Source organism: Humulus lupulus, chromosome 3, assembly GCF_963169125.1.
Source record: "Humulus lupulus chromosome 3, drHumLupu1.1, whole genome shotgun sequence".
Taxonomy (NCBI): Eukaryota; Viridiplantae; Streptophyta; class Magnoliopsida; order Rosales; family Cannabaceae; genus Humulus; species Humulus lupulus.
The window spans coordinates 14,409,655-14,481,743 of record NC_084795.1 but is presented as its reverse complement, the minus strand read 5'-3'; the positions used below and the strand labels follow the sequence as shown (position 1 = coordinate 14,481,743).

The following is a 72,089-nucleotide window of genomic DNA, read 5'->3' as shown; positions in this document are numbered from 1 at the left end:
TTTGATATTTATTTACGATTATTGTTTAATAAAATTATAAATCTCTTCTATATAAAAAGTGTGTAGATAACGAAAATTCTTGGTTTTAACTATTTGTTTTGTTAACTTTAACATAATATTCTAAATATTTGACATAATATACCTTTAAAACTAACTTAAAAATAGATATTTATCAATTATATTAATATAAATTCAAATATTATAAAATATTATTATTATAATAATATTTAATATAAGACTACATATATAATAATTATATTAATATAAATTTAAATTCAAATTAAAATGTTATAAAATATTATAATAATATATAATACAAAACTAGATATTTAATAATTATATTAATATAAATTTAAATGTTATAAAATATTATTATGATAATCCTAATTTCTTACTAATTATATTAATATGAATTCAAATATCATAAAATATTATTATTACAATAATATTTAATACAAGACTAAATATTTAATACTTGTATCAATATAAATTTAAATATTATAAAATATCATTGTAATAGTAATATATAATACATAATCTTAATTTTTATTTAAAAAAATGAATTCATATTATATATATATTGAAAAAATCATAAATAATATTTTGGTTTAATTTTTCATTTAATATGTTTATGTCATTCTTTTATATATAATATTGTTTATTTATTTGCAATTTATATGACAATCATAAAAATTTAATAAATTATATAAATAAAACTAAGTAATATATCTCTTCTATATAAAAAGTATGTAGATAACATAAATTATTGGTTTTAACGGTTTGTTTTGTTAATTTTAACGGAATATTATAAACATTTAATGGAATATATCTTTAAAACTAACTAAAACTAGATATTTATTAATTATATTAATATAAATTAAAATATTATAAAATATCATTAGTATAATAATATTTAATATAAGACTACATATATAATAATTATCTTAATATATAAATTCAAATATTATAAAATATCATTATTATAATAGTATATAATACAAGACTGGATATTTAATAATAATATTAAACTAAATTTAAATGTTATACAATATTATTATGATATTATTATATAGTCCTAATTTTTTACTAATTATATTATTATGAAATCAAATATTATAAATAATCATACTTATATTAATATAAATTTAAATATTATAAAATATCATTATAATAATAAGATATAATACATAATCTTAATTTTTCTTAAAAAAATTATCATTTATGTTTAAAAATATTATCATATTATTAGGGGTGTACACGGTTTGGTTTTGTGCGGTTTAGAAGAATTTTTAAACCAAACCGCTCGTGCGTTTTTTTCAAAATGAAAAACCAAACCAAACCATTAAAATTAAAAAACCAAACCAAACCAAACCATAAATAAACGGTTTGGTGAGGTTTGGTTTGGTTTTAACCATATAACCAAATTATTAAAATTTAAATATTTTTTTATTATAAAATAATTAACTAAATAATTGTATTTAAATAAAAATAATTTTAGCTTTACTTTTAAGACCATAAAAGTCTACAAGAAGCTTATTGTCTTTGTTGTTGTAAGTTTAAGTATTTTGAATCATTTTATAAAAGTGAGATACAAGAAGCTTATTGTCTTTGTTGTTGTAAGTTTAAGTATTTTGAATCATTTTATAAAAGTGGGAAAAGGAAATGTTTACTTTGTAAACAATGTGGGACTTTACATTTTTTTTTTAGTTTTAGAAACTTGTGCATGTATTAAATACTACTAAAAATATATCATAAACAATTAAGTTGTTTGGCTTGGATGGTTTGGTAGATTTTATATTAACTTAAGTGTAGGGGTTCAAATCTTCGAACTATCATTTCTAAAAGTTATTTTTTTAGAAAAAATCACGGTCCGGTCCAGTTTAATTGGTTTAAAAAAATTAGAAATCGTGACCAAACCATTATAGCTGAGCGGTCCGGTTTAACCGAACCATCGAAAAATGGTTTCATTGGTTACGGTTTTTGGCGGTTTGGTGCGGTGCGGTTTGGTTCCAAACCACGGTTTGCGGTTTATATGAACACCCCTACATATTATATATATACTAGGTAGAAGCAACGTGCAATGTATGTTTGCTTAGTTTTAAAGTTGTAAACATTGTTTATAAATTTTAATAAAAACGGGTGCACTGTTTTTTTAAAAAAAAAAAATATATATATATAATAGAATGAATAATAGTTCTATAATATATATTGTTACACCCAGATTTCGAGACAAGAGATTATGACCCCGAAAACTGGGCTTGTCAAGTGTGAGCTCGAAATATATGAAAACATCATATGGTCCAGCCGTAAAATCTCTGAAGTAAAACAACGATCTCGAAGATGTGTAACCTCAGGATATTTTCTGAGTTCGAAAAGCACGACACTGGGATATATCTGTTACCGATTGTCTTCAGATAAGACAATCTGAGCTTGGGAAGTGCAAGCTCGGGTGTAACAGCCTCGACAGTATCTACCTACTCCGAGCATGGCCTGAAGTTAGGTGACAAGTTCGTAACGGTTCCGTAAGTCTTGACAGTCACAATGCTGATTGCTGATCTCGAAGACCTGATGAGTCACCTGGGACAGCCTATTACGTGTGAACATATTTATTGTTGTGTAATCCCAATATTTAAGGGATACCATTTAATTTGTTATCTGTTCCCGATTTTCATGGGACATTTCCATGTATATAGGAGATATTGGATTTAATATCATTATTTCAATTGATATACATAATATATTCCCGAAATATGTGGGAATGAACTCTGTAACCTTCCCTATAAATAGAGAAGGAATCACCACTTGTAGAAGGGGAAATTATGACTTCTAATTTCTTGGGAGAGAGCTATGGGTAATTCATCTTTGAAAAATTTCCAGAAAACTCCAAGTCTTAATAATATAGACTCGTGACTAGGCAGAATTAACAGTTGAACCACGTAAAAACCTTCTTATTTTCCTCTTTAAATTCGTTCGCTCCATTTTCCATTTGCTTAATTGCTCTATTGTTTAAGTTGACAGAAAACGGCGTCAATATATATAAATATTTATATCAATAATCTCTACATATATGACATCTAAATTAAACACACCGTATAGATATATATATTTACATGCCTACATAACATATATATAAAATACAATAATATTTAAAAAGAAATTAATAATAGAAATAAAATAAGAATAGAAAAAGTCATAGTGTAGACAGTAGTATGCGTGCATAAATTATTTTTAGTTTCTAAAGTATCTCACAATGTCCTTTGGTGAATTTGATGAAGAAAAAGAGCTTCAATCACTTGATAAAAAACAAACTATCACACAAATTTATGAGATAAAAAAATGATATGTATGTCTTTATTATTTTTAAATAAATATGATTTAATTATTTATATTATCATAAAATATCTTAAAAATATCCTATTTTAATTAATTAAATTATTTATTTTTGTTCTAATATCCTATTTTTGTTTGTTTATGTTTATGTTTAATATAATATTAAGTTTAAGTTTATTTAAATTTTATTTAAGTTATAAAATATATGGTTTTATTATTTCTAAATAATTATTATTGTAAAATATCTTATTTTAATTTGTTTAATTATGTATTTATTTAATTTTATTTAAGTTTAAACTATGTTTTCAATCTACAGTTAAATATAAGAATATTTCGTTAAAGTTAACGGAAAAAAATAAAAAACTGTTAAAACCAAGAATTTTCATTATCTACACACTTTATATAGAAGAAATATTTTAAAAAATCATAAACAATATTTTGAATTAATTTTTCATTTAATAGTAAAATGTCATTATTTTATATGTAATATTGTTTATTTATTTAAAATTTATATGATAATAGTATAAATTTAATAGAAATAATTAATAAATTCTATAAATAAAATTAAGCAAACGTGGATTCCACATTTCTTGTATCTAATATATATCTCTTGTATATAAAAAGTTTGTAGATAATAGAAATTATTGATTTTAACGGTTTTTTATTTTTTTTAGTTAACTTTAACGGAATATTTTTATATTTAATAGAATATTATTATATTTAACGATAGATTGTAAACATGACTTAAACTTAAATAAAATAAAATAAAAAAATAATTAAACAAATTAAAATATGATATTTTGAGATATTTTACAATGATAATTATTTAAAAATAATAAAACTGTATATTTAATAACTTAAATAAAATTTAATTAAACTTAATATTACATTAAACATATAATATATAATCTTTTGTTGTTACTGCCAAATTAAAAAACTAGAATAAACATCAACTTAAACAAAAATAAATAATTTAATTAATTAAAATAGAATATTTTAAAGATATTTTAAGATAATTTAAATAATTAAATCATATTTATTTAAAAATAATAAAGGCATACCTATCATTTTTTTATCTTATAAATTTGCGTGATAGTTTGTTTTTTATCAAGTGATTGAAACTCTTTTTATTTATCAATTCACCAAAGGACATTGTGAGATACATTAGAAACTAAAAATAATTGATGCACGCATACTACTGTTGTTATTCAGATTTCCGGATAGCGTTTAGATGGATAGCCTCGGGGAAGCAGAATTATCAAAATCTTTCACGAAGGGTGACCAGGGCTCGCGGATGGACAGAAAGGCTTCGCCTCTCCCGTTTAGTGTCTAGCACACTCTTTCAAGCAACCGCGACCCGGAAGCTCGTCAATTCTCCCGGACTCCCGAAGGGATATCCTTCGGGGAAGGTCTTTCCAGGAGAAGCACTTCAGGTTACCTTCGCGGATACAGTTCCGTGCCTCGCACGGAAGAAGACCAAGCGGTCGAGTCACGGAGGAGGCATAGTTGGAATGATACTCACCTGACACAGGATCCCGCCTGACAGGTCGAGGCCGCACACATCCCAGCACGCCTAAAAGTGCCTTTTCGCCTACTGTTCCGCTGACAGCCTGGAAAAGACAGCTGCCTTTTGACATTCCCCATATTTTCATGTAATTATACCTACGTAGAGCCTTGTAGCCATGCTACTACGGTAATTGTATCCCATATTTACGGCTGGTGTAATTAAGACTCATAGGGGCAGAGTAAAACCCTAATCCAAAACCCTAGCTATAAAGACCTCCTCATTTTACGATAGGGGGAAGGCCAAGAAATGACAGAGCAAGAACTCTGCCAAAAATCTCTCTAGCTTCATCTTCTTCAAGAGAACCCGAGAGAAACATTGTGAGTTGGTGAGGTTCTTGTACACCAGCCATTTTACTGTAATTCTCTACAAGTATAATAACATCGACTCGTGGACTAGGGCTCGTTAACGCCTGAACCACGTAAAAAACCTGTTTGTCTATTTATATTTCTGCACTTCTACAGTTCTTATCTTTTTATTATTTTGTTTGTATTCGTTTCCGAAAAACTCGGTAAACATTTTGGTGCTTTCATTGAGAGCTGTAGGGAGTTGTTAGTCAACTCTTTTTCTGTGTACGTTTTTTGTATTCACTCCGTACTGAAAAGATGGTGACTACGAGAAAATCCGCGATTGACAAGAATGCTAGGGTCAACCCCGATACTATGATGGAAGACGCGGTACAAAACGAACCCTCGGCAGCCCAGACCAAAGGAGAAAGTACCCACGACTCGGACTACCAAGGTGAAGACCCGACATCCCGCCAGGATCGGGTCAGTACTGAAGATACGACATACTTAGAAAACGAAAAAGAGTATGTCCGAGACGGTTACTACAAAGACGGCTACTACTACGAGAAGGATCCAGAACTGGTCCAAGTAGCCGAAGAACTGGTGGCCACTAAGGCCAAGCTTGCTGAGCAGGAGCGCGTCTCCGAAAAAATGCAGCGCATGATGGAGCGCCTCCAAAGCAAGTTCGGAGATCTAAGCGACTCGGACGAGGACACCTCTGTTTTAGGTGGTGCTGATGCCACCATGCCGGATCCAGCCGTTGCTGGACCATCCAAAGCCGCCCCTAACAAGGGCAAAGAAAAAGTTGGGGAGCCTGTGCGCACTAACGCCCCTGCACCTCCTAAAGGCGTGAATCACCAGGCCGACTGCCCCCCCCCCCCCCGCACGCAAAAGGTCTCTGGCGCTCCTAAGCCCAAACGTCCTTCAGCCCCAAGGGGGCACTCTGTGCCTAAAGGGCCCGGTGCTAAGGCACCCAGGCCTAGGGGAAGGAACAACCGCCCCAGTGATTCCGTCAACCAGGATGGTCGGGCTGCGGACACGCACTCCGAAGATAGCTGGTCCACGGTGGACCTAAGAAAAAGGTTGGAGGCCAAGTATGAAAAGGCCAAAGGAGAAAAGGCCCGGCCTCGCGGAGATGACCTGTGAAATCATCTCAACGACAAGCTCCGGGGACGTGACCTCCCGGAGAGCGATACAAAGAGGCTCGAGGAACAGATCGCTGCCTTGACCAAGCTGGTCCGGAAGCAAAGTGGGGCCCTGTCAGACTCTGAGGAGGAAGACCCAGAACCATGTATTCGGAGGATCGCGGAAACGCCCCTCCCGGAGAACTTCAAAATGCCTCATATAGAATTATATGAGGGGAGGACAGACCCGCGCACCCATCTAGCTAAATACAACAAGATGATGCAAGTGGCGCGCGTCAATGAGGATGCCAAATGCATGTGCTTCTCACTCACCCTTACCAAGTCCGCGGAGGACTGGTGGAAAAGATTAGCTCCCGGATCCATCCACAGTTGGAAGGAGCTACAGTCCGCGTTCAGGAGGCAGTTCATTGCTGCCTGGGACCACGACATGGAGGTTGGTTCCTTAAACAACATCAAGCAGCTACCCAATGAGAGCCTCAAAGCTTTCATTCAAAGAATGATGGAAGCTGCTGCTAAGACCAAGGTCAGCGATGACATGAAGCTGATCGCCCTTCAATCGAGGCTTACCGTCGGCTCCCTGCTATGGGGGGAAATACAAAGGAGACGGGTAGAAACTCTGTCCGAATTCATGTCAAAAGCTCAATGAATCATCAACCTTGAGGATGCCTACCAACAGGTCTTTGGAGTTCCCCCAGCTCCGACGCCCTCCGTGACTGCACCGAGCTTTGCTTCGCAAGCTCCCGCACCAGCCCTCACATTTCCAGGAGCCCAGTTCACTCCAAGCGTGTATGGGCCTTCCGCGTCTGCTCAGACGCCGAGTCAAACCCATTTCTCTGGGTACGGAGCTGTACAAACCGGATGTAGTATCGCTCCCGGCCCGTCGCAACCGCAAGCGGAAGGCCCAGAACAAAATCTGAGCCAATCGCGGAATAAACGAGGTGGAAGAAACTCCAACCGGGGGGACCATTCAAAGAAACCCCGGAAGGACTATGAGCCCAAGTTCACGGAGTACACCAGTTTGATAGACTCACGAGAGAATGTCTATCGGGCGACCTGTAATATGGTCAACTACAGGAAGCCCCCGAAAGTGTCTCACGGAGGAAGGCGTCCGCGAGACTCCAATAAGAGGTGTGAGTTCCACGGAGACGTGGGGCACACCACAAACGAATGCCTTCAGCTGAAGGATGAGATCGAGTCCCTGGCAAGAGCAGGACACCTCGGTCAATGGGTGAGGATACCCATAATCTATCCCGGACAGGGAGTAGTTCACGGAGCTGCGTACTCTCCGGGACAGAGGGGGACCGCTAGCGCTCCTGGAGCCGGTCACCCCCAAGCTCCTGGATCTCAGTTCCCAGGGCTTCCTGCTCCGACCTCTCCGGCACCCATTGCCATGTTGGCTCCAGGACCCGGAAACCCATATCCGCCTGGCCTTGCTCCGCCATCCGTTGACGGACACGTAGCCACCATTTCCGGAGGACCGCACCTTGCCGGAAGCACCCGCAACTCCCAGAAAAGGTACTTGAGGGAGTTAGAACCAACCGGGGAGATGTGCGCCATGGTTCAGTCACCTGCTCAGCGTCCCCGAATGATGGATCTTACCATCACCTTCACAGAAGATGACGCCCGACATGTGCACTTCCCCCACAATGATCCCCTCGTCATGGAAGCCCAGATCGCCAATAAGAAGGTGTCACGGATCCTAGTCGATAATGGAAGCTCCGTAAACATCCTCTTCAAAGCTGCCTTCCACGCGATCGGATTAACCGAGACAGATCTGACCCCATGCCCCATCCAACTTCAGGGTTTCAATGGGGATGCACTCATGCCCTTAGGCAAAATTCAACTTCCAGTCACCCTCAGAGGAGACCGCGACGCTTGTGCCTTCAAGCACTGCACATTCGTGGTGGTCGACTGCCCCACGGCGTATAATGCCATCCTAGGCCGACCGGTCCTAATCAATTTTGGGGCCGTAACCTCGATACACCACTTATGCTTGAAGTTTCCATGCGACAACAGGCGTATCGGCGCCCTTCGGGGAGACCAACGAAGTGGACGAAACTGTTATAACGTCTCCGTCCGATCCGTCTACACGGTCCAGGAGGCGATTGTTGCCGCTCCTTTGGCGGAGAATTTACCAGAAACTGGGGGTGCCCAAGGGGCATACGTTGACGAACTCGACCCTAGAGTGGGGGTCGAGAGGGCGATAGAGCCGATGGAGGAAGTCGAAGAGGTGATCCTCAACTCGGGAGATCCCACCAAAGTCATTCAGGTGGGGAAAAACCTTCCATCGGCCATTCGAGAAAATATCGTGGCCACTGTGAAGAATAATCAGGATATCCTGGCATGGTGCCATGCTGATATGACGGGGATTAATCCTAATGTTGCGTGGCACGCACTCAACATAGACCCATCTGCAACTCCAGTTCGCCAAAAGAGGAGGACGTTAGACCCAGTGAGGGCCGAAGCAGTCAAAGCTGAAGTGGACAAGCTGATGTCCATAGGCTTTCTCCAGGAGTCACTCTATCCCGTGTGGTTGGCCAACCCGGTTCTGGTCCCGAAACCCAATGGGTCCTGGAGAATGTGTATTGACTTCACGGACCTGAACAAAGCCTGCCCAAAAGACTGTTTCCCTCTTCCGCGAATCGATCAAATGGTAGACGCTACTTCCGGGTATGAACTCTTATCCTTCATGGATGCATACTCCGGATACAACCAGATCAAGATGCATGTCGCGGACCAGGAACACACCAGCTTCCTCACGGACAAGGGTGTCTACTGTTACGTGGTCATGCCTTTCGGTTTGAAGAATGCTGGGGCGACATACCAGCGTCTAGTAAACAGAATGTTCAAGGACCAGCTGGGGAGGAACATGGAGGTGTATGTAGACGACATGTTGGTAAAATCCAAGACCTCCGAGGACCACAGTGACGACCTTGAGGAAGCTTTCGCCGTGATCCGAAAGTACGGAATGAAACTGAATCCGAAGTAATGTACTTTCGGGGTCTCGTCTGGGAAGTTCCTCGGTTTCATTGTCAGCTCCCGCGGAGTGGAGGCCAACCCTGAGAAAATTAAGGCGTTCATAGATATGCCTTCTCCCCGAAAGCATAAGGATGTCCAAAGCGTTACCGGAAGGATAGCCGCTCTCAGCTGGTTCGTATCTAAGGCCACTGACAAATGTGTCCCCTTCTTCAATGTGTTGCGAGGAAACAAGAGGTTCGAGTGGACCCCCGAATGCGAAGCAGCCTTCCAACACCTCAAGGAACATCTAACTCGAGCTCCCATTCTGTCCAAACCTGTCGAAGGAGAGGCGTTGCTCTTGTACTTAGCTGTGACAAAGCATGCCGTGAGTGCCGCTCTCGCCCGGGACGACGGCCGTCTCCAGCTCCCTGTGTATTACATGAGCAAGAAGTTACTGGACGCCGAGTCCAGATATTCAATGATCGAGAAACTCTCCCTCTGCTTGCTAATCGCTTCGCGGAAGCTAAGGCCCTATTTCCAGGCGCACACCATCAGAGTACTCACCAACCACCCTCTCCGGCAAGTCTTGCAGAAGCCCGAGTCTTCTGGCAGATTACTTAAATGGGCCATGGAACTGAGCCAGTTTGACATCCACTACCAGCCACGTGTTTCCATAAAAGGTCAAGCTCTCGCGGACTTTATTGTGGAATGATCAGGAATAAATGACCTCCCGGAAGATCCTGTCCTGGAACTTCCCACATGGAAGGTCTATGTAGACGGAGCCTCAAATGAAAAAGGAGCTGGAGCAGGGGTTATCCTAATTTCTCCCCAAGGACATCAGCTCCAGAGCGCCATCCGTTTCACGTTCCCAGCATCCAACAACGAGGCAGAACACGAAGCCATGCTAGCTGGATTACAACTGGCCAGGGAAGTCGGAGCCCAAAAAATCGAAGTATACAGCGACTCCCTACTTGTGGTAAACCAAATATCCGGAGAATACCAGACGAAAGGCGAAAAAATGGCTGCCTACGTGTCTCTCTCCCGCGGCCTCCTGCAGCATTTCAAAGGCTACCAAATTCGCTAGGTCCCCCGGGCCCATAATTCACTCGCGGACACGCTGGCCAAGCTTGCAACAGACCCGGAGATTGAACAATATGGCCTAGTGCCCATCGGGCACTTAGAAGCACCTAGTACTGAGACACAGAAGGTAAATGCCATCATCGACCATTCCCATTCCTGGATAGGACCCATCCTCTGATTTCTCACCACCGGAGAGCTCCCCACTGATAAAGCTGACGTAAGAAAGCTCCAATATCAAGCTCCCCGATATGTGGTTATGGATGGAAAGCTTTACCGCAGGGGGTTGTCCATACCCTTCCTTAGGTGTGTTTCCGGAACCGAAATCAGCACCATCATCCATGAGATTCACGGAGGCTTCTGTGGCGACCATACCTCCGGGCTAAGCCTCTCCAAAAAGATCCTTCGTCAAGGATACTTCTGGCCCACCATGAAGAAGGATTGTGTGGATTATGTCAGAAAATGTGAGCAGTGCCAGAGGTACGCCAAGGTTCCGCGAGCACCGCCTACAGAAATTACCTTAACGACCAGCCCCTGGCCGTTCGCCGTTTGGGGCATTGACCTAGTAGGTTCCCTTCCAACTGGAAGGGGTGGAGTGAAGTATGCCATAGTCGCGGTAGACTACTTCACCAAATGGGCTGAAGCTGAACCTATGAACACGGTCACGTCTAAGAAAGCACTGGACTTTGTCATCAAGAATATAGTGTGTCGTTTCGGGCTTCCACGAAAAATTGTGTCCGACAACGGGAAGCAATTTGATAGTGAGCATTTCACGGACTTCTATGCTTCGCATGGAATCATCAAAAGCTTTTCCGCAGTCTCCAGACCTCAAGCTAATGGGCAAGTGGAAGTAGTAAACAAAATCTTAAAGACCACGTTGAAGAAAAAACTCCAAGCATGCAAGGCTCACTGGCCGGAAGAGCTTCCGCGAGTACTTTGGGCCTATCGCACAACAGAGAGAACTTCGACGGGGCACACACCTTATTCCATGACCTTCGGTTGCGAGGCCGTCATCCCAGTAGAAACTATGATCCCCTCTCACATGCAGGACACCTACGACCCTACCCGGAACCACGCCCTTCTCCAGGAGTCCCTGGACATGATCGAAGAGCTCCGGGAGCAGTCACAGGTCCAACTCAAAATGTACCAAGGCAAGATAGCCCGACACTTCAACACAAGAGTCAAGAGCCGTACATTCGAAGTTGGGGACCTTGTCCTACGGAGAGTATTTCCTGCTAAGCAGGATCCGGGAGTGGGAGTCCTCGGACCCAACTGGGAAGGCCCCTATGAAGTCCAAGAAAAAGTGGGCCATGGGACGTATCACTTAAAGAGACTCGACGGATCTAAAGTCCCGCGCACCTGGAACGCGGAGCACCTCCGCCGTTACTATCAGTAGGCCCCGGACTATCTAGTCGAAAGTCCTTGGTGGACGTAGCAAAAATGTAAAATATGGAGATAATCCTCCCAGCTGTAAAACACATGCCTAACAGGCTAATTTAATAAAACACGGAGAGATTCACTCCGCTTTTACTGCATTTTTTATCCCTTTGTTCCAAGCTGCGTTTTAACAAGTGACCACGCGGTCCGGAGACGTCCGGACCCCACACTCACTTGGGGGTGTATACATGGCTAAGGCATAGCCATACGCCCCTTGAACAAAACATACAGAGAACACCACTTATGTGTTAGCATTGTGTTTGAAATTTTTAAATTGTTAAGCTTAGGTTGATTTGTTGCCATGAACATATTTGCATTACGTGTCATGTGTGCATTATGTGGTTATGTGAAAATTTCCATGAAAATGTCTGCCATTATGCATCATGAAAATTATCTCCTGTGTAGCCCAGCGATGAACAGGACTGGGGGTTGAGGCACATTCAGAGAGCTACGCCGAAACACCCCCAACTTCCTGACAAGTCCTTCGCAGAATACTCTGCGACTGCTGTAAAGCTTTGCTTCGCAAGCTTCAGCTCCAGGTCTCATAAAGTAATGCATGGCAAGATCCGCGACCGCTGAAAGCTTTGCTTCGCAAGCTCCAGCTCCGGGTCCCGCAAGGCGAAAGATGGCAAGATTCGCGACCGCTGTAAGCTTTGCTTCGCAGGCTTCAGCTCCGGGTCTCACAAAATAATGCATGGCGAGCTCCTCGACCACTGCAAGCTTCGCTTCGCAAGCTTCAGCTTTGGGAGCAGATATAATCGATTCCCCAATTACAGCAGGCCTTGCTTCGCAAAGCCCCTGCTCCAGGATCGCACATGGTAGGCATGACGATTTCCCCGACCGCAACGAACCTTGCCTCGCAAGGCTTCATGCCAAGTCCCTGAAGTCGGCCACCGTGAGGTCCGCAACGACAATTAGTTTTGCTTCGCAAAGATCTAGCCCTAAGTCTAGCGACGCTCACCAAAATAACTCCTGTTCCGGCACCATCCCGCGGAATCGTATTAAGTGTTTGCCTCGCAAGCTTTGTAAAGATCGCGAGGGGGAGATGGAACGGATCACCTTAGCCATCCCAGCGAACGGTATAACTACAAGTCCCAGGATTGGCTATTTACCTTAGGAAAGCTGAGTACGATGAAAGAAGGAGTCTGGCCGTTGGAACCAAGAACCCTCCGTAACCCAGAAACTACGTGGGAAAAGACATAAGCCGTTGGAGCTTCAAGTTAAAAATGCATAGGTTCTGGCCGTTGGAACCAAAACCTCATGCGCCCCTACAGCAGTTTCTACCGTATAAAAGTCTCTACCCTAAGCACAAAACTAAACAAGGAACTCAGCAGAAAAGGAAAGAAGAATTCTACAATTATTACAATGAAGGCCCTGCGGACCGGGCATCTGTAATGTTCCCGCAATTAAAAAAGAGTACAGGGAGCTTCGCCCCAAACGAAAAAAAAAAAATTATGTATACACAAAGGATAAGACCCCTTCAAGCACTGGGGGTGGTAGCAGCTTCCACGACCGGGGCCTCGGAGACAGCGGTTTCAACTGGGGCTGGCGGAGTCGGCTCGTTGGAAGGTGGAACTTCATCACTGGCAGGATCAGAGGTCCCCGCCTCTTCGAGATCTTCTACCTCAAGGGCTCCAGCAGGCTCGTCGATGTTATAAGTCTGGACGTACACCTCTGGGCTTTGATCCCACACCTGTATCTTTTCCCTCATGGCGGCGGCGTCCTCTCCCAGGTAGCCTACTACCTCCGGGTTTATTTTCCAAAGTTGGTGCATGAGGACCACGTGAGATAGATTAATCGTTCTATTCAGCACCACCTCGGCATCTTCCTTCTCCTTCAAGCGCTCCGCCTCAGAGATCGCCAGCTTTGCCTCCGCGACAGCCAATTGAGCCCTCAGTTTTTCCAGCTCGGCCTTGGATGCATTCCGCTCTCCCTTAAGGGAATCAATCTCCTTGCGCTGCACCTTATTTTGATCCAGCAAGGATTGCTTCTCGGTCACATGCCCCCTGACAGTGAATTGCAAGGCTGCAATCTATTTATCCTTCTCAGCGAGCCCCAACTCCTGCATAGACGCAAGATCCTTGCTCCTCTTATGATCTTGCTCCTCCTCGTGCAGCCTATTCTGAAGAGTGGCATATTCCTCGTTCCGCTTAAGGAGGAGATTATTTTTCAATTGCAAGCGGGCATCCAGGGTATCCTTCTCCTCCCTGGCCTGGGATAGCTCTTCCTGGAGCTTGGAGTTTTTGGCCTTCAAGTCATCCGACCGCTGCTTGAACTCATTCTCCGCGCTGGCCCGGTACTCTTGATATTTGGCAAGATATTTCTTGTCCGCCTCTTCTTCAGCCTTGCGCCGGGCCTGGTTAATCTTCTCCACAGCCTCCCCCTTTATGCTCTCGACCTGTTGGGTCAGTTTCTGCTTCTCCGCCTCCAAGGCCTGGCAAGCCACCTGGCTCTCCTCTAGCTGAACCAGAACTGCACCCACCTCCCGGAACGAGCGTTCCGCGATGAGAGAGGCCTGCAAGGAAAGACAACAGAATGAGTTAAGCAGAACCAAATGTACTAAGACAAATGATCCCAGAACACAACAACTGACAGCTTACCCCAGAAAGTTGCTGCTTTACGGCATGTGTCAGCAACAGCGGGTCCTTACTGCTACTGATGGCCCATTTCTCAGAATTGAGCTCGCACAAGCTCAGGGCCATGTCCTCCATCATCTCCGCTCCGAACGGCGCCAATGCACGTCCGAGCCTAGGCACCAGCCTCTTCTCTAAGGCTGGGCCATCCAAAACCGCTCCAGCCGGGTGAAGGGATCTCACCCCTTCTGCCAGCTCAGCTCTCTTCACGGCAGACAGGTTGCCTGCCCTTCCCTGAATAACAGCCTTCTCGGCCTCCAACCGCCTCCTCAAAAAATTATCAGCCCGTCTTACTCCCTCCAGGAGGGCAGTGGGGAAACGGGTTGGTTTCTGAGGGAAGTAGAACTTCAGGCCAGGCTGAGGAAGGCTTGTTTGTTGAGAAAGTGGAAGAGAAGGAGAAGAAGGAGACCCCGAAAGGGTGGACTCCCTTTGGACTGGAGGAGGAGGTAGACGGGGTATTAGGGACGGTAGCGAAGACACTACCGCCCCGGTTTGTTGTTGCTGCTGATGTTGCTGTTGTTTTTGCTGCTGCTGTGGCGGTGTTGGTTGTCTTTGTTGTTGTTGTTGTTGCTTTTGCTGTTGGGGTTGTGGTTGCCGCTGGGTGGGGGTAGTCTGGCGGGGACTGCGCGCAGCCCGGAGGTCTCCATCACCTCCGGGAGAAGAATGTCTAAGGCGTTTCTTCTTGTCGCCCTCAGCCTCTCCTCCGGGGCGCTTGCTCACCCCGGTCATCTTCGCGGGGAACACAAGACCTTCCCCCTCGCTGCTACTACTCGAGACCACCATGGTCTCGGAAGGCCCCTTGACAGGAGGCCTCTCCACCACCAGAGACACTTGTGCCTCGCCACTTGTCTTCTTGGGTGTGGCAGCTTTACCTCCCCTACCAGCTCTGGCCTTTCGTCCTTTCCCCTTGGATGGGTCTTGGCTAGTGGCGGCCTTCTTGATAAGTAAGGTAGCTCTCCCCAACATCTTTGCTTCGGGATGTTCTGCAAGAAATGTACGAAGCAAGGTTAACCAACCAGCAAGCGATGTGAAAAAAGATAAGCAGAAAACAAAACAAGCAACAACATAAAAGCACAAACAAGTCCATCAGCAGGGAACAAGAAATAAACAAGAGAAAAGTTTGAAAGGGACGACCATGCACGAGAAACGTGGATGGCCTTCCCCGAGCAAAACAAGACACCGCTTCCTGCTCCAGGAAGCTCCCGTACTCCTCGAAGTCCGGGAATAACATGCTGAGGGAAGAAGGGTCAACCATGGTGACACCTTCTGGCAGACTACCGTCACTCAAACACCCGAGGAACTCATCTACCCTATCGCAATATCTATCAAAGGGTATCCTACGCGGATCTAGCCTAAGGAAGCGGGGATCGAACCCCATCTGAGAAGTCCGGGAAACCTCAGACAGGCTGGGGGTGTGGATCAATCGAAAGCTAGTCTTACCTTTCCCGGAGGTACCAGCTCCCGGAGTCCCTTCATTGGGGTAAGCTGCGGCGTGGCGAGCCTCGATTTCTTCTTCCTCCGACTGGGGGTCGGGGAACCTCTCCGCCCAACTGAGGGAAAAATTATTCTCGTCCTAGGCCGCCTGGGAGATCACCTTGGACAGCTTCAGGGCAATCTGCTCCCGGACGTCAGCTGACACCTGACTTTGCCCCCTGCCACTCACTGGCTCAATATTTTGGAAAGAGGCGAGTAGCCCATACTCCCTCAAAGATTCGGTGGTCAAAAGTCCTTCCACCTTCAGCTCTTCCTCCGAGAGCCCCTCGTAGAAGTTTGACCTCCTTATCATCTCCGCACAGCGAGGTGTTCGCGGGACGGCTTCTGCAAAATCCAAACACGAGTGTTAGAGATCCTCTCGGAAGGCAAACCAAACGTGAAGAAAAAAGTTAGAAAAGAAAGGAAGGAGCACTTACCAGGGACTTTGAAGTCCAAAGACAAAGCTGGCACCCTCTTCAATGGGAAGCCAGTCGTCAGGAACCAGTACTCCCGGAGATCTGGAACCCTCGCGGAGGACTGTACAAGCTCCCGGACCTCTCAAGCTCCGTGACCTTGGGGGGTAAATGTTATCCAGATTTCTGGATAGCGTTTAGATGGATAACCTCGGGGAAGCAGAATTATCAAAATCTTTCACGAAGGGTGACCAGGGCTCGCGGATGGATAGAAAGGCTTCGCCTCTCCCGTTTAGTGTCTAGCACACTCTTTCAAGCAACCGCGACCCGGAAGCTCGTCAATTCTCCCGGACTCCCGAAGGGATATCCTTCGGGGAAGGTCATTCCAGGAGAAGCACTTCAGGTTACCTTCGCGGATACAGTTCCGTGCCTCGCACGGAAGAAGACCAATCGGTCGAGTCACGGAGGAGGCATAGTTGGAATGATACTCACCTGACACAGGATCCCGCCTGACAGGTCGAGGCCGCACACATCCCAGCACGCCTAAAAGTGCCTTTTCGCCTACTGTTCCGCTGACAGCCTGGAAAAGACAGCTGCCTTTTGACATTCCCCATATTTTCATGTAATTATACCTACGTAGAGCCTTGTAGCCATGCTACTACGGTAATTGTATCCCCTATTTACGGCTGGTGTAATTAAGACTCATAGGGGCAGAGTAAAACCCTAATCCAAAACCCTAGCTATAAAGACCTCCTCATTTTACGATAGGGGGAAGGCCAAGAAATGACAGAGCAAGAACTCTGCCAAAAATCTCTCTAGCTTCATCTTCTTCAAGAGAACCCGAGAGAAACATTGTGAGTTGGTGAGGTTCTTGTACACCAGCCATTTTACTGTAATTCTCTACAAGTATAATAACATCGACTCGTGGACTAGGGCTCGTTAACGCCTGAACCACGTAAAAAACCTGTTTGTCTATTTATATTTCTGCACTTCTACAGTTCTTATCTTTTTATTATTTTGTTTGTATTCGTTTCCGAAAAACTCGGTAAACAACTGTCTACACTATGACTTTTTCTATTCTTATTTTATTTCTATTATTAATTTCTTATAAATATTATTGTATTTTATATATATCATATATATAGAGGTTATTGATATATACATATATTATAACTATAATTCATTCTATTATATATATTTTTTTTTTTAAAACAGTGAACCAGTTTTTATTAAAATTTATAGACAATGTTTACAACTTTAAAACTAAGCAAAACCTAGTATATATATATACTAGATACAATCAACGTGCAATGCATATTTGCTTAGTTTTATATATAAAATTTATTAATTATTTTTATTAAATTTGTATCATTGCATATAAATTTCAAATAAATAAACAATATTATATACAAAAGAATGACATAAACATATTAAATGAAAAATTAAACCAAAATAATGTTTATGATTTTTTTTTAAAATATATATATAATATATTGACGACGTCAACTAAAAACAAGAGCAATTAAGCAGATGAATAATTAAGGAAGAAAAGATGAACAAAGATCTTTTACATGATTCGGTAGTTAAATCTACCTTGTCCACGTCACTTTTATTTATCTGTCTGCGTTAAAATTTTTGTTTACAATAATTGTGCATGAAAAATAAATAACTAAATCCAGGTATTTATAGTCCTGATTACAGACATTGCTTCCCAGCTTTTTAATGAAGTTACAACCTAATATATTTGAATTCAACATACAAATAAATATTGATAAATACAAATTAAATGTATTATTTAAATAATTATCTCTTAAATATAGTGTTGCTTATACATAATATTAACCAAACCCACATAAATAGGAATTTAGACTACATTCTCATGTGTTGCTTTAATGCGCTGTCGAGCTTGCCTCTGCTTCCGAGCTCTACATTCTAGTAATGTCGCCTCCTTATCTGATCAGTCTTTCGAAACCACCTTTCGGAAGAAACCTCTACTTTCGAGCTCATAATTCATGCTCGAGTGCTAATAACGTGGCACCTTAGAACTTGTTGATTATTTGTATAGGTATTCATCCCGAATACTTTTACTACTTTCGATATTTACACTTGCGAGCCTATATTTCCAAGCTGCTAATTCCTTCTCAAAATTTGGATGTAACATAATATGATAACCTTTTTAAACATAAATGATATTTTTTTTAATAAAAATTAAGATTATGTATTATATATTATTATTATTATAATGATATTTTACAATATTCAAATTTATATTAATATAAGTATTAAATATTATTATAATAATATTTTATAATATTTGAATTTATATTATTATAATTAGTAAAAAAATTGAATTATATATGATTATCATAATAATATTTTATAACATTCAAATTTATATTTATATAATTATTAAATATCTAATCTTGTATTATATATTATTATAATAATAATATTTTATAACATTTGAATTTGATTTTGAATTTATATTAATATAATTATTATATATGTAGTCTTAGATTAAATATTAATATAATAATGATATTTTATAATATTTAAACTTATATAATATAATTAATAAATATCTATTTTTATCATAATAATAATTTATAACATTTCAATTTATATTAATATAATTATTAAATATCTAGTTTTGTATATATATTATTATAATAATGATATTTTATAACATTTGAATTTGATTTTGAATTTATATTAATATAATTATTATATATGTAGTTTTATATTAAATATTAATATAATAATGATATTTTATAATATTTGAATTTATATAATATAATTAATAAATATTTATTTTTAGTTAGTTTTAAAAGTATATTCCATTAAATATTTAGAATATTCTGTTAAAGTTAACAAAAACAATAAATAATGTGGGCAAGGTGATAAATCTTGTAAAATAGCAATTGAATATATTGGGATATCTTGATTGTTTGACACTAGCCTAGACTCAAACATTTAGAGAGTATGTACCCAGATTGTCCGCTCTTTTATTTATGAATAACTGCATTTGTTTAGTCTGAGTAGAAAAATGCAACTCTAGCCAAAAAAAGCTTAAGTGCTGATGTTTAGTGCTTCATATTCAATCTTTAGGGTGAATCAAATACAATGTTCCTAACTTCATAAAAAACTAAACATCAAACAAAATTTCAACTGTAATATTATGCCGCTAAAACAAAATCAATTTCTCCTTGTGGCATGCATATTATGTGAAACACATCTCCATTGTCCATTTCAAAAAATTGAAGAAACAAAGTATCGTAAAAAATTCCAAATAACTATGGTTGCATCGTATATTGAACATATTGAAGAATACCAGAAAACAAGTTTCAATAAATCAACAAATGGGTAACGAGTAAATCAAATCCCATTATATACACATATATGTAATCCACAATAACAATTATCTTCTTCCTCCTCCAATTTTATAAGACATTATTAGAAACCACGATATTTTGGGAATGACAATAGAACTAAAAAATACAAGCAAATAATGCAAATAGAGAGCTTCTATTTCAATTGCAAAAATCTCCATTTCTAACTAACAATACGAGTTCTTCCTTCAAGAAAACTTTCCTTCGGACTGAGAAGAGTCGATCGTAATTCTTAACCTAACTTCAAGAAATGAAAAATCTTATTTCTCCTATTCTAAAGTTTTTTTCTTTTAGATGAGATTACGATTAACACAGGTCAATAGGAGGATGAGGTAAAGCGCACCATAACTTGTGTGTATCCAACTGATCATACCCATTGGTTCAATAATCAATGGTAATAAGCTACCAAAACACAAAATAGAGGTGACTCACAATTAAGTTTGGAAGGGTCATGTCTCATGAATACACTGGTCTTGCCTGACTTAAGGTCAACGAGGATAACAATTTATGACAAATGTTGGCATTATATGATAATAATTCAGCGTCGTCTCATTTACGGTTCGTTTATTTTCAACTAAAGATAACAATGTTGCAAGAATCATGTCAATTAGTAGTCTGATAATAGAGTTAGAATGATTTGAAGTTTTTAGAAATTTAAAGTAGTTTCACCGATTTTTTCTCCTAACAGTCGATAAAACTTAGATTTTTATAAATGAAAATTAGAAACTACATTCTCAAGAATAAAGAAGTAGAAAGGAAAAGAACAGGTAAAACATGAACTGCAACAGTGGATTCTATATACCCTTGAAAGTTTTTCTTACATGGATCAGCAGAAGGGGGAAAAAATATGCATGAATTTCTATATATGATTGGAATAGATCAGAAAAAATAATTATATAAAAAAAAGTGCTGTGTTTTGTTTTAATAATTGAACTTAATTTTTTGTGGGGCTAAATAAGATGTAATGTGTTATTTGTTGATAGACATGATAAAAACTCATGCCACAACATCGACCTGTCTTCTTGTCAATCGTGCATACAGGCCATCCTTGTGAAGAAGCTCCTTGTGACTGCCCATCTGTATGTGAAGCCACACCAAAACTAAGCCATTTCCTTTTTTCAATTCACGAATATTGGTTGTTGTACTTGAAGTAATATATAGCAAATGTAAAAATGCAAAAAATTTAATTTCAAAATAATAATAATGTAAACAAACCTCTACGACTTTACCACCGTCCATTACTATTATCCTATCAGCAGCTTGTATGGTTGAAAGCCTGTAGATTTGGGTGTGGAGTTGAGAGGAAATGCAAGCAAAAATTAGGACACAAAACAGATATTAAAAACATACCTGTGGGCTATAATTATGACAGTTCTCTTTGATGTCATGTCACTTCTCATGGAGCGAAGAACACCCTAAATAAGTTGCAGATATGAATTAGTAGTAGTGAAAAGAAAATGCAGAAGTCACGTACGAATGAATGGTTGCTTTTGCCTAGTTAGTAGTTTACCTTGACATTGTGCTCGCTCTCTGCATCCAGTGCACTGGTAGCTTCATCAAGGATCAAAATGGATGGGTCCCTGAGAACAGCTCGCGCTATGGCAATTCGTTGCTTTTGCCCCCCACTTAGTAAATCATCATCAACTAGTGTTTTGTAACCATTTGGTAGTTCTGAAATAAAATCATGTGCATACGCCTGCTTTGCAGCCCATTCAATGTCCTCCTGCCTTACATTTCTTGTACATCCATATCTGATGTTTGAGCTGATATCCATCCGGAAAAGTTTGGGTTCCTGTTAAGGTTTTCCTGTAAGATAACAGAGAAATCCCAAATGATAAAATTTAATTGATGCTGAAAGTAAATGACAAACCTGTCCCACATATCCAATTCTTTCCCTCCACCACTTGACATCCAACTCTCTCAGGGAAAACCCATCAATTAAAATCTGCAGTTAAAATAGCATAAATACTTATGATTATCTGCACGAGCTGAATTAAAATGCATAAAAATGTAGACAATGGTTGATGATCATCCTTCTTATCCTCTACATTAAGGTCTCGCATTAGGCCCTAGTTGCAAAGTTTTAGCTCATTAAATCAAAGGGGAGTAACTTGAGAATTTTATATTGTAATAAGTAGCAGAGCTCCTTACTCATCCTTTTTTATTTAAACATACATCTCCATATACTTAAATATGTATCGTGATCTGCACTGTATAGAATCTGTATGTAGACCAATATTAAATTATTTTTTTAAACAGAAAATCATACAAATCGCTCATGTATAGGGGACCAGATTCATTTACCGGATATAGCTTCATACATTCTTTTTGAGATTAAAGCATACAGGGGCTGAACAAAACTTACCTCCCCACTAGTTGGCTCATAAAGACGGAGCAAGAGATTCACCAGTGTGCTTTTCCCACTTCCACTAAGACCAACCTAAGAAATTGCGAACAGGTAGTCAGTGCTTATAGTCAGCATAGAAGCACAGTACAATATACAGAGAAAATAAACAATTTCTTACCAATGCAATCACTTCATTAGGTTTCACTGATATGTTTACATGTTGCAGTACAGGAACCTATTCAAACAACAGTTTGTTAGTTCTTTCTCCTCAAGAATTATTAAAGGAAATTCACAATCACACATCAAAGATGGTGTCAGCCAGCCAGTAACACTCAATCATATTCAAACCATGCTATTGCTTGAGAAGGTACAGACTTCATAATATGTGATATCTAAGCCCGCCCCAATACACTACCCTAAAGTGATAACGATATAATAATCATTGCAACAAGAAAAAAAAATGCTTAGGGGAGAAAATAAGGAGCAAAGTCATTACTAATTGCTTCCAATAAAATATTCCAATCGCTTCAATAGAATGTTGATGGACTAGAGGTTCAGAAAGAAACAGCCAAGAGTCAACTCAAGACGTAACAATTGCAATCTACCACCATTCACACTTCATTTTGGTGGTAGAACATATAATAGGACATCAAAAGTAGGTGTTAAATCAGAATAAAGATAGTGTAATTCTATTCTAGTACTAAGGTAGGAAACATTACCGTTGGCCTTGAAGCATATTGAAAAGATACGTTTGCAAAATCAATACGCCCGATCAGCTTTTCCAACCTTACACCTGTAACATATTAACGATCAAATCAAACAAATCCCAGAATATTTTTTTATAAAAGAATACACACACACACACAAAATGCCTCCGTCTTGCCCAAGTAGATGTTCATATATTATGAAAGAAAAGGAAAATAGGTATATCAAAGGAACATGTCAAACAAATTAGATGAAGAGATGAAATATCCAGAAAGCAGAAAAGTAGGCTAACATTCTGGACAAGAGTTGAAGAAAAGAAAAACATAGACAAAAAGAGAAATAAAAGAAAACAATGAAGTTATAAGTTCAAGAAAAAATTATATAACAACAAGAGAATTTGAGCTGAGTTTACAAATTGCTTACCTTCAGATATAAATTGGTCACTTGGTGACAGATCCATCAACTGGAAGACTTTTTCACTTGCACCAACAGATTGCATCAAAGAAGATAGATTATCACCCACCCACCATGTTGAATAAATAAGCCATTCGCTGTATAATATAAACTTTGTAAGTTGCTCTGCCGTAATATGACCAGCTAGAATAGACATGCCTCCTACCAGCACAGCAATAACCTATAAAATTAAGTTTATTCAGATGAAAGATAAGTCAACTGCTATAAATTTCAGATTTTAAATCAATTTTCAGCATGACACATACTGAAGATCCTCTTTTTCTTTCCTTAAATGTGATTCACCAATAATGCTGTTTAGGATTCTGCTCTATCCAAAGAGCGTCCACTCGTTTAGGTTCTGCTACAACTGTATAGATTAGTGAGTTCCCATAATGTTACATTTTGCCTCTAAGACATCACAACTCTTTCATTAGAAATGTTGGCCTTTCTGGGGATCTTAGATTTTCAGAAACCTAAACGAGGGAGGGAGATGTAGCATGTTAGCTCTGATAATGCTGTTAGACTCTGTTAGTTTTTATATTTCAGTCGCTGATATGTGAATTTGGAAGCTGGAGGGGTCTAAATTGTCCTCTCATGAGTGTATATTCACGAAGCTTGTTTCAATTGAAGGTGCTCTTCCGCCATCTTATTAGTTTATTTGAAAATAAAATGTTCCTTCAAAGATTAAATTCTATAGTTGGCTGCTGGGTTTGGTCCAGCTTCACATCAAGGGGTTCTACAAGGTGTAAGCCATTTTTTACTATTTCTCCAACTCTGGTGTTTTCTCTGTACGAAGAATGATGAAACCCATGATAATCTATTTCTACTGTTCCTTTTTGCTACAGCAATTTGGTATCAAATGCTAAAGAAACTTGGTACGAATTACATCTTGGGTTTGGCCTCACTATTGTCAACATTTTTCGGGAAGGTTTGGGGTTTAGTGGCATTAATGGAAGAAAGAACAAGCTCTGGAATGTTGCTGTTTTGACTGTTTGTTAGTCATTATGGCGACAAGGAGCAGTAGAATTATTGAAGGTAAACCCTGGGATATAGAAATACTCTAGGATAGGGTTAAATGCCAAGTCACTCTTTGGATCCTCAAAACAAGTTCTAGTTCAATTTCTGAATTGAGTAGGGATTGGTGTTTTTGGATGAAGCTAAGATGATACCTTTGTCATCATCTATAATCTCATAATATTTTTCTTATTTCTTTTTTTTTTAATTAAAAAAAGTATAAAAGTGCTATCCACTAATTAATAGCACCCAATATCCAATGAATAGTCTATACCTGAGTTGAATGATAAAGAGTGTTGAAGCTCAAGTTCCAAACGCCATACGCAGCACTTTGCCGAAAGCTTATATCAGCCAACCTCCCAAGCCATTTCTCATATCTATATGCATATATAAATAATATATCTGTGAGGAGGACCTTCTAAAATACTTGTAGTATCTTGTTTAAGCTACCTTCTGATACACACTGTCTCATAGAATGTACACCAGTAAAAGCAAATCAACAAAAAGGGGGAACTACTATAGTATTTACTACCTTCCAAGTTCTTCTTTCTCTGTCCCATAAACACGAACAGTTCTCATCAAAGAAATTGTTTCTTGAGCAACCTGTAATAAGCAATGAAAGAAGGGTTTAAAGTCTCAAAGAAGCGTGTAATCTTTGACAATAACCAATTAGCGAACATGCCATACTCATACCTCATTAGCAAAAGCAGTATATTCCTGAGTCAGTTTTGCTGACTTCTTCTGGTATCTACAGGAAAGAGTGTAGTTGATGTCAAAAGACTCAAAAATCTCTACTTTTTGAAGGAAAACAAAATTCACTTAAAAAATAATAGAAAGGTGAAAGCATTAAATAAATTGAGAAAAAATTACAATACAGGAGCTATTTTTTTCCATTCAAAATATCAGTTCAATTTCTCCCTCTGCCTCATTCTCATAAACCTACTTAAATAAACCACAACTCAAAAATATATCTCACCGGCCATAAAGTAACATAACAGCTCCCAAAGTACAACATATCAGCAATGTACATAAACCCAGAGGCCATGACAAGATTAGTAGGTAGATCATCGCACCTGTCCCCTAACAGAGTATAATGGAAATTAACATTTGTATCTCAAACTAAAATACAAACAAAAAAGAACAAAAATTGGAATAAGGATGGAAACCTGAAGAGCATTGCGAAAGATCAAATTGAGATCATATCCAATGACCCGTGATACTTGCTGACAATCTGCTCCAAGCCTACTTGTCAAATCACCGACTGTTTCAGAGTCAAAAAAGGATATATCCTACAATAGAGATACTATCAAATAAATAAGAAAAGATTTAACAATTCTGAACATAAGTAGCTTATAGAGTAGTCACTTGGATATGAAAGAGCTGATTTGAAATATTTTAGAACCTGACGGAGAAGAGCTGAATATAATGTTTCCCTCATTCTCTTAACCTGCAGATGGCATAGAATCTCAAATCATTTAGAAAATGAAAAAGTAACTAATCATATGAACTTTCAAAATAAGTCATGATGTAAGAGAAATATTATAAGCATTATATTTGATCGTTGAAGTAATTTTACATTCATGTTAAATTATAAGAGAAAAATCTACTGTTCACAAACTTAATCAGAACAAAATCATGTGAGAAAGAAACTCACAAGGATCATATTTGCTATGCCAAAAAAGCAACCTCGTAGACCGCTGGGGTTCAAATAAACAGAGCATAGTGTCAGCCAGCAGCTATGTCGGATCATAATTCATCGAGATGGCTAATGGCTCAAATTCCAAATTTACGCAATTGAATAGTGTCACATGCTCAATTACTAAAAAAATAAACTTCATAGCTACTTTCAGTATAGATGTATATATGGAGCACGGTTACAATACAATGTTGTATGCTTTTGTGCACTACTATAGTGAATATTATATTTTTCCACACGTGGAGCCCAGTTTTGTTACAAGAAGGTGATTACTATAGTCAACTGTAAATTTTCAGAAATATCTGAATAATTTTGATGCCAAAAATAGAGTTAAAAATTATATATGCATTCGTGTCGTGACAATAATATTTGCAGTCGCAACAACAATGAAAGTTTGGAACCTATTTAGGAATAGAGTTTCTTGAAAATTTGGCAGGAGGAAAACTGAGATCATATAAAAGCATTCACAATTGTAGCCGTGCCATATAAATATATATATATATATATATAATTCCATCAATGTTCTTTCAATTGTTAACTAGATAGATGAAAGAGAAATTCCTAATTGCATAAAACAATGGTCAACGTAAAAAAACAAGTGAGATTCTGAGTTTCGACCATACAAGATCTTGACCTGCAAATTCCGGCAGTGACACATAACGCAACCAAGAGCTTCACATTCCGTTGGAACACCGGTATTTGGCCGCTCTGTGCGGTGAATATTGATGCCGTCAAGTAATGCGGTATTGAAATCTCCGAAAGCTGACCCAAAGATATTCACACAAAAAAAAAAATCAATAAAGGCAAAACACACCCACAAACTCAAAAGTGTGCTTGAAACTCACCGCTGCCACAATTAGGGTAGAAAAAGCCGCGAATATAATCCACCGGTCTTTCGAGACCAGCTCCCACATCCGAACAAGTGCCCGTGTCACAGTCACCGGTTCAGCCAAAATCCTAATTTCGACATCTTCATCGTCCAACCTCCACCAGCTTCCACCGGGCAAGATTGACCTCACAGACGCCGCCCACCTCCGAAGCCACTCAAGCCGGTCAACCACCGCTGTTTCTCCTGCGCTTCCCTGCACATACTCGTCGGAGCTTTCGACTGAGTAACCGTTGATCGACGCCGACTTAGTAACCAACAAGGGAACGCGTCTTCGATGAGATGAATGAAGAGAGAGAATCACTCGAAGCTTGCTGGCAGCTGAGGTGAAATGGAGATCTTTCTTATGATTATTTCGAGCAAAAGGTCTTCTGCAATGTAGAGAGGAGAGAAAACGAGGTTGTGGATTGTAGAGAACTAACGCCATTGTTGAAAATACGAAGCTTTCTTGTGAGAGAATACGGTCGAAGAAAGCTACGAGCTTGAGATGGTTATGGGTTCGTCCATTGACGAACCGGAGTCTTTCTTCGGCGGAGCGTGAACCTAGTTTTGCTTATCGCTTTGCGAAAGAAAGCTCCAAAAGACAAGGGAAGAAGCAGAATCTGTCTTTGAAATGGGCGCGTGGCAGAACTGGGACGACACGACGCCGCTTCTTATAATTACGATACTTTTCGAAAGGGATAATAAAACGACATGTCGCTTTTCACTTTAGTTAGTCTTACGCTTACGTGTTTGACTTGTCTACAGAAACGAATACATGTCGTGGCCGCAATAGATAACCAACGGACACTTTAAAAACGCCACGTTGTCCTTTTTCTAAGGGACGATATAAATTTTTTTTTTTCGGTAAAGAGAACAATTTAATAGGGAAATTTCACATTACTAGTAGGGCATACCACGTGCAAGGCAAGAGAAAGAGATAGAAAGAGCTAAAAAATTATCGTGTGGGTAGAAGCCTATTAAAGAGCATTGGAAAAAAATAATTATGGAGCCTAGGTATGCTTGCCCCTTCTATTCCTCTCCCAAGTTTGAGCTTTCGGCCGGATTCGAACTGTGTCTAGTATCCTCTCTAACGTGAGGAGAGAAAAAGAGTAATATCACACAAAACTGAGGAGAACCTTATGCTAATTTTTGCCACTTTTTTGCCATGTTTTTGCAACTTTTAACTTTATGCTAATTTATATTTACTTTATCTTATTTTCATAAAAAGTATAATTTCTATATTAGATTTAGGTATTTAAGTAATATTACACATTTTTGTTTTAGACTATTCTAATTTTTTTTTCGGAATCCATTTGCTAGTGATAAGGTAAAAAATTCACAACACTCTAAATCAAAAAAAGCGTAAAGTTACTTAAATAGACATACGTAATTAAAAAAATTATGCAATTTCATTATATTAAATAAAGTAAATATAAGATTGTACACAGATAAAAATGGGAAGAAAAAATGGATGAGGAGCTACTTTTTTTTTTATCTTCACAGGAGAATAGATGAATAGATGATGATGTGCTGGGCAAAACACTTTCAAAAAAAAAATAGACAAATCCTAAACAAAAACACTCAAACTACCTAAATAATCTTATTTAAATGAAGAAATACATATTTTTTTTATTAAATAGCAAATGTAATATATAAAATAATTAAAGGGTAAAAATAGAAAAAAAGATGAACCAAGAGCGCATGTCAAGAGCTTCAATTTCGCTATATCAAGTGAAGGATAATTTAATTTAAAAATTTAACTCGAATGTTTTACGACAACTTAAGCCATATATATAATAAGATTTTTCTATTCCTTCATAGTAAATATTAATTATAAATTACATTTAAATATACATATATATTAAAGTATATTTAATAATAGGTAAATAATAATAATACGTATATAATACATAAATACATATTATGTATGAATGTTTCCTAGTATATATTTAACTATAAAATATAATTGTGCTCCGCGCAGTCTTTTGTAATTATTAAAACATATATATTTTAAAATATTTTTTGGGAGACTGTGGGGTGGTGATTTATTTTAACCATACTTGTACAACATGTTCTTTATATAGACACGTGAAGACATCTTGACTATAATTTTTTATTTCATGATGGTGTTCACTGTTATTGTATAGCGAACCTCCTGTAGATTTTTGAAAAATTCTGACAAATTTTAAAGTACTGAAAACAAAGTTCAAAAAGCTTGCTGTACATTTACTTTTATTTATTATTATTATACGCTTTGCGTAGTTCTTTTTATAAAAAGTCTAAATTATGTATAAGAAAATTTATATTTTGTGTAAGATTTATTTTGGCCAATTACGTGTTTGAAGTCTTTATTTTTAAAAATTAACTTTTAGATCTCGTGTTTTGTCAAAATAATAAAAATTGTAATTGATAGATTGATTATTTGAACACTCTATTTTTGCTCATTATCCGTTTTGACCCTATATTTTTTAAAATGAACCTTTGGACCATGTATTTATTTAAAATGTTCAAACTTCTTATGAAAATTAAATTATATATTTATATAATTTTTGTTTTCTGTAAGGGTTCACACTATTTTGAACTTTGTATTTTAGTCGATCACCCATTAGAACTTTTATTTTTACAAATTAACTTGTAGACCTCAAGTTTTGTCAAAATATTAAAATAGAAATAGATAAATCTATTATTTGAACACTATATTTTGGCCGATTACTCATTTTGATTGTTTATTTTTAAAAATTAACCTGTGGATCATATATTTATTCAAAATGTTAAAAATTATTTATAAAAAGTAAATTATATAAATATATATAATTTATGTTTTCTATAAGGGTTCACACCATTTTGAACCTTGTATTTTAGTTGTTTACCCATTTTGACCATTAATTTTTTTTAAATTAACTTGTGGACCTTGTGTTTTGTCAAAAATTAAAAAATAGGAACGTAAAGATAGATTATTTGAACCACGTATAATTTGGTTGATTACCCGTTTGAATATTTTATTGTTAAAAGTTAACATTTGGATCATGTATTTTGTCAAAAAGTTAAAATATATTATTATTATTATTATTATTATATGTAGATATTTTTATCTATTATAATTTTTATTAAAATAAAAATGAGAAAAAAGAGAACAGACAAAATAAATAAAAAATTCCTTAATAAATTAATAGCTATAAATTAAAAAAGTAATATAAAAAATGAGAAAAAAATATTGTTTACTTATATTTATAATTTAATTAAATAGTTGTTGTAATGAAATATTTAATTAAATTTAAATTCAAAATATACATCGTTGAAATAAATCAAATTCAAATTAAATTATACATGTTGTTAATACATATTTTTGTAAAACTATTACATTTAAATTAAAAAAAACATAAATAATTTAAATAAACATTTATTATTTTTGTTGTTGTGCATTATTTTATTTTTAGTAATATTATTTTTCATTTATAATGTGTTACTTATTTCTAAAAAGAATAATATAATAAAATCTAATTGTGATAACTGTTTAGTTAAACCATATGTGACCATTCTCATTGATATCTCTTTCATGCTATTATTATTGGATAATTACTGTTACATATGACTATATTAGAATCAATGTATTTATAAGTATGTGTATTAATTTTGTTATTTCTGTTACATTTGTTGAAGGGTTGATGTGCGTATATATGTATGTATATTTTTTTTTGATACAATATAAAATTCTCACAAAATAGTAAAAATAGATTGTAAAAAATATAGGATGCCACCTTCTCATTTATATATAGATATAGATATAAATATTTTATAAAACTATTCACTTTGGAATAAAAAAAACATAATTATAATATAATAAGAAAAATAGATTTATAGATAATCGAAAATTATTACGTAATTTTTAATTAATTTTTTTAGTATTTTTTAATAAATAAGTAGTTAAGATATTTAAACTAAATAAATTTTTAATCAAATTAATATGTATATATATTAATATTTTCAATTGTTAAGATATTTTAGAAAATAGAAAATGAATAAAAAAATTAGATTAAATGAGAAAATAGAAAGAGTGATTTGAAGAGATTTTAGAGTGCCACATAATATCCTTGAAGCTCTCCTTTATATATATATATAGATATAGATATAAATTTTCAATAAATAAGTAGTTAAGATATTTAACTAAATAAATTTTTAATCAAATTAATATGTATATATATTGATATTTTTAATTGTTAAGATATTTTAGAAAATGGAAAATGAATAAAAAAATTAGATTAAATGAGAAAATAGAAAGAGTGATTTGAAGAGATTTTAGAGTGCCACATAATATCCTTGGAGCTCTCCTTTATATATATATATATGTATACATGCCACTGAGAGAGAGAAAAATCACAACAGGCCAAAACAAAAACATGTAAAATTACTTAAATAGATATATGTAATTAGAAAGCATGCATTTTTGTTATAATAATAAAAAGTAAATATGAGAGATGTATATGGATAAAAATGGCTAAAAAGACGGTTGAAGAGCTGGTTAGACAAAAAGTATGCAATTTTGTCTGACAAGAGAACATGTGATGATGTATAAGCAGGTGATGATGTATCTATATCTATATATATATACTGAAATAAGGATGGGTGAAACAATTGCAAAAAAAAAAACCAGGAAAGTCCAAAACAAAAACAGACAAATTACCTAAATAACTTTATGTAAATGAAGAATTACATGGTTTTTTATTATACAGTTAAAGTAATATATAAAATAATTTAGGAATAAAAATAGAAAAAAAGATGGACCAAGAGCTGCTTATGCACTCTTTTACTAATAGTATAGATACACAGAGGTGCTAAATAAAAAAATAAAAAAAATGGTAGGCGCTTTACCCAAAATATTTTTTTCATTTTCCCTTAGCTTCTCACTTCCCTCTTATCTCTTCTTTCTCTCTCTCTCCATTCACTCTTTCTCTCCCTCCTCGTGCCACCACCACACACGGTAGTTACGACACCACCAGCACTAGAATAACTTCCATAATTTGACCATTTTGTAAAAAAAAACACAATATACTTAAAGAAACATACATTTTAATGATTCTTTTATTAGAAATTTATAGATAATTAATTGTTTCTCAAATATAATAATGTTTATTTCATTTAAGACACTAAATACTACATTTCGAACAGATCCAGTTATGATTTATTAATTTTCTTTTGCAATTTTTTTCAAATATGAAAATCTAAAATTTGCAGAAATTCAACAGTGCTTGATGGTGCTCGATATGGCCTTCAAATTATGAATTGGAATGATTTTGCTCGATGGTGGCTAGATGATGCTCGAGGCGATTCATGCAAAAGACATAATATTTCACTCGAGGGTCCGTTTGGTTTTTTATTTTTATTTTGGATACTTTTCAAGATCTACACGTTTGACATATTTATATGCATACCTCATGTTTAAGACATGTTTTGATATTTTAAATTTATCAAATGTGCATATGAGCATGTCAAACGTGTAGATATTGGAAAAATATAAAAAAAAATCACCCTAAATGGATACCTGAATGAAAAATCATATCTCTTGCAAAAATCGCATCGAACAACATCATGAGAAAAATAAGAGGAAAAGGGATCCCAATATATAAAAACTAAAGAGCAAACCTACACATGAAAATACAAAATTAAATTAAGTAGTATTAATGAAAAAAAATTCTTCATAAAATTGATGACATTTTAGTGGTAGTAAAAGTGAAAAAAAATTTGCAAAATGGTAAATTCCCTAACATTTATTGCATTAATTGGAAATTACATCACACCTTCTTGTGGTACAATTAAACATTTTATACATATATAAAAATATAAAAGAAGTATATTTTTTTTGTGAAAAATATATATATAGAGAGCCACTTCGTGCATCACTTTTTTCACTGCGTGCATCGGTGCAGTCAAGTGACTCATTTTGACATTTAAATATATTTTTGTCTAATTTTTTTATGATAGTGTACATTATAATTATTTAAGATATTCTGCAAATTTTCAAGAAATTTAGAATAATTTACAATGTCGAAAACAAAGTTCAAACAACTTGTTGTACTCGTTTATTTTTTTGTATGCGCGTGTAAAATTTAACTGGTTGAATATTGTTTTCATTATTGTCTTAAATGACTATAATGTACATCGTCATACAAAACTTGGGAAAAAAATTATTTAGGTACCAAAATAGTAAAATGATTGTGCACCGTAGTCGCTACATATATAAAGAGTAATTGGTGAAAATTACATTTTTTTTAAGTTATTTTGCACTATTACCTAGTTTTAATAATTTTTTATAAAATGATCTATGTCAAAAACTTCAACCACCTGGTGGAGCTGGAGTGTGAGAGACCATTTTACAAAAAAAATATCAAAACTAAGTCAATATATAAAATAACTTCAAATAGGTGATTTTAACAACGGACTCATGTATAAATACAAAGTAACTAGTTATTATCATATTATAATTTAAAATAATATATCATAAATATCAAACATATGAATTGATTTGATATACGTAATAATATAATAAAAATTCGTAAAGTATTAGTGTAGTTCCATTAATACGACTTGAAAACATCTTAAACTGCACAGCACTACAAATCCATGATAAATAGGGGCGAAAATATAAATAATTGTATCAAACATACAAATAAAAAAAATGGTTTATGCTTTTTTTTACACATGTGTTTTGGCTTATTATCTGTTTGGATCATGTGTTTTAAAAAATTAATTTTTGAACCCTATATTTTCTAAAATAGTTCAAATAGACCTCTAAACCCGACTTTGATCAAAGTTTTTTGAACTAAAATTACAAATAATTCATTAAACTAACAATTCAGAACAAAAATACAGTCATTTTGCCTAAGAACTGTGTTGTAATATTCAATTTTTTGTTCATCAAAATTAAGTTTAGGAGCCTATTTGAACAATTTTACAAAACAAGAGTCCAAAAAATAATTTGTCAAAACATAAGATTCAAACAGATAATGAGGCAAAACACAAGGTCTAAAAAATTATTAACCCAAAAAAAATCATTAAGACTATAATATTATAAAGATATAAATAAGGGATAAAATTTATATATTATATAAAAAAAATCTAGTAAGAGCATAAATATACAAAATTATGTCAAATGGACTAAAATATAAAAAACTACTTTCATTACATATAAAATAAAAAATAAGGGAGGGGTAGATGTTCCCCTTGTTCTTCACTAGTGTTGGTGGAAGAGAAAAACTTAGGGATTTTTACAATAATATACATATAATATAAAATAATTACAAAAATTACCTATAAAATTTTATTTACAAAAATGTCTTGCCACATTATCAAAAAATACCGAATTCTAAAAGTAATATACTTGAATTTGAAATATTCCCAAAATCACATTTTTATCGTTTTTCTGGGTTTTAAAAAGTAACATTTTGGTTACTTAAAATGTTAATAAGTTAACAATTGGTTACTTTTTCATAAAAAAATTATTTTTAGAGCATATTAGTTTATATACATTTTGGTTACCTCCAAAACTTATTTGTTGAAAGTTTTTTATCATAAGATACTTGATTAGTCATTTTTAGGTTATATTATGGTGTGTTATTATTATTAAGACACTTTTACGTTGCCGATTAGTCATTTTTTAGAAACTAATGAGTTATACTAAAGTATAACAAATTACTATATAACTTATTATTAAAAGTTACTTCTAGTATATTATGCACCTTCTTTTTAATGAAAAATTTTAGTTCAATTTTTAGTCGCTAATGTAATTTACATGAGAGTAATAGTATTTTTTTTATTAACCAAACAAAAAAAAACTTTAAAGTTACTTTCTAATTACAATAATAAATACACATTTCAGTATTTATTTGTTTACCCAAAATGGTTACGGATGACGTGGCAGGAATTTTGTACACGAGGGTAACACGTGTCAGCGTCATTAAGAAGGGGTGTTGTTCGTTTGTTGACCAGCTTCTCGATGCTTCATCAAAGCTTAGCTATTAGATACGACCAGGTTGGTCGTATGATTCGGTTTATTTCCTTTAACGATCATAATCTTGTAATAACTACGTTGATTATTTCCTATTTATTACCTTGATACGCGGATATTAAGGATAATTAAGGCCAATTGGCCCATATAACCTCCATTGAGTCTATAAATATACATGAAATAGCTCAAGGAAGTGACTTTTGATCTCTGAATCTTTTTCCTGAGTATTGAGAGAGAAAGCTATAGTGTGATTATCCATCGTTTTATTGTAATTCTCCCAAGGTTTGTGAAACTCAAGAACCCTAGTTCTTTGATCATGGCTTTGAGATTCAATATTAATAATAGCACTAAGGGGACATAGGTCATTACCATTCTTTGGGGCCGAACCACTATAAATCGTTGGTGTTTTCTTCTTTACCATTAGATTAAACTCTTAATTGTTGTCTCATTTTCTGTCGTATATTTGACTCTGTGTCGTTGGCCAAATCGAGGGTCAACATTATGGTGCTTTCATTGAGAGATTGATAAAAAATTGTAAGAAAATCTAATGGTGAAAACATCCAAGAAGACTGGACAGACCGCTGGCGCTGCACCATCCCAACCTCCTCCCCCAAATGTGGCTGAGAATGAACCTCATTTGGAGTTTGAAGAGGAGGAGCTAGAATCCGAAACACTGAGGGCAACACTGGGGGTGTTGCAGGATGAGTTGGCCAATCTGAGGGCCAATCAGGAGAATGCTGCGGAGACAATGGCGATGCAGCAGAGGGAAATTGAACGCTAGCGCCAGGAGTTGAGTGAGCGGCATGCAGACATGGACCGTCGGGAGAGGGATGCCATGGCTGCTCTCGAAGCAGCCATCCAATTGGCTCAGAGTTAGGCTGCGCCAGCCTCTCAGCCAAATCAGCCGCCAAATGCGCCACCTCAAAGAGGTCCCAATCCTAGCCCTCTGCTCTAGCCAGCAAGCCCTCAAAGGCCAAAGTAGCTGCCTATGGCTCAGGATGATGTCCCACCTAGGGATCCTGAACAGTAGCCTCCATCTCAAGTTGGTCGAGGCAATCCCCAGCGCCCGAGCCAGATAAGGGTCGGGCAACCGCCCCGCAGCCCTAGACGCCCAGGTTGATGAAGAGTCGAATCTACCGAGCAAGGGACAACGTCCTTCTGCCAATAGACTGAACATCGAGTTAAGCTCTGCGGTCAGGGGTCCCCCACGGCATAACAATGCACGGGGACCCAACGACCAGCGCATGCCTCCCCTGACACTCGGGAGATGCCAGCCCGAGGAAGAAATAGCATGAACAGTCGATCACGCCGTAGTCAGCCACAGTTTAGAGATGGCCATGACTATAATGAAGCCGATTCCGGCAGAGGAAATGCTAGTCGGAGGAATGAGGAAAGAGGTGGATGCAAAAGCCCTCCACCTAGAGAAAATAGGCCAGCTAGCCATAACGCTGGGGGGCAACCCAGGCAGCAGAACGTCTTTGATCGGATAGGAGTTAGTGAGCAGAGACGTAGGGATGACGATTTAAGGGACGTACTTAACGACGGCCGCGAGAGGCACGACGAGTACGCTCCCCCAGCACCGGTTGCCCCAGCAGTCTCAGAAGTGGTTCAGGCTCAGATTGATGCTCTGATCCAGGCGGTACAACAGCTGGTCGGGGGACGAACATCCCATATTGAGTACAATAGGAGGAGGGGCACTCCCATCGTACAGAGGATTGTTGCGGCTGAAACCCCCAGTAAATTCAAGATTCCAACACTGCCGAACTTTGATAGGTACGGAAACCCAGTATCTCATGTTAATAAGTTTGAGATACAAATGGATATACAGAAAGTGTCGGAAGATGCCCGCTGCCGGATCTTCCCAACGACACTGTCTGACATCGCCCAGAAGTGGTTCTTTAAGTTCCCTCCTACTAGTATAGTATCTTGGGAGATGTTCATAAAATAATTTTACAGACAATTTTACACGGGTCGCGTACACCCCACAGAGGCCAACCAGTTGGTCGAGATACGCCAGAAGGAGGGAGAGCCCTTAAAAGAATATGTTCAACGCTTCATGCGAGCAGCAACTGGAGCCAAGACAGTGGGTGATGAAGGCAAGATGATGGCCCTAACTGCTGGGGTTAGGCGCCATTCACCCCTCTGGAGTAGCCTCAGAAAGAATGGGGTAAGAAGTACCCAGGAGTTTTTGGATCGGCCTGATCGATATATCAAGCTCGAGGACGCGATTGCCAATGAAGGGTGATAAGTACCGAATTTGTCTATTTTTAATTCATTATTCTTCTATTATTATGCACTTGATTATTTATTTATATATGTTTAATTATTTTATTTTGTGTTTTTAGGATTTTCAAGACATTTGGGTGAAAGTGAATGAATTTGGGATGTTTTACAAGCAATGGTTAAGCTCGGAATTACAAGTCTAAAACTTCAAACTTGATTTTGATAACTTTCTAATACTTTTCTGGAAATATACCTAGAAATAAAAGTTTTAGATATTTTTCTTAGCTTTCTATATCTTTTTGAATCGTCCAATTCCGAGTTATATCGAGGAAGTTATGCTTAAAATACTTTCAGTCACTGCAGCAGAAGAAAACCGAAAAACGGGAAAGCTTGCTATGGCCGCGGCCTGGGGGACAGAATATAGTGGCCGCGGCCAGCAATGTCCCAGGCTGCGGCCGGAGCCCGATTTTCTGGAAAATACATTTTTCTAGTGGTTGTGGCCACCAAGAATCACTGGCTGCGGTCGGAAATCGATTTTTTTCTTAAATTTCAATTTTTAAATGTGATTTTTGGGGGGCTATAAAAGGAATTAGGGTTAACTTTTATTATAACTTTTGATTGCGATTTTCAGAGGCTAAAGCAGCAAAGGAGGAGGAAAAAACATCATCATTTATATTCTTCAATCTAGTTTTTCTCTCTTCTCAAAACTCTTTTATTTTCATTAAATATTTATGTTTATGAATATGAATATGATTATGGAGTAGTTTTCTTTGTAGTTAAGGGTTATTTCAAAACCCTAGACATGATATCTTGAATGCATTGATGAATTTTATTTCTTTTATTCCCTTATATTAAATTGCTTCTATTTTTCTATTTGAATGTCATGGATCTTGTAAAATCTTGTTTAGATGGCCACTAATTAAGGTTTTGCATTGTTCTACTATCATCTTAGGATTTCTATTCACCTAATAGTTTATGATTCTAAGTAAAGTGATAAATTGCAATTAAGGTATTGTGGCGGGTATTTTAATTGTGATGAGAAATAGAACCTAGGTTAAATGAATTGCATGCTTAATGAATTTGTTGCCTAGATTAACCTGTTTCCACAAAGTGTAATGCTTTTACTAGGTTAAATAGATTGCATGCTTAATGAGTTTATTGCTGAGTAAAAAGGGTTAATTAAGAGCGCTTAGCTTTAATTACTTATATTAGGGAAACTGAGATAATTGACTGCTTAAGTGTTATCTGCGGGGTTAATAGTTTAATTGGGAATAGGGAATATTATTCATCATTGTTGATAGATTGATTGTTGAAGGTGGAGAGTAATTCTTGACTATTTCTTTAATATCGTTATTGTTGCGATATTTTTACTGTGCAAGTATACGCAATCGAATAAACAAGTAATAGTAGTGGAAATATAGTATCATTCCGTCAGGGAATTGATCCAATAATTACCAATAGCAAACTTTTATTTCTATTTGACTAATGAAAATTTAAGGACAATTAACAATGAATAATAAACTAGAAAAGCAAAATTTAATTAACGAAAATTAATATAAACGAAGTATTAGAGCATTCTAATTTCATCAACCTTCAATTCTATTCAAACAATAATACTACTAATATGTTTCTTTGATCTATGATTATAGCAGGTTTACTATTGACAATTCTATTCTTTCTCAAGATATAAAATATTCAGTTTACCTACGAATTCTCTACATGTCTGTGATAAATTCTACACATAAACCGCATTAAGAACAAAAACCTAATTGGTACACAAACCAATTTGATACTTTCGTTCTAAATTGAAATCTGTGTCTATTGCCTAAATCTATTCCAATTCGCACTTTTCAGATATTGAATTAAAACCAATAATCATGCAAAAGATGGCCAATCAATTACAAGCATTAAACATAAGAACAATAGATAAACATAAATTCAAAGAATCATAGAAATTGCATTAAAGATGAATAGAATATCCAATGGCTACATTAAAATACTCTAAATAATAATTTAGTTAATAATATTAAACCTCATTACAAAATCTAAAATTCAAAAGCATAAAGAAAATAATTAAAAATTGAATCTTCTCTATTTCTTTTCTCCTGCCGTCAAAACGCTTCCTTCTCTATTTCTTCCCATCTTCTTTTTATTCTTTTTCAAAAAAAAACAAAACCTAATAATTTTCATAAAAATTTCCAAAAATACCCTTGTGCCGATATATCACCTACAATACTGCGATATATCGCCTGTCGAATGAACTCGATAAAAACGCAAAATGTAATGTCGTTTTTGTTTTAGCCAAAAATTGAAAATGCTCATGCTGCGATATATCGCCCACAGGCAATATATCGCTTGTACTAAATTCCCAAATATTCACCAATTTTGACTACTCAAACAGATATTTATCAGCATTCTCGTACTAATCAGAATTTTTTTCAACACACTGCACAAGTTCACCAAACAGATTAAATACAAACTTTCTCTTGAAAAAAACAACCAAATCAAACTGGAAAAGTTATAAATAAGCGTATATTTTGTACGCTTATCACACCCCCAAACTTGACTGGTTGCTTGTCCTCAAGCAAACAAAAGAAAGAACAAAGAAACAATCAAAAACTAAAAAAAAAACTATTAGATGACTTAACTTCACAGAAAAATTTAAACTTAGACTAGGGGCATAACTTTTCTCAAAAATTTCAATTCTTCTTCAATCGTTCAACCAATGCTTCAGATCATGTGACTAGAATTTCAACATATCAATAATTTCTCCAAATACACATTTCATTTAACAAATACCGTACAAAACATAATTTTACAAGTATCAATATTCATTCGTACCACATACCCATCAAAATTCACCATAAGCTTGCTCAATTAACTTGTCTCCACTAATATAAAATCTGTATCAAGTAGATCAAAAGGACTTTGATAGGCTCATAACATTAGGCTTAGGTAAAGGTAGATAAATAGTCATTTAGGCTCAGAATTACCATAAGCATATAAACCTCAAAACCAGCCAAATTTCTCTTCACCACTCCAAAAATCACCATTTTATACAATTAGAGAGAGAGATTACACACTTTCATCATTTTCTTATTTTCTTTTTGTATCATTTTTTTTCTTCTAGACTTATCACTTCCTTTTTTTTTTTCAAGTCACACTCCCCCAAACTTTATATTTTCCATATATATATATTTCTTTTTTTTTTAGGAGTGTGACAAAGTGAATTTTTTTTTATAATCTCAAAATTTTCTCTCTCTCTTCTTTTTATACAATCATACTTCATTCAAATCATACCAATATTTCACCATTTTCCATTCTTCTTTCCCACAAATTATATGCTTATGATAACAAAGGAAAAGGAAAAATAATAAAGTTAGGAAATTTAGGCTCAAATAGTACAATCAAGAACAAAAACCAAAGTTTTAGGCTCAAAAAAGGTAACTAAGGATAAATTTGTATCGATTAGCTGGAAAGGCTCAAACGTTTACCAAAGAAAATTGCCTAAATCATCTCTACTTAATACTTCATTTAGAATTTTGTCTCAACAAATTAACTGAGCAAGTTCTAGCTTATTTCAATATCCACCAAACATACCAATTCCCACAATACTTATAAACTTATATAATGTAAAGCATAAATTAAATAAAACACATATAATACAACAAATGACAATACTCAGATCAATTATCAACAGGTTAAGCACACAATCTACATATCCAAAGCATCAATCTAATAACATCAAAGAATTAGCATAATTCATCATTTGTCAATAATAGTTTCGTATAGTCATCCAACATTAAGAATAGAAATAAATAATCAAAAGAAAAATCAATAGTCCCCCAAACTTAAAATAAACAGTGTCTGCACTGTTGCATGAAATCCAAAGGAACTTAACTAAAAATATATATATATATAAAATAAAAAATAAATAAAAAAAAAACTGACAACAGAACAGTTACTCGTCGTCTTCAGAATCTGGAGGCAGCTGATATGGTTGGCGCAATTATGGAGGACATTGTGGAAAACCATTAAATCCTGTGTATCGCGCAAATGCCCCACAAAAATCAGCCATGTAGTTCGTCATGTGAAACTGACGATCTCTAATATCCGCCTAACCATGCAACAACAGCTGTTGTTGTCTCTTCAAATCTTCAATATCTTGTTGCATGGTGCTATATTGCCGAGAACTAGAGCCTTCAGTAGCTCTAGAAATGGATAGTTTTCTACCCTTTCTCTTCGGCCGAGTAGACTCAGGTTGTTCAACGGTAGGTGGCAATGGCAACAGACTCGGGTCTACAGGCTCGTATCCCAAACCAGTTGGTCTAGGAACACCCCCATAATTTTCATCTTGATGCAACACTGACTGATGACTAATTACGGGAGATTGTTCACAGACTTCATTAATGTTCATGGGTACTCCTTGATCCTTACATAAACTTGTAATTAACGAAGCATGTCCATGACCACCAGATGTGGCCTCTCGCGCAATATATCTAATACTCTCTGCGATAAGCCTCCCAACATTGATGGACTTTCTCGAACAAATACAATATAACAAGTATAGGCGTTCAATAGTTACCTCCATTTGTTGAGTGGAAGGCATAAGAGTACTAATGATGAACTTGTTCCAAAGCCTCCCATACGGACTCAAACATGTAGCCTTGATAGATCGCGGCATGACCATGTCACTCCCCATTTTTTATGTAGAAGCCGGGTTTAGTCATTTCCTTTAAGAGCAAATCATAATCTTTGTCATCGGCTCCTGGGCGATAATCATCATCCCATGGATCATTGAGGCCATATAACCTGTTTATTACTTGAGGAGAATAACAAACCTTTTTACCCCAAACTAAGACTATATGATCATCCCTCTCCTCAAAAGCATTGGCATAAAATTCCCTAACCAAACTGATATTGGCCAAAAGTTTGGGCTCACACAATTGCTGCCAATTTCTATTAATAATCATCTGCGGAAGAATGCCATCCAATTCACTTGGCCGAAAGTGAGACTCCACAATCACTGTTTTATTTTTAACAATCCATTCCTCAAATTTGTTTTGAGCAGTGGGGTTAACAAACGTATGAGGAATAGTGACATTGGCTCGTTGGACAGTGGACATGGTCTTCGCTTTCTTAGGTGCCATGGAGTAGTTCAATCGCAAAAACACAAATAACAGTCGCTGAACACACTAACAACCCCAAATCAACTCAGAAACACCCAAGAATCTCCAAAATATTGCAAAACCACTCACTGAATACTTTTATCGAACACGTAGTGTGCAATCATGAAAAAATGTCCAAAAATACTCAAACAACCCCACAATCTTTCCCAACTATATATAATAATCACCCAATATGACAAAAACAAGAAACACAAACCAATCTCACAATAATTCCCAAAAATCCGTCCAATGCCCAAAAGAAAACCTAAGTTCTTCAAATTTCCTCAATATATCATCAAACACAACAAAACTCAACAATGTACCTTGAAAAGCTTGAATAGGATGAGGAAAATGGTCTTGAATCACAGCAATAATCAGACCTTTGATGCTTGATGGAGATGATGGGATGCTTGAGAGAGTGATTTGCTTGAGAGGAAAAATGGGAGAAAAAAGGAATGTTTGAATGAATGTTTCGGTTCTAGAAGAGTGAGTCGAATGGGGGTTATTGTTGGGGAAAAATAACTGATATGAAGTGATCATGTGCTCCCCACGTGCCCTTTTTTTTTCAAAAAATTTGAACAGCCGATATATCACCTTTATGTGGCGATATATCGCCACATGCTGTATAGCCGAACGTCGTCTCTGTCCACCATGGCGATATTTTGCCTTGACCACCCCTGATATAGCGCAGCCCCATTCACTTATGCCGATATATCGCCATTTGTAGGCGATATATCTCCTGGGCACATGAAAAAAATTCCAAATTGGAAAAAAAATCCCATCCGAATCTGTTGTCCAGGCGATATATCGTCTGGTGTAGGCAATATATCGCCTAAACACAGTTTAAAATTATCTATATTTTTTTAACGTTTTTCACGGTTCTATTACATTAAAAGAAATAAAAATAAAAATATAATGTTAAACGAAAATAAAAAAGAAATGTAAACTAACTACGAATTGTTCATAAATTTTAAAACTGAAAACAATTGAAAAGTAAAAATAATGAGAAGCCTCTCAAATGCGCTATCGTTAACGTCATTTAGCCGGACGCTGCTTTTCTTGACTTTAAGAATCCACCAGTGTAATATTGACCTTCTTCTCAATTTCGCCTCCATAGTAATGCTTCACCCGCTGTCCATTAATTTTAAACGGCGAAGAATCACCTTGTTGAATCTCCAACGCCCCGTATGGAAAGACTTTTGTAACAATGAATGGCCCCGACCATCGAGACTTTAATTTTCCCGAAAATAACTTGAGACGGGAATTAAATAACAGCACCTTATCGCCCACTTGAAAAGTCCGATTTACAATATTATTGTCATGCCATTTCTTTGTCTTCTTTTTGTAGATTCTTGCATTCTCGTAGGAATCATGGCGCAATTCATCTAGCTCATTCAGTTGAGCTAGCCTTAATGCTTTTGTAGCGACCAGATTGAAATTCAACTTTTTTAACGCCCACTGCGCCCTATGCTCCAGTTCAAATGGCAAGTGACAAGCTTTACCATATAGAAGACGGTAGGGAGACGTACCAATTGGCGTTTTAAAAGCTGTCTGATAAACCCATAACGCATCATCGAGCTTATTTGACCAATACTTTCTATTAACTTGCACCGTCTTCTCTAAAATCAACTTAATCTCACGATTTGACACTTTCGCTTGCCCATTTGACTGCGGATGATATCACAATGCCATCTTGTGTTTAATTCCATACTTCTCCATTAAGGAATCAAAAATATTATTGGCAAAATGAGTCCCTTCATCACTTATAATAGCTCGAGGTGTGCCAAAACGAGAGAAAATATTATTTTTCAGAAACTTGACTACCACCTTAGCATCATTAGTTGAAGTAGCTACTGCTTCAACCCACTTACTTACATAATCCACTGCCAACAAAATATACAAATTACCAAACGACGGTGGGTAGGGTCCCATAAAGTCAATACCCCAAACATCAAATAATTCAACCTCCAATATATTAGTGAGAGGCATTTCATGACGTCTTGAGATATTACCTACCCTTTGACAACGATCACAGTGTTTCACATAGTCATAGTTGTCTTTATACAGAGTAGGCCAATAAAATCCACATTCAAGGACCTTTGCAGCAGTCCTTGCTCCGCCAACATGTCCACCAGTAGGTGATGCATGGTAATGAAACAAGATGTCCTTCATTTATCTTTCAGGCACACATCTTCTGATAATCAAATCCAGACATTGTTTGAATAAGAAAGGATCATCCCAGTAGTAGTGCTTCACATCATGATAAAACTTTTTCAATCTCTGCCCTACAATTTCTGGTGGCACGACGTTGGCTGCCAAATAATTCACATAATCGGCAAACCATGGCACCAACTCATCTTCCACTGCAAATAATTGTTCATCTGGGAAACTCTCGTTAATCTCCCCTGCAGCAAGTTCTGACTTATCCCCCAACTCAAGTCTTGATAAGTGATCCGCTACCAAATTCTCAGTACCCTTCTTATCTCGAACCTCCATATCAAACTCTTGTAAAACAAGTACCCAACGAATAAATCTGGGTTTAGCATCTTTCTTAGCCATAAGATGTCTGATTGCTGAGTGATTAGTATACACAATAACTTTGTTCCCCATAAAATAAGGCCTAAATTTATCGAATGCATATACAATGGCAAGAAGCTCTTTCTCAGTGGTGGCATAATTCAATTGAGCACCATTTAGTGTTCTGATGGCATAATAAATAGTCTGAAATACTTTGTCAACACGCTGCCTCAGAACCGCACCCACTGCAAAATCACTTGCATCGCACATTAACTCAAATGGCAGGTCCCAATCCGGTGAAATTACTATAGGTGCTGACACCAATTTCTGCTTTAGTATCCTGAAATCTTCAAGAAACTTCTCATCGAACTCAAATGGCACCCCATTCATCAACAATGCCGAGAGTGGCTTAGAAATCTTGGAGAAGTCCTTTATAAATCTTCTATAGAACCCCGCATGACCAAGGAAACTTCTCACCCCTTTCACTAAAACTAGAGGTGGCAAGTTCTCAATAGTAGCAATCTTAGCCCTATCAACCTCAATACCATTCTTAGACACCTTGTGCCCAAGTACTATGCCTTCATTTACCATGAAATGGCATTTTTCCCAATTCAAGACTAAATTCGCCTATTCACATCTTCTCAGCACAGCCTCCAGATTCAATAAACAATTGTCAAAAGAAGACCCCATAACAGAGAAATCATCCATAAAGATCTCAATGCTTCGTTCCACCATATCAAAGAAAATAGCCATCATACACCTTTGAAAAGTGGTTGGGGCATTGCACAGACCAAACGGCATACGACGGAATGCAAATGTACCATATGGACAGGTGAAAGTCATCTTTTCTTGATCCTCAGGAGCAATGGCTATTTGATGGTACCCTGAATAGCCATCCAAAAAGCAGTAATATTGGTGTCCAGCCAATCTATCTAACATCTGATCAATGAAAGGCAGTGGAAAGTGATCTTTTCTGGTTGCTTTGTTCAGTTTACGATAATCTATACAAATCCTCCAACCAGTTACGGTACGCGTTGGGATAAGTTCATTATTGTCATTCTTCACCATTGTAATCCCTCCTTTCTTAGGGACTACCTGAACTGGACTTACCCAACTACTATTTGAAATGGGATAGATCACCCCAGCATCTAACCCCTTCAAGATCTCCTTCCTTACTACCTCTTTCATTGCTGGATTCAATCGACGTTGTGCTTCAATGGAGGGCTTACTGTCATCTTCCATCCAGATCTTGTGCATAACTGTGGATGGACTTATTCCCTGAATATCTGCCAACGTCCATCCAATTGCCAACTTATGGGTTCTCAACACCCGTAACAGTTTTTCCATCTCCTCATTAGAAAGAGAAGAAGACACAATGACTGGTAAAGTCTCATTCTCACCCAGAAAAGCATATCGAAGATGTGCAGGCAATGATTTCAATTCCAACTCTGGAGGTTTCTAAACTGATGGTAATGGTCTTTCAGGTCCTTGGCCTAAATCTTCATATTTTCGATTATAAATTGGCCCTTTAGAATTCATCCATTGTACACACTCTTGGACCTCACTGTCTAACTCAGCATCTACATCCTCAATTGTCAAACTCTTCTGAAGTGAATCTTCTGTGAGATTAATTTCTGCCACTGCTTTCTCTACCATGTCAACTTTGAAGCAGCTGTCATTTACATTTGCAAACTTTAAAGCCTTAAACACATTGAATACCACTTCTTCACCCTGAACTCAAAGTGTCAGCTCACCTTTATGCACATCAATTAGAGCCTGCCCAGTAGCTAAAAATGGTCTTCCCAGAATGATTGGGACATTTTCATCTTCTTCCATATCCAATACTATGAAATATGCCAGAAAAATGAATTTGTCCACTTTAACAAGGACATCCTCTATGATTCCTCTGGGGTGTTTAACTGAACGATCTGCTAGTTGTAATGTGACTGTTGTAGGACTAGCCTCCCCCAAACCAAGTCTTCTGAAGACAGACAAAGGCATCAAATTTATACTCGCCCCCAAATCACACAAAGCATGCTTACATTCAAACTTCCCGATTGTACACGGTATTGTAAAGCTCCCCGAATCTCTCAACTTTTGGGGCAACTTCCTCTGCAATATCGCACTGCACTCTTCAGTGAGCGCCACCGTCTCATAATCTTCCATCTTCCTTTTCTTGGACAGAATCTCTTTCATAAATTTCACATAGCTAGGCTTCTGCTCTAATGCCTCAAGCAAAAGGAATATTGATATGCAGCTTTTTGAATACCTCTAAAAACTTAGAAAACTGTTTATCCAGTGTAGTTTTTCTAAGCCTCTAAGGATATGGAACTCAAACTGGCTGGTCATCAACAAAGGGAGGACACTTGTTTGAACCTTAGTGGTCTTCAGTAACCCCTTTCGCATTTGTATCTGATTTCTCACCCAACTCTTCATTCTGAACCACCGAATTTTGTACACTGGGCTGCTCCACTTGCTTATCATTCCTCAACGAAATTGCTTGACAGTTCTCTTTAGGATTTACCACGGTATTACTAGGAAAATTCCCTTGCGGTCTGTTATTAAGCATGTTGGCCAACTGACCCACTTGTGTCTCAAGGTTTCGAATAGAGGATCTGGTCTCAGTCATGAATTGAGTCTGAGTATTAATGAGAGTCAACAAGGCTGCTTGCAAGTCATTAGGCTTTTCAGGTTGATCTTGCGGTCTAGGCTGGTGTGACGATGAGGCTTGATTCATAGGCTGTTGTGACATGTGTTGCTGGTATGGCCCTTGAAACTGTGACTGTTGGCCCTGATTGTTTCTCCATGAGAAATTTGGGTGATTTCTCCACCCAGGATTGTAAGTATTGGAGAATGGGTTTTGATAAGGCCTCTGAAAATTACCAACTGCCTGTACATGAGCCTGATCAACTGGCATATTACCATACATGTTGGCCACTGTACACTGTTCATACAAATGAGGCTCTCCACATATTTCACACCCTGATTGCATCTGTATAGCCTGGGCTTGAGCTGAGATCTTGTTTTGTTACAACTGTTTTGTCAATGAAGCAACCTGAGCAGTTAAAGCAGTGATAGCATCTAATTCATGTACCTCAGCTACTTTTCTCTATGAGGTGTCTCGTTCGGCAGGCCACTGATAATTGTTCTTAGCCATCTCCTCTAACAATTCATATGCCTCATCAGCCCCTTTATTCATGAAAGCACCACCTGCTGCTACATCTATTATAGTGTGAGTAGTACCGTAAAGCCCATTATAAAAATTGTGGACTAACATCCCCTTCTCTGTACCGTGATGAGGGCATTTCCTGAGCAGGTCTTTGAATCTTTCCCAAGCATCGTACAATGACTCTCCCTCATTCTGATAGAAGTTATTGATTTCTCCCCTCAACTTAGCAGCTTTTGCAGGAGGAAAGAACTTTGAGAGAAACTTCTGGGCTAGTTCCTCCCATGTATTGATTGAGTTGGCCTGTAGAGAAATAAGCCAACTTTTTGCCCTGTCCCTTAGTGAAAAAGGGAACAATCTCAACCTTATTGCATCATCGCTCACCCCATTAAACTTGAACGTTGCACATAGCTCAAGGAAGTTCACTATGTGCAAGTTAGGATCCTCATTGGGGAGACCACCAAACTGGATAGAATTCTGGACCATTTGTATCATCGCCGGCTTAATTTCAAAGTTATTTGCAGTAACAGTCGGCGGCCTAATGCACGAGTGCACTCCTGTGACAGCAGGGAGCACATAATCTCTTAATGCTCGCACATTTTGGTCCTGAGCGATGTGGTTTTGACCATCATTGTTGTAAACCCCGTCTCTTTGGTTGGCGACCATTGATGCTTCCAACCTCTTATTCCTTCTGTTTTGTCTGCATGATCTTTCAATTTCAGGATTAATAGGTAGAAGATTTGTAGATCCTTCACGTCGCAAACAAAAGATTCACCTATTATAACAAAATGCGACAACTTAGATTAGTTCAAATAAATAAAAACAGCCAAATTAGAATAAAAATTAACTATTTTGATATTAATAGAATATCAATTCCCTGGCAACGGCGCCAAAAACTTATTGCGATATTTTTACTGCGCAAGTATACGCAATCGAATAAACAAGTAATAGTAGTGGAAATATAGTATCGTTCCGTCAGGGAATTGATCCAATAATTACCAATAGCAAACTTTTATTTCTATTTGACTAATGAAAATTTAATGACAATTAACAATGAATAATAAACTCGAAAAGCAAAATTTAATTAATGAAATTTAATATAAACGAAGTATTAGAGCATTCTAATTTCATCAACCTTCAATTTTATTCAAACAATAATACTACTAATATGTTTCTTTGATCTATGATTATAGCAGGTTTACTATTGACAATTCTATTCTTTCTCAAGATATAAAATATTCAGTTTACCTGCGAATTCTCTACATGTCTGTGATAAATTCTACACATAAACCGCATTAAGAACAAAAACCTAATTGGTACACAAACCAATTTGATACTTTCGTTCTAAATTGAAATCTATGTCTATTGCCTAAAGCTATTCCAATTCGCACTTTTCAGATATTGAATTAAAACCAATAATCATGCAAAAGATGGCCAATCAATTACAAGCATTAAACATAAGAACAATAGATAAACATAAATTCAAAGAATCATAAAAATTGCATTAAAGATGAATAGAATATCCAGTGACTACATTAAAATACTCTAAATAAGAATTTAGTTCATAATATTAAACCTCATCACAAAATCTAAAATTCAAAAGCATAAAGAAAATAATTAAAAATGGAATCTTCTCTGTTTCTTTTCTCCTGCTGTCAAAACGCTTCCTTCTCTGTTTCTTCCCATCTTCTTTTTATTCTTTTTCAAAAAAAAACAAAACCCAATAATTTTCATAAAAATTCCCAAAAATACCCTTGTGCTGATATATCGCCTACAATACTGCGATATATCGCCTGTCGAATGAACTCGATAAAAACGCAAAATGTAATGTCGTTTTTGCTTTAGCCAAAAATTGAAAATGCTCATGCTGCGATATATCGCCCAAGACAGACGATATATCGCTTGTACTGAATTCCCAAATATTCACCAATTTTGACTACTCAAACAGATATTTATCAGCATTCTCGTACTAATCAGAATTTTTTTCAACACACTACACAAGTTCACCAAACATATTAAATACAAACTTTCTCTTGAGAAAAACAACCAAATCAAACTCGAAAAGTTATAAATAAGCGTATATTTTGTACGCTTATCAGCTATATCCTTAGTTATTCAATCGTTGATATTTATTTCATTTTATGTTTTCAGCTATTAAAACTAAAACCCCTTTTTAATTTCAGTCTAATATTATTTTGAATAATAATTTGATCATAGTCCTTGTGGGTTCGACCCTTATTTACCGCTATACTGAAGTAGCTGGTGTAAGTGAAAAAAAAAATATTTAAATTTGATACGGCATATGACACGCATCAAAGGGAAATCGCCAACAAAAGACAATGGGCCAAAGGAAGAACCCGCCAAGGCCGCCAACGGTTCAGAAAAACCCCATGGAAATGGCAAGGGCAACGGGAATGGCAATGGTAGGAACGGTGGAAAACGGGCAAACAATGAACCCTCAGCTTCTGAAAATAAATGCCCCAAAGACAGTCAATACGAGCCAAGATTCACCAACTACACGGCTCTTGTGGAAAGCCGAGCGGAAGTCTACCAGGCGACCAGCTCCAGCGTGCCTTACAAACGACCCGCACCTATAAGGAAAGATATCTCCAAGAGAGATACGACGAAGTTCTGTTGTTTTCACAACGACTACGGGCATGACACTAACGAATGTAACCAGTTGAAAGACGAGATTGAGTTCCTGATTAGGCAGAGACATCCAAGGAGATATGTGCGAGCCGCAGTAGGGTCTCAGCGAGAGCTCAAGGTGGCATCGAGTAGGCGCCAGAACTTCCTGAAGTAAGGGTCGCGGCGCCCAGCAGGCACAAAGAGCCCCACCTGCTTCTTCATATCAGGGCCGCGACACCCTAAGAACAGGGCCACGACCCCCAACTCTGGGCCATTCCAAAACACATTTTTAACACTCTAAAGCCTCCAAAATCATACCTAAACATTCCCCAATCATCAAATCAAAGTTCCCAAGCTTCCTAATGCTCCAAAACCCAAGGTTCGAACGAACCGAAAACTCAACAATTTACAAAATCTAATTCAAAGCTTAGAAACTCGAAAAACTCAAAACTTAAACTTTGATTACCTTCTATTGGGTTATTTTCCGTCAAATCCTTCAGTTAAGAAGCTTCTAATCTTTCCTAGGATCGTTATGCCTCGATCCTCGCTTGATTCCGACTCCTAGAACTCGAGATTTCTTCGAAAAGGCTCAAACGGTAAAACGAACTGACGAAAGGGAGAACGAGAGGTTTTCTAATGTACGTTCTATCTGATAAGCTACTTCAAGCTTAAATAACCTCAAATAAAACCTAGTGCTCAGGGTCCCGAAAACACCTCCGAGGGCATTATAGTCAAAACTTCCAGAATTTCCTCCTAATCTCAAATATTCCCAATTTATCATTAAATAAACATTCCTATTACCCCATAATTGACCCTGTTATGATAAAACCGCTAATCCATTATATATGACCGTCTCATGCTGAATAGCTTGAATATATCTCCATAATAATAGAATCTCATTCACAGATCACATTATGCACCCAAATACACAAATATACCCTTAAAGGGCCAAATTATCAAAACATCATAATATTCAAATGTGGACCCACATGCACGCATATAAAATCATATCATAATATAATTCACATATACATGCATATTATCAATTAATGGCATAATTAAGCAAGTATGGCCCTCCCGACCTACTAATCCCGCCATTAAACCACATCGGAGAATTCGGGGCTATTACAACTATCCCCTCCTTACAGAAATTTTGTCCTCGAAATTTACTTGAACAGCACGGGATACTGATTCTGCATATCTGACTCCAGCTCCCAGGTCGCTTCCTCGACCTTGTTGTTCCTCCACAATACCTTAACCGAAGGTATCGTCTTATTCCTGAGGACCTTATCTTTTCTGTCAAGTATCTGAACTGGCTGCTCCTCAAAGGAGAGATCTGGCTCAAGCTCCAGATCTTCATAACTCAAAATATGGCTCACATCAGATACATACCTCCGAAGAGCTAAAACATGAAACACATTATGCACGGCCAACAATGCCGGAGGCAAAGCCAACCTGTAAGCCACCTGACCAATCCTCTTCAGGATCTCAAATGGACCTACATATCTGGGGCTCAGCTTGCCTTTCTTCCCAAACCTTCTCACCCCTTTCCATGGCGAGACTCTAAGGAAGACATAGTCTCCCACCTGGAACTCCATGTTTTTGCGTTTGGGATCTGCATAGCTCTTCTGTCTACTCTGAGAAGTAAGCATTCTAGCTCTAATCTTCTCAATGGCCTCACTGGTCCTCTGAATTGCCTCAGGACCTAAGTATCTCCTTTCACCTGTCTCATCCCAATGAATGAGAGATCTGCACTTCCTACCATACAGCATCTCATAAGGTGTAACTCCAATGGTAGACTGATAACTGTTGTTATATGAGAACTTTATCAAAGGCAGATACTTACTCCAAGATCCACCAAATTCCAGCACACATGCCCGCAACATGTCTTCTAATATCTGGATCGTCCTCTCAGATTTCCCATCTGTCTGAGGATGATAAGCTGTACTGAACTTCAATTGTGTTCCCATGGCTTTCTGAAAACTCTTCCAGAACTTGGAAGTAAAAGTGGGGTCCCGATCTGACACGATCGACCTAGGCCCTCCATGGAGGCGCACGATCTCTCTCACATAGAGATCTGCATACTGGTCAACTGTATAAGTAGTCCTCACTGGAAGAAAGTGAGCTGACTTGGTGTAGCGATCCACTATCACCCAAATTGAATCATGCTGACCAACAGTCCTGTGTAAGCCCACCACAAAATCCATTGTGATGCTTCCCACTTCCACTCTGGGATATTCAGAGGCTGCAATAACCCTGCCGGCCTTTGATGCTCAACCTTGACCTGCTGACATGTCAAGCACTTAGCCACATATTCCACTACATCTCTCTTCATCCCTGGCCACCAATACAACGATCTCACGTCCTGATACATCTTCGTGGTGCCTGGATGCAAAGAGTAAGGTGTAGTATGAGATTCATCCAGAATCTCTCGCCTCAAAGCAGTGTCCAGTGGAACACATATCCGCCCTTTGTATCTCAACAAACCTATCTCAGACACTGAATAATCTCTGGACGCTCAAGCCAGAACATCCTCTCTGATCTTGATCAACTGTGGATCACTCAGCTGACTGTCCTTAATTCTCTCCAACAGCGTAGACTGCAGCGTAATGTTAGCCAACTGGCCCACTAGCAACTCTATACCAACTCTGGTCATATCATCTGCTAACTCTTTGGCTATCAGCCTCATACCATAAATCTGTCCTAGACCTTTCCGGCTTAAAGCATCAGCTACCACGTTGGCTTTTCCAGGATGATACAGAATCTCACAATCATAATCTTTCACTAACTCTAGCCAACGCCTTTGTCTCATATTAAGATCTTTCTGAGTGAAGAAGTACTTCAGGCTCTTGTGGTCTGTATAAATCTCACACTTCTCTCCATATCTTCAAAGCAAAAACCACAGCCACCAACTCTAAATCATGAGTAGGATATCTCTTTTCATACTCCTTCAACTGACGAGAAGCATAAGCAATTACCTTCTCCGATTTCATCAAAACACAGCCAAAACCCTGATGAGAAGCATCGCAATAAATCACAAACTTCTCCTAATCTGTTGGAAGACTCAGAATCGGAGATGTAATCAAAATCTGCTTCAGTTCTTGGAAGTTGTTCTCACATTCATCTGACCACACAAATTTCTGGTGCTTGCATGTCAGCTCAGTCAATGCAGTAGCAATCTTTGAGAACCCTTCCACGAACTGCCTATAATAACCTGCCAATCCAAGGAAACTTCTAACCTCAGAAGCATTCTTTGGCCTTGGCCAATCTCTGAACGCTTCAATCTTTGTTGGATCTACCTTAATCCCCTCCTTACTGACAATATGCCCAAGAAAGGATACATGAGATAATCAGAACTCACATTTCTTGAACTTAGCAAATAGTTTGTGTTCCCTCAGTCTCTGTAGAACCAATCTCAAGTGATACTCATGTTCTGACTCTGACTGAGAATATACCATAATGTCATCAATAAAGACAATCACAAACTGGTCTAGATAATCCTTGAACACTCTGTTCATCAAATCCATAAAAGCAGCAGGGGCATTAGTCAATCCAAATGACATAACTAAGAATTCATAATGCCCATACCTGGTACGAAAAGAAGTCTTCGGTATGTCTCCCTCCTTGACCCTCAACTGATGATAACCAGAACAAAGTTCGATCTTTGAGAATACCGTCTTGCCTTGCAGCTGATCGAACAGATCATCTATCCTTGGCAAATGATACTTGTTCTTGATTGTCAGCTTATTCAGTTCTCTGTAATCAATACACATTCTCAGAGAACCATCCTTCTTCTTCACAAACAGAACTGGCGCACCCCAAGGTGAGAAACTAGGTCTGATTAAACCCAAATCTAACAGCTCTTGCAACTGTACTTTTAATTCTTTCAACTCAGCTGGGGCCATTCTGTAAGGCACTCTAGACACTGGCTCCGTCCCTGGTGCCAGTTTTATAACGAACTCAATTTCTCTGTGCGGTGGCAACCCTGGCAAATCTTCTGGAAATACATCCAGGAATTCACAAACAAGTCTAGTCTCTTCTGGTCTCACTGGCACGATCTGAGTGGTATCAACCACACTGGCCAAGAATCCAATGCATCCTCCTTGCAATAGATCCCTAGCCCTCAATACAGAAATCATAGGAATGCGAGGTCCATGCACAACACCAACAAACATAAAAGGATCCTCACCTTCAGGCTCAAAGGTGACCATCTTCCTTCTGCAATCAATGGTTGCCCCATACTTTGCTAACCAGTCCATACCCAGTATCATATCGAAGTCAGTCATAACCAACTCTATCAAATCCACTGATAACTCTCTGCCCTCTACTGTCACTGGCAAAGATCTGACCCATTTCCTGGATACCACTAACTCCCCAGTGGGTAACAAAGTTCCAAACCCCACAGGATAAAAATCACAAGGTCTACACAGTCTATCAATGACATTACTAGCAACAAAGGAATGTGTAGCACCAGAATCAATCAATACATTATAAGGGGTTCCAACACTAAGAAGCTGACCTGTAACAACTGAAGGAGAGGCCTCAGCTTCTGCTTGAGTCAAGGAGAACACTCGAGCTGGGGCCGAGCTGTCTGCCTTCCTGGGTTCTTCTTTCCTTGCCTTAGGGCAATCCTTTTTAAGATGACCCGATACTCCACAAGAGAAGCAGGCCCTTGCCCTACACTCTCCCAAGTGATGCCTCTTGCATCTGGGGCACTCAGGATAAGACTTCCAGGCTTCACTACCCCCTGGATGACCCATAGAAATACCACGGGGCCGCCTATTAGGACCTGGAACTGGGAAGGTGTCAGGAACCTTCCTCTTCTGATCACTGGGGCCTCCACCCCTACCTGAACCCACAAATGGAGGACTTGGCCTCCTGAATTCCTTTCTGGCTACACTATCACGCCAGATTCTGTTCTCTGCACTCTCAGCTGTGAGTGCCTTCTCAACCACCTGTGCATAGGTAGTAACCCCAGCCACAGTGGTGATACGTACATCTCGGGCTAATCTGGGCTGTAACCCCTGAAGGAATCTCTCCCTCCTGGTCCCATCAGTGGGCACCAGTTCCATGGCAAACTTTGCCAAACGATCAAATTTCAAGGCGTACTCAGTGACTAATAAGTTCCCCTGAAGTAGCCTAATGAACTCATCGGCCTTCGCCGCCCTAATAACATCATTATAATATTTTTCATTGAACAAAGTCTGAAACTCTTCCCAAGTCAGGGCATTCACATTCTTGGTCTGGGTAATCACCTCCCACCAAATCCGGGCACCCTCCCGAAACATATAAGTGGCACAGGCCACCCTCTCATTACCAGTTACCCTCATAAAATTAAGGATAGTGGTAATCGTACTCATCCATTGTTCAGCCTTGGCAGGATCTGCACTGCCCTCAAATACTGGAGGTTGTTGCTTCCTGAACCTTTCATAAAGAGGCTCCCATTTATTTCCAACCTCAGGCAGCTGGCCAGCTGCTGGCACCGACACAGGAGGTGCCTCTGATACACTGGCCACTGCAGGCCTTTGTTGTTACTTCATAAGACGAAGCTCATCCCTCTGCTTTAATATTGTAGCCTGCAGATCACTCACTATCTGCTGCCAGTTTACAGGAGCTAGCTGTGGAATCTGTGACTGGTTATTTTGCTGACCCTGACCATTATTATTATTCTGGCCCTGATCACTCTGGCCAGCTGAAGTATCTGTCTGCCCTAGATTCATTCTTATATGATACCTTGCTGAAATATTGATCAATACAGCCAGTTAGGTAGTAATAACTAAACCTCTTGCCGCCTTACGGTCCAAGAACAAGCAGACAATTATCACATTCCACAGTCATACAAATATACAGGCATATACATGTCTATAGTATTTAGCACTCAGCATGTATCACATAATAGTTCATAAACAACCATACTAATAAGTATGTTCCAGCAATCTCAGTACTAATAAGCACACAGTTGTTGAGGATATAATATTTCAGGGCACAGGTTTAACATGGTGTCTCATGCATACAGGTAAAGCATATATACCACATTTAAGTAGTTATGTATATAACTACATAAATAGTTACCAAACCATTAGTCAAGCTTGACTTCAGTGATGTGTGTACATGCCCAGCCAGTCTACAGGAACCCTAACCTTGGCATTGCTCTGATACCAAGTTGTAACGCCCTGGTTACCCCAGAACAGTTACGGTGAACCAGAAATTTGACCTGCTACCTGAGTCCTTTGGTTAAAAACGTGCTCTAAGTGTGATTAACAGGTTAAGGTAGAAAACCAATCAAAAGGAAAGGATATTTTTCATTATAAACTGCTCATGAGCTAATCAAAACATTTACAAGTTGTTCTCAGTACAAAATGGTCATTACTGTTTCAAATTTACAATCCCGCCGACCTAAGCGGCAAAAATAGGGTAAACCCCCTAGTTCCTCTGAGAACGCCTTGACCGTGGTGGTCAAGTGGCTACATATGTACACATCACCACCTAAGCTCTCCACTCAAGGCTGGGTGAGCTTTTCTTTCCCTTTACCTGCACCACATAGCACCCATGAGCCAAAGCCCAGCAAGAAAACACAATATAGCATGATATAATATCAACAATGATCATAATAATCATCCAGGACTTTCAGTCCAAAACAGATAGGTGACAATCGCAAAAGTCACTAAGATGGGGACAATTCCCTCTAGCCATGTGACGATAGGGTCACCAGGGCTTAGCAGATAAGTGAACTTTTCACTAGCTTAAACAGGATAGGTGCATGATGAATAGTCACCAACATAACCTTCCTCATGACCATAGCGTCATAACCCTGGAACATCGTTCCCTAGCCATGTGACAACAATTACCGGGGCCTCATGCCCTGGCTCTGAGTAACTAGTCTTAGACTATGCAAGCGCTTATAAGTTTCATCGACCTTATGGTCGGTCCAGCATTAATGCCATAGAGCCATTCAATGCTGATATCGATTAGATCTAATCTTCATTCGGCCCTGCGTTGAGGACGCTTATGCCGGTTCTGACACTTAGGCAGTATCCCTGACTAGTCAGTGCCATATACAAGTACACAATATTCACTAGCATATAATATGCAATCAACGTCCACATTAATCAACCAACATGCCTCAATACAATCTCGCATGTCATATATACATATACAGGGTGCAGTTATATTCTTACACTGTTTTCTTACCTCAGATTCGAGCTAGAACGATTAAAAGAATGACCCTTGAGAACAATCAACCTTTAGTCCTTTAGCAGTCACCTAGTCATAACCATATATAGGACATCATTAATAATAATGATCAACATAGGTTTCCAAACCAATAACTAGCCTCCGGGACATCAATCCAAACTAATCCAAGTAGTAGGAACACTCTCGAGGCCTATAACTAAGTTCCCGGGGTCAAAACAAGTAAACAGGGTGAAAACTGGGCAAGGGCTGCGGCCCTAGCACCTTGGGGCACGGCCCCTAGAACTTCCTGAAGCAAGGATCGCGGTGCCCAGCAGGCACAAAGAGCCCCACCTGCTTCTTCATATCAGGGCTACGGCCCCCAACTCTGGGCCATTCCAAAACACGTTTTTAACACTCCAAAGCCTCCAAAATCATACCTAAACTTTCCCTAATAATCAAATCAAAGTTTCCAAGCTTCCCAATGCTCCAAAACCCTCAAAACCCAAGGTTCGAACGAACCGAAAACTCAACAATTTACAAAATCTAATTCAAAGCTTAGAAACTCGAAAAACTCAAAACTTAAACTTCGATTACCTTCGATTGGGTTATTTTCCATCCAATTCTTCGATTAAGAAGCTTCTAATATTTCCTAGGTTCGCTATGTCTCGATCCTCGCTTGATTCTAACTCCTAGAACTCGAGATTTCTTCGAAAAGGCTCAGACGGTAAAACGAACTGACGAAAGGGAGAACGAGAGGTTTTCTAACGTACGTTCTATCTGATAAGCTACTTAAAGCTTAAGTAACCTCAAATAAAACCTAGTGCTTGGGGTCTCGAAAACACCCCCGAGGACATTATAGTCAAAACTTCCAGAATTTCCTCATGATCTCAAATATTCCCAATTTATCATCAAATAAACATTCCTATTACCCCATAATTGACCCCGTTATGATAAAACCGCTAATCCATTATATATGAATGTCTCATGCCGAATAGCTCGAATATATTTCCATAATAATGGAATCTCATTCACAAATCACATTATGCACCCAAATACACAAATATACCCTTAAAGGGCCAAATTATCAAAACATCATAATATTCAAATGTGGACCCACATGCACGCATATAACATCATATCATAATATAATTCACATATACATGCATATTATCAATTAATGGCATAATTAAGCAAGTATGGCCCTCCCGACCTACTAATCCCGCCATTAAACCACATCGAAGAATTCGGGGCATTACACCAGAAGTCATAGAAACACTTAACCGTGGCATTCTTGTACCTCTCCAAATTGCTGGCGTTGGTTTTTTCAAGTTCCTCGATCCGACCTTCCAGCTTTGTAGTCTCATGTCTGCTCGCAATCAGGTCCTCCTCGAGGTTTCTAGCCTCGTGGTAGTTGATGCAGTTAGACTCCTTGAACTGGTCTCTTTGCTCGACGACCTTGTCCTATTTAGTCTGCTTCTCCCTTAACTCCTCAGCCAGCTTGTTCTTCTCCTCAAGTAGTGCTACGTTTGTCTTCTGAGCCAACTAAAAATGTTCAGCACATTTTGCTTCGGCAGCTTTTAGTTCTTCAGCGTGCCGTTGCTCGGAAGTCTTGGACTGTTTGGTGATGGCTCCCGAGCGGAGACGGCCAGCAGTCACAGTTAGCATTGCCTGCGATTAGCACGAAAGTTAAATTGACTATAATAAATAAAAGGATTTAGTTTCCACAGAAAAAAGACAACTTACACTTGCGAGCTCGTTTAGAGCGTGGGTTAAGATCTGGTCGACGTCCATCATCTCTGTCCTAGCCATCGCTTCTCAGCAACGTTTGTGCCTCAAAAATTTTGCCATCCTATCCTTGGATGATCTTAGGGCATGACTCGATATGTCACCCCCTGTGGAAGCAGGGGCAGCCTGCTAAGTCTGGTCAGCTGGAGCTGGTGGGGAAGGTGTCGACTCGGCTGGAGTAGGCGGAGTTTGCTGCTCGAGGGGAGAAGGAGGTGGTGTTGCATTTTTTTAAGGCACGTCTGCTGGAGGGTCTGCAGTACGGGTTTTCTTGGCCGGAGGCGCTTTACTGCTTTCCCCGTGATGCCGCCTGGTCACTTTCTTCTTCCTCGCAGGAGCTTCAAGAGCCTTGGGAGCACAATACATATCAAACCCGTTTTTAGATTCCATGTCTGCAAGAAAGCAAATGCACAAACAGTGAGATAGTACAAACGACTGAGTATGTTACGTCAGGAAAAGAAACAAAGAAAATCGTAAGTAAAATACCCGAGCTATCATTACTGGTCGCTACATTATATACTCTACTTGTGTTACACTCACTCTCTGGCATGAAGAAGTCTGAATCTAAATTGGGAGCGTACTTAAAATTGCCGTCCCCGTCAAACAAGTGACAGGGAATTGGCAAGCTATCTAAGAGTGAGAGATCAATACCGTTCTCATCCGAAGATTCGTCAAGAGGCTCGAGAGGTTCGACAGCTTTCCTTTTTCCCTTTCCCAGTGGGGCGGGGGGAGCAGCAGCTCACGGGGTGCTAGAGGGTTCCCTGATTGTCACTCCAGTTGTCCTCCTCCTTTAAGGTTCTGACACGTCTGGGTGCTGCTTGGGAATCTCCTCGCCAGTGGCACTTCGCGCTGTTGACTCCCTCACATCCTGGTGAGGTGCCAAAAGCTCGACTAGCCTAAGGTTAGCCTCTATGACCAGATGCTTGACGGTCTTCTTTACGTCAGTCAGGTTGGCCAAGAGGGCTGATCGGACCTCCATGTCTGGACTAGGGTCTTGAAAGGCGCTAAAAATCTAAGGAAAGTGTTGGTAAAAATTAAAGAAAAATAAACGACCAGAGGTGCAAAGACTTTACCTCCTTGTGTGAAGGCCAAGTTGTTCATGACCATGTTAGTAGTCAGAAAGTATTCTAGATGGTACTTCCCCACGTTCGAGATAAAAGTAGTGTCAGTCAGGAAAGTGCGACCTATTTCCTGATGAGAGAAATGGAAGAACCTCGTGTTTTCCTGGTTGAGGTTGGATTTTAGGTCGAACAGGTAGTTGACCTCATGTGGCGTTGGGACAGGCCATTTCTTATGGCTATAGAGGATATAGAGTGCAGAAAGCATTCTATATCCGTTAGGGATTATTTGAAAAGGAGCAACCCCAAAGTAATTGGCCACTCCCTGGAAGAAAGGATGAAGAGGCAGGATCGCTCCTGCCTCAATGTGATACCTCGACCAGGAGCTGTACGCACCTCCAGGCAGATTCGCCCTTTGGTCTCTAGTGGGTTGGACTAGGGTCACCCTAGGAAGTTCGTATTTTTTAATGTAATTGGAAATCATCCTAATCGTTACTCGGCTAGGAGGGGCAACGTACCATTCAACATCTGGTTGAATGGCGTTTTGAAGTTGAGCGTGAGTTTGAATGCTGGGGTCGGGGATATTTCTTTCTCAACCACTGGTTGAGGGAATTTTAGCCTGAGGACTAGGCTGATTTTAAGGGTTTGAAGGTTTCTTTTTCTGGGCTTTAGACTTTACACCACCCATATTTTGGCGCGGGGACGATGAAATGTTTGGGGTAGCTCGTGAAAAAGGAATTTCTGGTATCAACAGCGACGGTTGCTCCTCGTCCTCGAGCAATTAAGCTAGCAAGTTGTCGTCGATGGGTCTCTCACCTCCCCACGGATCTTGCATGAAAAGCTACGAACAAAGAAGGAGAGAGATGAGAACATAAAGCCTAAAAATCTGTATTGAGAGTTGGAATAACGTTGCTCACGTATAAAAGTTAAGCTTTTATATGGCCAGTAGCATTCTAGCAAAAACACTAAGTTTTATACGAGCAGTTTAAGAAATGAATTAAAAAGCAGAAGTAAAAAGTTTTCAGAAAAAGTTTTTTCGACTCCGAAAGGGCGGTTTAAACTCAGTTTTTCAACTAGCTTAAAAATCGAATTTTTACTTCGATTGTACGCCCCTAAATATACAATCTCGACTATCAAACTAACTCTTAACTCCTATGAAACGTTATTTCACTACCCTATCAACCATCGATCAACATTCCCGTTTTCCCCAAGACAGTTTCGGTCAAGAACAGCCAAGAACTCAAAGACAACACAATTTTGCATGGCAACTCAGACGTCTAAGGGGCTTGTGAAACTTACTTAGATGAAAGGTGGAGTCTGAAAATGAAAACTTTGAGCGTTCGGATGGAAGTTCCTTGGATCAGCGATGAAAGTTCCTGGGATTTCTGGGCTCTGAAGGTCGAAGTTCTTTGGAGTTCTTGAAAAGGAAATGGCGAGTGAAAAGTAAAAATTGAAAATATGGATTTGGGGTATTGTTTATAGTGACTAGGACACGATAAAAGAAGTAATCATGATTTCCTTTTTTCAAAGTATGGGGAAATGTAATAGTCGTCAGATAAGATTTTGGGAAATCGAAAAAACTTGATTGGACATGATTGATCACTTTTTTCAAGAAAGCACAGGCGGCTCTGATAGATTTGGTGCGGTAAGCGAAGAGTCAGTTTCCTAAGTTTACTTTATGCTGGTCGCAATAAAATAAACTTGGGGGGCAAATGTTTACCCAAAATGGTTGCGGATGACGTGGCAGGAATTTTGTACACGAGGGTTGTTGGGGTTTTATGCCCTAATTAAAACCCAAATTCTTTGTAATCTCATTTTATTATGAATAAAAGAATAAAAATCATTTTTTAACTTGGTCAATCACTTTGCTCACATGTTTTATTTTCATGATTATTTGTTTAATATAAACTTCTATTAAATCCCGAGCATATAGCTAATCTTATTTATAGTGACGTAATCACAGTGGAATATAAATATGATTATATGTTCAAAATAAGTTAGTCCTAAGATTAGTCAGTGCACCAGATTTACACTAACCTGCCAATCTACGATATGATCTACTTACACATTATAGTGTTATGTTCTTTCCAGAACATTAGCAAAGTAGATAAGATCGGATGTATTTGTTACATCGGACAGGACCGATATTAACAGTTGATAAGATAAGTAAACATACTGTTATTATCTATTCTAGTCATATCATATAGTTGACCATAGGTCAATTCAATCTCAATTCTGAGTGGTTAGTATTCTAACTGATTGTATTATTTGAGTTCTTTGACTTGTTCGTTACCAACTTACCCTACGAACTAGCCCATACTTACATCTTAGGAACTCGGTAGTATAATTGAGTGGGAGTGTTAATCATAGATACGAACATCTATACCTTCTGATGAAGAAGTGAAATGATGGTTTCCTTTTAGTTTGGTTCAAGGTGTTAAATGATAGAGATCTCATTTCAGTAATTAAATTAGTTTACTGAAATATTATTTACAAGGAACTGAGTGTTTTAAGGATAAAATACAATGAGGGGTAAAACGGTATTTTAGTCCTATCTCATTGTAGACCGTCTATAGAGGATTGAGTGACAATTATGGTTGTAACAATGGATAATTAATAGCGTATCTATATTTGTTATAGAGCGTTCTATGAATTCAAGAGTGCAATTCCAAGTCTATAGTGGAGTCACGAGGAATTAATAAGTTAGTAAATTTATTTGTTAGATTTATGATAACTTATTGGAGCTTGATTTCATAGGCCCATGGTCCCCATTGTACCTTGGATAAAATCATCTAGATAGTCTCAATTAATTGATTTAATCATCAATTAGAATTATCAAAGTTGACCAGGTCAATTTTGGATAGTTTCACAGAGTTGTGTATTTTTTAGAAGAAAAGAAAATTTATGGCAGATTTATTAATTAAGATAAATTGGTATCTAAATTAATAAATAAATTTAAATCAAGGTTCAAATTATAAATAATTAATTTGATAAAGGATTTAAATAATTATTTAATTAATTAAATCAATAGAAAATAATACAGACCTTGATTTTAAGTCCAATGGGCTTATAATCAAATGGGAAATTTCACGGACCTATAGCCCATGATAATTTCGACCTAGGGCTTCAAAATGGCTGTTATTTTATTGATTTTTTAATTAAATTAAATAGCCTAATTGAGTCTATAAAAGGAGTGCTTAGAGAGAAGATTTATGAGACGACAGATAAGTAACAGGTCAAATTTTCTGATAGTTTTATATTATCTCTAAACACAAGTCCTTTTCTAAGCCTCTTTGTTATTTTCTCTTCTTCTCTCTATATCTATCTCATGTGTTGAGAATTGCCCACACTAGTCTAGGTGGTTCTAAGGATACATTGGAAGATCGTGAAGAAAATAGAAGATCGGTTCAGTTTCTTGATAATACTCTGCGACAGAGAGGATACAAGAGTTAGAGAAACTGAAGGAAGGACTCTTTAATTTCGCTACGTATACTGTAAGTATTCTATTCTTTGTTTCTCTTGAATTCAATTTTAGAAACATGTTTTAGGCTATCTCGTATTAATTTGTTTAATATTAGATATACATGAAAATAAATAAAGATCATGTATAAGCTAATCCAACAAGGGTAACACGTGTTAGCGTCATTAAGAAGGGGTGTTGTTCGTCTGTCGACCAGCTTCTCGATGCTTCATCAAAGCTTAGCTATTAGATATGACCAGGCTGGTCGTATGATTCAGTTTATTTCCTTTAACGGTCATAATCTTATAATAACTACGTTGAATATTTCCTCTTTATTACCTTGATACGCTGATATTAAGGAGAATTAAAGCCCATTGACCCATGCAACCCCCCTTGAGTCTATAAATATACATGAAATAGCTCAAGGAAGGGACTTTTGATCTCTGAATCTTTTTCCTGAGTATTGAGAGAGAAAGCAATAGTGTGATTATCCATCATTTTATTGTAATTCTCCCAAGGTTTGTGAAACTTAAGAACCTTAGTTCTTTGAACACGACTTTGAGATTCAATATTAATAATAGCACTAAGTGGACGTAGGTCATTACCATTATTTGGGGCCGAATCACTATAAATCGCTGGTGTTTTCTTCTTTACCATTAGATTAAACTCTTAATTGTCGTCTCATTTTTTGTCGTATATTTAACTCCATGTCGTTGGCCAAATCGAGGGTCAACATTATTATTAATTTTTGTTTGATCCAATTAAAAAGCAACTACATAGTTACTTTTTAAATACAACACAAAAATTACTTATTACAATTATTAAGAAATTTTTCCGTTTATTTTTTTTACAATTTGTTTAAGTTTACAGTTTTTTTTTGTGCTTTTTATTCTGATCATCTTCTCTGGTAACGGCAAAAAAATATATACTTCCCACATATCAAAATGATCATCTTGAAGAGTAAGTCGTGATGGTAACACTATTGAGCCCAATCGACTAGCGATGTGGCTGAAAAAGATTTTTGAAGTTAATGAGAAGAGAGAAATAAAGAAACATTAAAAAAAAAAACAAATAAAAAAGTTAAATGTACAGTGTAATAAGACAAGAGTAATTTATATACTGTACACATTTTTGTAAATATTTTAGAAAGATAAGAAAGTATAATTGTAAATATTTTTGTACACATTATTATAAATAATTTGATAAAACCAGTTAGAGGATGTAAATTTTCCAAAAACTTACTCCAATTCACACCGCCAAGATTAATAATTGCCACCACACACTGTGGGTAACAAAGTTCCAAACCTCACAGCATAAAAATCACAGGGTCTACATAGTCTATCAATAATACTACTAGCAACAAAAGAATGTGTAGCACCAGAATCAATCAAAAGATTATAAGGGGTTCAAGCACTAAGAAGCTGACTTGTAACTACTGAGGGAGAAGCCTCAGCTTCTGCTTGTGTCAATGCGAACACTCGAGCTGGGGCCGAGCTGTCCGCTTTCCTGGGTTCTTCTTTTCTGGCCTTAGGGCAATCCTTTTTAAGATGACCCATTGCTCCACATGAGAAGCAGGCCCTTGCCCTACACTCTCCCAAATGACGCCTCTTGCATTTAGGGCATTCAGGATAAGACTTCCAAGCTTCATTACCACCTGGACGACCCATTGAGACACCACGGGGTCGCCTATCAGGACCTGGAACTGGGAAGGTATCAGGAACTTTCCTCTTCTAATCACTGGGGCCTACACCCCTACCAGAACCCACAAATGGAGGACCTGTCCTCCTGAACTCCTTTCTGGCTGCACTGTCTCGCCAAATCTTATTCTCTGCACTCTCAGCTGTGATTGCCTTCTCAACCACCTGTGCATAGGTAGTAACCCCAGCCACAGTGGTAATGCGAACATCACGGGCTAATCTGGGCTGTAGCCCCTGAAGGAATCTCTCCCTCCTGGTCCCATCAGTGGGCACCAGCTCCATGGAAAATTTTGCTGAACGATCAAGCTTCAAGGCATACTCAGTGACTGACAAACCTCCCTGAAGTAGTCTAATGAACTCCTCAGCCTTTGCCGCCCTCATGGCATCATTATAATATTTCTCGTTGAACAGAGTCTGAAACTCTTCCCAACTTAGGGCATTAACATTTCTGGTCTTGGTAATAACCTCCCACCAAATTCGGGCATCTTCCCAAAACATATAAATGGCACAAGCCACCCTTTCATTACCAGTCACCCTCATGAAGTCCAAGATGGTGGTAATCATACTCATCCATTGTTCTGCCTTGGTAGGATCTGCACTACCTTAAAAAACTAGAGGTTGCTGCTTCCTGAACCTTTCACAGAGAGGCTCCCATTTATTACTAACCTCAGGCAGCTGCTCTGCTGCTGGCACCGACACAGAAGGTGCCTCTGATACACTGGCCACTTCAGGAGCTTGCTGTTGTCTCAGGAAGCGAAGTTCTTCTTCCTATCTCAACACTGTAGCCTGCAGATCGTTAAACAACTGCTGCCAGTTTGCAGGAATTGGCTGTGGAATCTGTCCTTGGTCATTCTCTTGACCCTGATTATTATTATTATTCTGGCCTTGATCACTCTGGCCAGCTGATGCATCTGTCTGCCCTGGATTCATTCTTATCACTTATACTTTGCTAAAACAATAATCAATACGTCCAGTCATGTAGTAATAACTAAACCTCTTGCCGCCTTACGGTCCAAGAACAAGCAAATAATTATCATATTCCACAGTCATGCAAATATACAGATAGATACATGCTTATAGCATTTAGCACTTAGCATGTATCACATAATAATTGTCAATCAACAATACTAATAAGTATGTTCCAGCAATTTCAGTACTATTTAGCACACGGTTGCTAAGGATATAATATTCATGGCACAGGTTTAACATGGTGTCTCATGTATACAGGGTAAAGCATTTATACTGTATTTAAGCATTTATACATATAACTACATAAATAGTTACCAAACCATGAGTCAAGCTTGACTTCAGTGATAAGTGTACATGCCCAGCCAGTCTACAGGAACCCTAACCTTGGCTCGCTCTGATACCAAGTTGTAACGCCCTAGTTACCCCAGAACAGTTACGGTGAACGATGAACCGTGAGTTTAACTCATTACCCGAGTTCTTTGTTTAAAAATGTGCTTCTAGGTGTTATTAACAGGCTAAGGTGGAAAATCAATAAAAAAGGAAAGGATATATTTTATTTAAAACATAAAACTGTTCATGGGCCCATAAAAACGTTTACAAGTTATTTACAACTCAAAATGGTCATTACAGTTTCAAATTTACAAACCCTCCGACCTAAGTGGCAAAAATAGGGTAAACCCCCTAATTCCTCTGAGAACTCCTTGGCCGTGGTGGTCGAGCGGCCGCATATGTACACAGCACCACCTAAGCTCTCCACTCAAGGCTGGGTGAGCTTTTCTTTCCCTTTACCTGCACCACATAGCACCCATGAGCCTAAGCCCAACAAGAAAACACAATATTGCATAAATATAATATCAACAATGATCATAATAATCATTCACGACTCTTAGTCCAAAATAAAGGAGTGACAGTTGAAAAGTCACCAAGGAGGGTTCCATTCCCTTTAGCCATGTGACGATAGGATCACCTGGGCTTTACAAATAAGTGACCCTTTCACTAGCTTATCAAGATAGGTGCTCGATGAACTAGTCACCAACATAACCTACCGCATGACCATAGAGTCACAACCATGGGATTCCGCTCCCTAGCCACGTGACAAGCAGTCACCTAGGCCTTAGGCCCTAACTCTGAGTAACTAGTCCTAGACTAGTCAAGCGCTTATAAGTTTCATCGACCTTAGGGTCGGTCCAACATTAATGCTCCTAGAGTCATTCAATTCTGATATCGATTAGATCTAATCGTTTATCGGCCATGCGTTCATGACGCTTATGTTGTTTCTGACTCTCAGGTCAGTAAAATGCGACCAGTACCGACCCTGACTAGTCAGTGCCATACACAAATAAGCAAGATTTGCTAAGCATTTAATATGCAATCAACGTCCACATTTAACAACCAACATGCCTCTATAATAACCCCACATGTCACATATAAGGTGTAGTTTTCTTACCTTTGGTTCGAGTGAGAATTAGTATAAGAACGACCCTTGAGAACGATCAACCTTTTAATTCCTTGACGGTCACCTGGTCATAACCAAATATGGAATTCCTTCAATAAAATGAATAACAAAGGTTCTCGAACCAAAACCTAGCCTCCGAGACATCGAATCCTACTAAACCGGGTAGTAAGATCGAACCCGAGGCCTAAGGCTTGAATCCCCAAGCCAAAAACCCATTTCTGGCCAAAATGCCACTAAGGGCCGCGGCCCACCCCTCAAACAGAGGCGGCCTCCCTTCAGCTCCTAGCACGGGCCGCGGCCCTCCCTGGCCATGCCGCGGCCCTTCAGCCTCTTCTTCTTCTTTTCTCAAGCTTGGGTCGCGGAGCTCCAGAACAGAGTCGCGAACCCACCTGAAAGTCAGTTAAAAACCATGTTTTCCTCCCTTTGAACTCAATCTAAACCCTCTTTAAAACTCCCCTAAAATCACCAAGCAAAGCCCTCAATTGCTACCACAACAAGCCCACCATACAAGCATCAAAACCCAAATGAACTTCCTCCAAAAACTTTCATTAATTCTCAACTTAATACCTTAAATTTCACAACTGAAAACCATAAGAAAAACAGAGCATCACTAAGGTTTCATGGATGAAATCTTACCTCAAGTTGGATTTAAGTCCTCTTCAATGGTTGAACTAAAGTCTTAAGCCCCAAACTTTGATTCCTTAGCTTAGTTCTTCAAATTGGGATCAAAAACTCCAAAGGAAGCAAGAGGAAGATGATGATCGTGAGGGAGGTAACCAAACTCTGTTTTGGTTCTATTTTCTACAGCCTTCAACCCTTATATCAATCCTAGGGGTTAAAAGACTAAAATTCCCATAGGTCAAAAAAAGTTTCTAAGGACTCACATGGGCAAAATCGTCCTTTCCTATCTCGTTAATCATAATTAACGCTCTCCAATTCCCGATATCCTCAAATACCAATATTACATATCCCGTTACCCTTTAATTTCCGGTATCGCTCTAATCACAAAAACATCCCGATTCACCCCGAGCCCCGAGCTCAAACCTGTTATGACCAAACCGATACTTTATATTTAAAGATCGTCACATGCTGAATAGCTCAAACAAATCCACATTATAATGTGGCCTCAACAATTAATCACAAGCATGCACCAAAATATACAAACATGCCTCAACTGGCCAAATTACCAAAATACCCCTATAATCAAATGTGGACCCACATGCACACATTTAACATTACATTATAATATAATTCACATAACACATGCATATAATCATTTAATGGCATAATTAAGCAATTATGGCCCTCCCGACCTACTAATCCAGCCATAAAAACCGCATTAGGGATTTCGGGCATTACACCCGCGGTCCACTAACTGTCCCCACAAATACAAAAGGTACCTCCCCAAAAGTCACCATCCTGCACTTGCAGTCAATCGTCTCCCCATACTTCGATAACCAATCCATCCCTAGGATCATATCGAAGTCATCCATCACTAGCTCAATAAGATCAACAGACAACTCCCTACCATCAATCTCAACTAGCAATGCTTTAATCCATCTCATAGAGACTACCAGTTCCCCAGTCAGCAACAAAGTCTGAAATCCCCTAGCATACAAAACACTAGGTCTACACAGCTGATCTATCACTCTAACAGACACAAACGAATGAGTAGCTCCCGAATCAAACAATGCATTATAAGAAAACCCAGCACTAGAAATCTGACCTATCACAACCGAGGGGCTAGCCTCCGCCTCAATCTGAGTCAAAGCGAACACCCTAGCAGGAGCGAGATTGCCGCCCTTCTTTAGCTCCTCTTTCCTGGCTTGTGGGCAGTCCTTCTTCAGATGATTGGGACTCCCACAGACAAAGCAGGCCCTAATCCTACACTCTCCCTGATGACGTCGCCGGCACCAAGGACACACTGGAAAACTCCTCCAGTTGTCACCTCTGCCCTGTCGGCCACCAAAAGCACCCCGCGCCCTCCTATCCGAGCTAGGAGGAACAAAAGAATCTGGGGTCTTTCTTTTCTGCTCACTAGAGCCACTACCCTGACTCGATCCAATAACTGCCTGGCATCGCGCCTGACATCACTTTTTCTTCAAATATGATCCTCGGCCCCCTCAGCTGTAAGGGCCTTGTCTACATCTTGAGCATAGGTAGTAGTCTTTGAATCTAAGGTGATCTTTACATCACGAGCGATCATAACATTCAACCCCCGTACAAATTTGTCTCTCCTTGCCGCATCAGTCAGCACCAAATCCGGCGTGAACTTCGCCAACCGGTCAAATTTCAAAGCATACTCAGTAACTGTCAATCGGTTCTGAGTCAGGTTGATGAGCTCGTCAACCTTCGCAGCTCGAACTGCTACACTGTAATACTTCTTGTTGAAGATGTTTCTAAACTCTTCCCAAGACATAACTGCCACATTCCTCCTCTGAATCACTACAGCCCATCAGATGCGGGCATCCTCTCTGAACATGTAGCTGGCACAAGCTACCCTCTTATTCCCCTCAACCCTCATGAAATCCAGGATAGAGCAAACCATATTCGTCCACTGCTCTGCCCGCAGTGGGTCTAGTCCACCCTCGAAGGTGGGAGGATGCTGTTTCTTGAACCTCTCATACAAAGGTTCCCACGTGTTCTCCATAACAGGCTGAATCGGCACTGGCGCCACAACCTGCTGAATTGGCAACCTAGTGACCTGTGGAGGGCCTGCTATCTTAACTGACGAAGTTCTTCCTCTGTTCGTTGCAGTCTTGCTTCCATTTCGGCAAACATCTGTTGCCAATTCTGTGGGGTAGGTGGAGGGTTCTGACCCTGGTTGTCATCCTCGGCCCTACTGCTGCAGAGTCTAGATGATTGTTGAGGCATCACAACAATATGCCTGCAATCAACGACGCCGCTCATCAGGCAAGATAACAACATCCAAAACCACCTCCCAATTCATATCAGTCAACCATAAACAACAATCCACAGGACATACAAATAACATGTAACACTCAATGGGCCATGCCCTAGTATCATGCATATGTTAACTCATTCATCATGCTCTATATAAAGTAAGCAGACAAACAGGGCATTCAAGCACATATTCAAGCATATAAGTCAATTATTACCAACCAACCCTAAGTCAAGCTTGTCACTGACAGTGAGCGTACATGTTTGGTCAATCTCTAGAAACCATAAACCTTGGCTCGTTTTGATACCAAGTTGTAACACCCTACTTCCTTAGAGTCGTTACTAAGTGAGTTCAAAACGTGCAATTAACTCGCTAATCGAGGTTTTAAGGCAAAAGTGTAATTAAACCATAAACAGAGTCTTATATTTTGAAAACAATTCCATTCATTGAAAATCATAAAGCATTTAACATTTGGGATCCCAAAATACTGTTTAAAAATATTTACAACTAAAAAATATGATTACAATCGGCTAAACGAAAAAATATAGGTTTAGTACAACCATCTCCCAAAATACCCCTAGCCGTGGCAGCCAGGCAGGCCAAACATGTACGCGTCGCTTCACGCTCTCTGTACTCATGGCTTGTCAACTTTCCCCTTGCCCTTACCTGCACAACAGAGCACCCGTGAGCCTAAGCCCAGCCAAAAAACCCTCACAAGCAGATAATATATGCATATTAAACACTTAACATATAAACAAGCCATCATCAGGCTAACCACATACAGCCATGTCGTCCCAGGTGCTTTACCAAGCCCTGGGTTCGCGGTCCACACCGTGAGGATATCCCAGGTATCCTTTGGGTCTCGCCCTGGAAATTCACACTTCGCATGCTAAACGCTGCTCCCGGCCCCTTGCCGCTCTCGGCCTTCGCCATTCCCGGCCCTCGTCGCTCCCGGCTCTTGCCGTTCATTCACATATATGCACACATAGCATAACTAAGCATATACTTAAACATGAATAAACTCAACCAAAGGGGCTACGCCCTGCAACACAATCATATAAGGTCGTGCCCTACAATACAAGCTCTACGGGTACAACAG

At 38.4% G+C, this 72,089-nt stretch overlaps 2 protein-coding genes across 3 annotated transcripts; both read right to left on the bottom strand.

Annotated features, from left to right (window-relative positions):
* Positions 1-20,474: 20,474 nt before the first annotated feature.
* Positions 20,475-27,437, bottom strand: LOC133822175 (ABC transporter B family member 26, chloroplastic). Of its 2 annotated transcripts, none has more exons than XM_062254419.1 (18): positions 26,767-27,437; positions 26,556-26,683; positions 25,880-25,922; positions 25,628-25,672; positions 25,392-25,514; positions 25,202-25,305; positions 24,919-24,973; positions 24,758-24,828; positions 24,500-24,602; positions 23,182-23,392; positions 22,773-22,846; positions 22,232-22,288; positions 22,072-22,146; positions 21,577-21,651; positions 21,217-21,498; positions 21,057-21,121; positions 20,922-20,982; positions 20,475-20,783 (listed from the first exon to the last, which is right to left on the bottom strand). In XM_062254419.1, the coding sequence occupies exons 1-18, from the start codon at positions 27,232-27,234 to the stop codon at positions 20,703-20,705; spliced, it is 2,121 nt and encodes a 706-aa protein (XP_062110403.1). In that variant the 5' UTR covers positions 27,235-27,437; the 3' UTR covers positions 20,475-20,702. The 2 variants fall into 2 exon arrangements, with proteins under 2 accessions (XP_062110403.1, XP_062110404.1); XM_062254420.1 differs by having other exon boundaries at positions 26,545-26,683; positions 26,767-26,996.
* Positions 27,438-43,247: 15,810 nt separating this feature from the next.
* Positions 43,248-44,354, bottom strand: LOC133823672 (uncharacterized). The gene is made up of 2 exons (XM_062256523.1): positions 44,199-44,354; positions 43,248-43,850 (listed from the first exon to the last, which is right to left on the bottom strand). The coding sequence occupies exons 1-2, from the start codon at positions 44,352-44,354 to the stop codon at positions 43,248-43,250; spliced, it is 759 nt and encodes a 252-aa protein (XP_062112507.1).
* Between the last annotated feature and the right edge of the window lie 27,735 nt (positions 44,355-72,089).

Coding starts and splice junctions, on each gene's coding strand:
- LOC133822175 (XM_062254419.1), bottom strand. CDS start 27,234: ATGGCGTTAGTTCTCTACAATCCACAACCTCGTTTTCTCTCCTCTCTA. Junction 23,393..24,499: donor CTCTTTATCATTCAACTCAG/GTATAGACTATT, acceptor TTAATTTTATAG/GTTATTGCTGTGCTGGTAGG. Junction 21,122..21,216: donor AGAGCGAGCACAATGTCAAG/GTAAACTACTAA, acceptor CAACTTATTTAG/GGTGTTCTTCGCTCCATGAG.
- LOC133823672 (XM_062256523.1), bottom strand. CDS start 44,354: ATGAAGGACATCTTGTTTCATTACCATGCATCACCTACTGGTGGACAT. Junction 43,851..44,198: donor ACTGTGATCGTTGTCAAAGG/GTAGGTAATATC, acceptor TATCATCCGCAG/TCAAATGGGCAAGCGAAAGT.